General features: G+C 39.0%; 2 protein-coding genes across 2 annotated transcripts in view; both read left to right on the plus strand.

Moving 5' to 3' along the window:
* Positions 1–523, plus strand: part of KEL (Kell blood group, metallo-endopeptidase) — a gene marked incomplete at its 5' end in the record, with an annotated part of 14916 nt that extends 14393 nt beyond the window's left edge. Inside the window, one exon of the mRNA XM_010187740.1 lies at positions 347–523. Coding sequence (XP_010186042.1) covers positions 347–523 — 177 coding nt within the window. The remainder of the gene's footprint in view (positions 1–346) is intronic.
* A 21861-nt stretch (positions 524–22384) lies between these two features.
* On the plus strand, positions 22385–46944 carry LOC104543193 (transient receptor potential cation channel subfamily V member 6-like). The gene is made up of 15 exons (XM_010187739.1): positions 22385–22515; positions 32771–32868; positions 33339–33461; positions 34383–34523; positions 35039–35137; positions 35362–35537; positions 36398–36544; positions 40478–40690; positions 41016–41102; positions 42234–42310; positions 42616–42781; positions 43061–43127; positions 43751–44019; positions 45080–45186; positions 46671–46944. The coding sequence occupies exons 1-15, from the start codon at positions 22385–22387 to the stop codon at positions 46942–46944; spliced, it is 2175 nt and encodes a 724-aa protein (XP_010186041.1).
* The last annotated feature ends 25145 nt before the right edge of the window (positions 46945–72089 follow it).

Consider the following 72089-nt stretch of genomic DNA (forward strand, 5'->3'; position numbering starts at 1 on the left):
TGCTCACCTAGACTACTGCTATACCAGTATTTTAGGAGTCCAAGGTTGCATAAGCCTAAACTCCAAGGTGGTCTAAATTCCCTGTGTTCTGGACTACACAGTATAGGAAAAGAGCAGATGGCATGCCAGATAGGGAAATTGGGACACACATGTTTAGGGTAAGAGAAAGCGATCAGGAATTGTGGCAATGAAGTGAAAGATCTGAACACTGTTGGCACCCGTGTAAGTGTGCTGCTATGTTTACTCCAGCAGTCTCAGTCATGTGTGCAGAGGCATGAGGAGCCTTAAGTTTTGTTCATTTGAAGACTTTCAGCTGAACTCACTTCTCTGTTTTGCATCCTTTCAGGCAATGTGTGGACACCTGGATCCTGTAAAACTACAGTCTTCCCTGAACACAGATCCACACAGCCCCTTGCCACTTCGTGTCTGTGGGTCTGTCAGCAATAGTCAGGACTTTGCCAGGCACTTCCACTGTTCCAGTGGATCCCCAATGAACCCAGACAACAAGTGCCACATCTGGTAATCTGCATGGAAAAGGAGGAAGAGAGATAAGACCTCAGGGAGAGGAAGGCCTGACCAATGAAAGCATGACCATCTTCTCAGGGCTCCTGGGGTGGCATGGTGCTCTTATTAACTCCTCCACCTTCCTTTTCTTGTTATCCTTTCCTCAGCAGTTGATGGTAGCAAAACTCTTAAACTGAGCTCATAAGGGAAGAGGGTCTTCTCCTACTACTCTCAGCACTCTGCCCCAGATGCAATGACTCTGGAGTTTAGCAAGTCCCAAGGTAGCAAGATGACTAGCCAGTTTCTAGTAGGCAACAACTTCTAAGGAGTTGTAAACAGAAGGACTGTTACATTATTAATCCTTCTGTTCAGTGGATTTCCCTGCCTATTCCAGCAGCCTCACAGTTGTCTTTGATGGACAAGGGAATAAGCTGGAGACCTAAGACTTGCTCATCTAAAGTTGACTTTTAGGGAAATCCCATAGGTTACTATGCAAACCACGCATGTAAGTTACCAGAGAGTAAAGAATCTTCTTTTCCTCTTCTGCCAATAAATGAAGATAGGTAGTAGGAAAGACTTAGTGGCTCCAGCTTCTAGGCTGAAAGATAAGTCACTTAATAATGAAGGTTACTGAAGGCTTTCTCTGTTCTCTTTTGGTTTATCAATAAAAATCCTGAGACAAAAAAGAAAAGAGGAGAGCAACCCCATTGGTGGGAGGGAGATTGGAAGCTGAGAACAGATTTTTTTTCCTTCTTTCCTTTCTTTCTCTCTCTAGTCTCTATTTAGGGTTGAGGATATGGTTGAGGGTGGAGTATGGGACAGTCACAAGGGTTTCTAGAAGTCTCTGAAGACTGAACAATGAGAATTCCAACATCGTCTCTGGAACCTGAACCTGGTTTTCTCATCCCTACATTTGTAAATATTTTCCATCCAAACAGAGGCGTAGAGCTGCTGTAGGATTTCACTTCCTACTTGAAATTGAATTTTAGGTATTCATTTACTTTAGAGGAAAAAGAGAGTAAGAAGTAATATATTTTAGAGTAGCAGAAGTGCTTAAAGCACATGCTCAAGAGCAACCTAATAATTACATAAGTTTCAGGTTCTGATAATTAGAAACTTTATACCAATTCTCTAAAATTTACTAAAGTTAATAAGTATACAAAATTCTCCTTCTTCTTGTATGCTCTTCAAACTGTTCTTGATTATGGGAGCATTTTTATTTTACTTATTAGATTGGTTGCCTGGGAATTTTTGAGGGATAGGTGATGGCAAGTGAAACATTCCTTGTCAATGTAAGCATTGTAAAAATTGTGAAAATCCTTATAACTGTGTTCATCCTTTTCAAGTACTGACCAATGCAGCAAAGCATTTTCTAAGAACAGACTGTTCAGACGTTTTGTTTTCATTACTTACCTAAAATGCTAATGAATTGTTTGTTTCAGAGAAAAAGAATTACTTTGATTGCAAACTCTTTGTGACCAGGCCTGTTTCTTTGTTCTGTATTTGTACCATTCCCAGCATGACTGGACTTTTTAGCCGAACAGGTAATAAACAATAATACCTCAAAATAAATTGATTTGTTTATCCATCATAAAAAAATAACAGAATTTGGCTTGTGCTTATCTTTACCATTTAAACAGTGTATACTCTTCCTCCACTTGTTCAATCAGTCCTAGCAGTGTGTCCAGACTGTCTTTCTTTTAGATGCTAATAACAATTAACATTCTACCAGACCTTGTGTAGAATACAGAAGTTATTTCAGTGTACTGAGACTACTTGGCTTCTTTGTCTATAATGTAGAGAAAAAGCAAAACCTATTCACAGTTTGCATTTTGAGGAGTCTCTAACTTTTCTTATATCTATCTTGTTAAGTGTATGATTGCGAACAGTTCCCTGGAATATGAATTTTTTTTATATTCTTATAATGTATGACAAATTTATTAATATGTTGTTTAAAAGACAGGGTCACCTTTGAAGTTAGTGAATTGAATCAATTCTTGTTTATTACTAACTATGATGTTTTTACTCAAAGAACACATGGTATGTGCAAGAAGGGAAGCCTAGGTTAGAAAAAAATTGCATGAGTCTTGGATTCATGAGAATTTATCATGTTTCTCAAGGAGAGAAGGAAACACTTCCAATATGCACACAAGGTTTCTGCCCTTGTCCTCAGTGTTGCAAGTTCCTTGGGAACTGCTGTGAAAAGAAGCCAGGCTGCCTAGTGGACGATCATGAAACACAGGTAGATGTTCAAATTGTTATCATCCATGATCACAAAAATTATTTAATGCTTTATGTCACACATAAAAAAAAGAGCACAATGCTTCCAGTGTACAGGGCAAGAGCCAGATCCAACAGCGTATCCTTCACTGCAGAATTGTTCAGTGTGTCAGAGTCTTCATCCTGCACCATGTTGATCATTTCCCTTCCTTCCCCTGTTGATGAGGCCAGAAATATTTCCTCCATTGTCTGCCAGGCTGTAACTGTAGGTGGATGGGGACAACATAAGCTTTCTTCTTCTCTTCTTTCATACTTGGATCCTTTTCACTTCTGCTTCCCTTTCTCTTTTCTCTCCCTGCTTTCTAATATTTTAACTCCATTTCACCCTTACTGTGTGCCCTTTATCCCCTTCAAGCAGGTTTTTATTCATACCTCTTCCCACTCTCTGCTTCCCTTGCCCTTTTCATGTTTCTGTCCTTCCTCACTCAGTATTTATTCATCTATGTTCACCCACCCCATAGCGGCATCATAATTTCCACATGTGGTTTCTTCATGTGTATGGATGTGTGTGCGCAAACCTGGCCTAAACTTTTCTCCTTTTGACCTGCTAAGTATATGCAATTGCTGCAGGGTAGTAAGTAGTCATCGCTTCTGAGGGACCTGGCTCTGGGTGCTGCACTCAGGATTTTGAGTGAAAAACCTTGCCCTCCCAGTTGCTCATCCTCTGGTGCTCCCCAGGGGTGATCTGGACCTTTCTTTTTTAAGCCCTCTGAGCCTCCAAAGCTTCTCATGGGCAACCTGGTCCAGAACCTGTCCCTCTTCCCCAGGCGTTAAGACCCCCATATGCCATGCCCATTTCCCAGTTTCTCATTCCTTTGCTAGCTCTTTACCCTTGGAAGTTGCCCTGTGGCATCCCATAGCAATTAAATAACTTTACAGCATGTCCATTCTGAATCCAGATCTCCTTAGGGTGTGAGTGGGATCTGCTGAGAGGGGAGGCTGCAGTCAGGTCCATGAGTGAACTACGCAGCCTTAGTGGCCCTGAGCAGCCTCAACTTGTGCCTCCTCCCACATCCTCTGTGGAGGCCCTGGTTACCATCACTGCTGACATTACTGATCCTGACACTGACTGGCATTCCTCCTTGAACTTGGACCTCTCTCATCTGCATGGATTTCCCTGGTGATCTTGTGTCTGACCCTGACTACCAACCCAGGCCTGTCCTGCTTGTCCTGCTCGGGGTTGTTGGGGACTAGGCCGTGGCAGGTGAGGCCCTTGCCCTGCTGGCCTTGCTATCACACTCAGTTGCTGGCTTCCTGTTCCTTAGGGACCACCTGACCCCCACTGTCCCATAACACATATCTTTTACTCCTTTTCTGCTTTTGTCTTTTCAGAAACAAGCTTCTGTGTCCGTAATCCACCTAAATTTTCTGCCTTTATTTGCTCTCCAAGACTCCTCTTTCTCATCCTCTCACTTCAACCCATACTCTTACCTGCTGATGAACTGTTTTCCTCTTGCTGTCTGTTCTTGACCGTGTTAATCATGGTCTGGCTTTTTGGTAGTATGAAGGCATCAGAGAAGACTGGATAGTAAGCAGCCGGGAGCATAGCCATCAGATAAACGGTAAATACCAGGGAAACTATCAGGGATTGATTATCCCCCATTCCAATTCTCCTGTCTAGCACAAGACACCTTTGCTCTTCACCCTTTTCAGCTCATGGAGCCACGAGTTCCCTAGCACCACAGTCATACTTGGGGCACATTATGACATCATTGGGCTCTTCTGCCATGTGAAGGTGTCATATGCTATTAGGCAGAAACACTGTGGACTTTCCATCTGAGGTAGCTAACAACATCCTAAATAATGAAAAGAGTGTGAAAGCTTTTGGGAATCATGTCTCTGCTCAATGCATGAAAAAGAAATAGAATGAAAGGGATCAAAACAACGGGACACCGTCTGATGTGAAAAATCACAATTAATCCTTCTGTAGCTCTCTCTTAGAAGTAGTGCTCACAAGTAACTCACTGAAACTGGGAAAAAAAATGTTTTATAAGATTGATGCAAGTGGAAGGGAAAGGAAAATGTAATTACTTTCCCATTTCAGTGCTTAATGAAATATTAGTATTTTGTGCTGTTTGGCTCACACAGCCTCCGTGAACACAAATAAATTTTTTTTAAAAACAACAGTAGAATGACAAGCATGGGTTTTAAAATGTCCTCTAGATGGTGATCTAACAACATCAATGCAGAAGCAGCTCATCTTACTAAGCATCTATTCACGGGGGGGGGGGGAATCTAATGTCTTACTAACCTTTGCCATTCACTTTGTCAGACCAAATTGGTCATTCTAATTGAGTCTCTGTCCAGACAACATTTTAGGACTCTGATGATGATTTTCCACCATGGAGACTGGGAGACAATTTTCCAATTATTTTCTAACTCACATTTAACTCCAACTATCATTTGCTGTACCAAATATGTTCCATATTTATTGAATTTACATACAGTTTTACATTACCATTGGCTTTCCCTTTTCCTTTGTTTTTTGGGGTTTTTTTTGGTATTTTGGGTTGTTTTTTTTTCATTTTTCCCCTACTATTAATAGTGTTTAAATTCAAGATCTTCATGGGTTTTTTTCTGACATGTCCAAAAACCTGTCTGGAATATAGGCAGGTCAGGAATTTATCTTGTCAAATCAAGATAATAATTATCCCAGGCCTATGAAAGTCACTACAGAAGTAAGTATATGCAAGGATATATACACTCTGATTATAGACACTGGGATTTCTACACCAGGTGGTGGTCTTAGGTCTTCTTCAGCTTGCTGTCCAGAACATAAAAGGATTTTTTTCCAGCTAGTCTTCAAAAGATTTTACACTCAGCCCAGAAAGTGCTGATTAGAACCAGACTTCAGGAACTTAGAAGATCAATTTTTCAGAAATATTCATTAAGTTGAATGGTTTGATATTATATAGCTGTATACCCTTCTTATACACTGTCTCCTACTGAATGGTGTGTAACAAGGTGTGAGATCAATATACCAGGTATCAGTAGCTATATAACACAGGAGAAGGACAGAAGTATCAACAAACCTGAAGACAAAGTACATTGGACAGAAAAAGAGGAAGTGGGACTGGAAAGTGGAATTTTCAGTCCTGCAGCAGAAAAAGTGAAAAGTAAAGCAACTTCAAGGGTCATGTTCCCTACAGAAATCTCTGGATCTAAAGGAATATGTACCCAATTCAGTATAAGATTGTATATCAAAGGTGTTATGCATTCCTCACAGGGAATGTGGAATACTTTCAAGCCCTCACCTGCTCCTCTGAAATTCTTTATTTAACCAAAGTAGGTAAGTAAGTAGATGCCAGATGTGGAAACTCATACTACTACTGAGGTCATGGTGACATATTCGTTCTGGCATAAGTCCAGGCTTCTGCCTCAGCAAGGGATCCTTCCACAGGATTCTTGCTCCTACATCTTTTCCTGTGCTGACACTGGTGTTGTGGCTCAGTTAATGAGGCATATTAGGAGACAAAATAATTTTAAATACACATTATATTAGGTCTCTTTTCTAATGAGTGACTTTTGGATTCAGTTAACTATGCAGTCGCACAAATGCTAGTCAGAGAAAGGCTAGACTGCCCTTTACTGAGTGCCAGACACTACAAATTCAATAGAAGCTGTGGGCTTAAGAAGAGGCGGAGTGACTATGCAATGCTTTCTTGAGTTCAGAGAGTTCTGACTCTTCTTCTCCTTCATTTGTGGTTATATATGTTCACCAGCAAAGAATATGTGCAATGAAAATAGGAGATGGATGTACTTAGATGAAATGTAATATGAGAAAGTTTTAAGCTAATAGCAGTGGTCCTTAAACACAGCTCCATGGCTGAAGAGTTCATAAAATCAAAATGAAAAAATCTTTTTTAAAAAAAGTAAAAAGATGGATAACAGTACCAGTCTGTCTAGCAGATGGGTTTTACTCAGTGTGGCTGCCAGTAGCAGGACATTAAGCTCTCCATCTCGGATCTTGTATGCATATTTTGCTGGATGTTCCCTGTTATAGTGTTTGGCATGTGTGGGTGCAAGGATGTGTGAAAACGTCAATTTGTATGCATTCAGTTTAAGGAAGATAGAGCAAAAAAAAGATTGAAAGAATTCAAGTAATATTGACTTTTTTTCTACTTCATCTTTACTCTCAGAATTAAATTACACTTTGTCAGCGCTACCACCCCATGTGGAGGAAAAGATTGCTCTACATTATACAAATCTATCTTTAATAGACTAATTAAACTGATTTGTTTAAGAAGTTGTTGGATAGCGTGCCTAGGTTAGACATATTCTGAACTGAGTCTTTTTGTGCTTGGGCTCCACTGGTCTGAAAAACTAGGAGGTTAACATCACTTCTTGCTTCTGTAGAGGACTGACTTCCATTCAAAAATCTCATGCCACAAGGCCTTGTCCTTTGATCGTTTCTGCTTCTTGTCACACTGACTCCACTGGACAACAGATTCCTGCCTAAGGCTGTGCTTTTTTAACCAGATCAAGAGATACAGGTGCATTTCTGTAGCCAGTGGAGTGGATTCCTCATGTAGTCCAAAGGACTGCCCTTGGACTCCTCTGAAGCAGGGGCTCCAAGATAGGAAAGAACAGCGGATGTGAATTACTCTGTCCATACAGTGGATCCAGATTGGTGGAGAATGAGCAGCTCTCATGAGAGAGATAAATAAACTGAAACAATTGGATAAACCAGAGACGTAGCAATAATTTCCTTTTCTAGAGATTTTAACTAAATATTTCATGTTTTCCTCTCTCAGCTAATTCTGCAACATGACCCAGTGTGATACAAAGACAATAAAAAATAACCAAGCCAGTACGGTGCATTGACCACTGCTCTCAGATTGGGCTGGGGGAGGGGGATAAGACAAAGTAGTTAATGTATGCTTTCTCCCTCCTCAGGTTGAAAGAGCTCGTGCATGAAAGCTAGTAACGCTCTCCTCTCCGGTCCAGTGAAGCACAGGACAATTGGCAGCACCAGGAAGGTTATCACTGTCTGCATCAGATGACTCTCCTATGTGAGGTCAAAACCCCATTGGATTTGTAATGAGGAGGTGGAGGAGGCTGTAAAGTCATTCCCAAGATGGAGCAGTGAGGGCCTTGAGGCAAAAAGGAGCCAATGGAGGGAAGAAAGGAAATGGACCGAAAGATCATAATCGGTGAATTTTTGCATCCTACCTTAAGGCTGTATACCTCAGAGTACAGGATAGTGCCAGGCAACTAAAGGCACACCCACTGGCTGATTTTGATGCCACGATCAGAAAACTGATAGAGATTGAGAATTTTGGGGTACTCCAATCTGTAATGGGGGACTCCAGATCATGATTGAGAGCCCATTCCCTTGAGAGTGCCCAGCATTATGAAAGTCAGGGAACAGGGTAGAGGTGAATGGCACAAGCAGAACCATGTGAAGATCCCAGAACAGAAACAAGTGGAGATACACAGGGCAGGACAGAAGGAATTGGCAGAGGTTTTTTAGGGCGGGAATGACTGGGGAGCTGCAAGACAGGAATGATGGATGTTGCAAGTTCTAGGTTTGAGATGAATGAACTGCTGCAGATCAGACCACAGACTGAAAGAAGGTGTGTGGTGAAGTGACAGCAGACAGTTCTATTTTATGGATATTGATTTGGTGTTGCAGGGAGTCAAAAAGTGAAATGCAGATTCTGAGAAACTAGTAGCCCTCTGGCAGACGGTTCTTATCAGAATGGTAAGTAGCCTGCTGGAATCTGTTTTTCATGGCTGTCACATGCATTACACAGCAGTACTCTCCCTCTTTGCTTTCTCATGCAGAATTCACAGCTTCTAACTCATCAGTACGTGGAAAATTTAAAAGCCGGGTGAAAAAAAAAGCAGGAACCTGTCGGGGCTTTCAAAATGTGGCAATTTTTCACTACTAATATTGGATCCATGAAAATGAAAATATCTTGGTTCTTCTAACAGCAGAAACTGGCAGTCAGGTGGTACCATATCATGCAAGAGACGAAGATAGCATTCATATTCTAGAGATTTCACCATGACACAGTAACAAGAAATGAAAAGCTCCTGAGCTGGGAGTGGTGGTGACAATGATGACTACTTAAAAAAATAGTAGAAATTGGATTTAAACAGAAGCATGAACTGTATTGCCACTTTTTCTTCTCATTCTCTACTTGTGCCATTTCTGTTTTCATCTGCTCTTGTCTTATTGCTATTAATTACTTAAAATAGTAACATTGGATGCATACACAAATGGCATACTCTGAATTTTGGGAAAGGAAATCAGACTGTCAACACACCTTCAGATTTGGGTCTGCCTCTTATAGTGAGAACAACTTTTAAAGTTATATAGCATTTATAATATGTGCTGAAGACAAGTAGTTTGGAGGTCATGGAAGATGCTAAGTCACGAGTGACTTGGGGACTAGGAATATGTCCAAAAATATTCAGATAATTTGAGTTGGGATTTTAGATGCTTAAGGCAAATGGTGCCATTTCTCTGAAATTTAGATACTTAATTGTTAGTTGTTCAAACCTATACTAAACCAAGTCTTCTTTAATAGGAAGAGAAAGAGTTACCTTCAGGAGGCAATCCTTCCCAACCAACTCAAACAGCTGTATTATGACAGGATAAATTATTTTATACACTAACTCAAACTTACCAAATTTTTAATTATCTAGATTTAAGTGAGATAAGCACCCCTGCTTGTAATTCTGAAGAAAGTGAATTCAGATAAGAGAGTAAGGTCAGAGCTGAGAGGTCCTAAATTAGAGTACTCCACTGACAGGTCCCTTCTTTTAAATGCATGAAGAACCCGGTGCCTGCATCAGCAGCAGAGGAATCAGTGTAGCTTAGAGAGAAGCAGCTTTACTGTTGAAGCACCTTTCTGTCTGGCCTGTCAAGCCTCACATCATTTATTCAGATGTCTTTATGGCAGTCACCAACCACCTCCCTATGCATTCAGTAAATGTTAGAATCTGCTTTACAACAGTCTTACTATGTTTTTTTTAAAGCATTCTTATGTTTTTTCTCTAATTTACTTCAGTCTACCCTGGCCAAACTTAGACACCATGTAAAACATAAATTACATCATAAGAGTTTCAACTTCTTATAGTTCAGAAAGTTAAGTTGTTAAATAAGTTCTTAAGAAAATTAATAAACTATCTTTAAGATTATAAGAAACACAATATGGGAAATTTTGCTTGCCTTCTGCTCTCTGAATATGCTTGCTTAATGTTTTCAGGGTTCTTTTTTTAGTAATGAAATCTAGGAAGTCACTTAAAAATGCTGGCAGAATTCAGAGACTCAGTCCAATATGCACTGTAGGCTTTGAAGTTCTTTCTGCAGAAGGCATTGCAGTGCTTGTACAATGCAAGTTATGTTCATTTCCTGTTGAATCTGCATATACCCATCCCTCTGTTTTTTATTCAGCTTTTATGAAGTAGATAATGTTTTTCTTCATTTGTGAAGAAATCTAAGGCCTATGCAGGAAGAGATAAAATTTCTTGATTATGTAATTAAATTAATAAATATAATTACTAATTTGTAAATGAATATATATAATTATGGCAATAGAATGAGGCCTCCAAATGGGTGGAGGCTACATATACTCAGACTTCTTTCTTACAAATGAGAATGTGAAGCAACTCTCCATGTGCTTATCGAAAGTACAGAGAAGAGGAATGGTACAGCTGCCTTGGGGATGCAAAAGTCATTAGGTGCATTGTCAGGGCCTTGAATCCCTTTGTCCCCAGGCAAAACGTCAGTGACATTGTTCTGATGTGTTTTCTCTATGAATGGGCAATTATACAATTTCTGTCTTAATTTCTCTTGAACCTGTTCCAGAGTTGACCACATGATGTAACCATTCATTAGATAAGGTACACAAATCACTGCTGCAGTCTCCTTCCAGGCTGTAATTTGGTTTGGGGTAAATGAGGGCAGTATGATGATAAGATGGAGATCCAAGATAATCAGGTAGTTTGTATGAAAGACTTCAATAGTTCATTGCTGTCAGAGGTGTTACAAGAACTACCCCTGAAGCTGCACAATCTGTGTCATGTATGATATTTCGGTCACTCTTACTAGCAAGGAAGAATATTTAGTATTAAAAGAACCAAATAAATAATTCTGTGTTAAAACCTTTAAATATGATTATTAAGAAAATGAGACTTATTTCTTTCTTATTCTAATTGTGTTTTCTATATAGCCATGGAACACTGTATGTTAACCTCAGTGACTTTCACTTTTAAATTTTCCATGGGACAGCTATCATTCCAATTTCTCTCTGTTCAGCGATGTTTTACTCTTCCAGTCTCACTGTTTCTTCCTTTGGTATTTATAAGCCTGGGTTTGGGATATTGACTTGCTATGATGGAAAAGGCAGATGTGAAAGACTGTATTGCCCCTTTAAATATAACTGTACTCTGATTTTGAAAAGAAGTCAGTTGCAAAACAGCAATGGCTTCATTTGGAGCCAAGATTTTGCTTAAGTATCTTCTGCATGTGTACTAGCTAAGTGGCAGTATTACAAATAGTCTTCAAGGTGTCTGATGTAGGTAGTTACACAATACAGTACTCTAGAAGTTTGAGAGTGCTTTTTTTTTTTCTTTCAATTTGCTGAAACAAAACCAGTCAACCCAAAACTGAACGTTTCAATGTTATTTCTTGGTTAAATATTTGAACTGTATAAGCAGAGCTGTCTGGAGAGGGAGAGAAAGGTATTTGTGTGCCACTGTGAAGCATTTGGACTGAGAGGACTGTGTCGAAGGACAGACTGAACAAGTAATGGCTGCAGCTGCAAAGAAATGCTTTGCATTACGTACACCTTCTGTAATGTGCTTGACCTTGTCTTTATCTATTGGATAAAGCTCTTTTAAACCTGGGGCCCTCCCTTTTGCAGATATTCCCTTAAAAATGGGAATACATTGATACTGCCAAAAAATGACATTTCCTGTTTGAAATGCAAGTGAAAATGTTCTGAAAATGTACTTGCGGCAGAAGTACTCTCCAGTACCATAATACTGCCATGCTTTCTCAGAATTGCAACAGACGACAGAAGATGCCAGAATGTATACTCTGCCCATTATGCTCTTGATAATATGATACCCAGTCTGTAATCTGATCTGTGTGTTTTGGAATGGGAACTGTGCTCACCACTGCAGCACCTGAGCTCACCTTCAGATTGAGTTTCTTTGTGTGTGTCTTGTAGTCTAGGCCTGGGAAACAAATAGCAGAAGTTGCCCAGTGAGATTGTGGAGGCCCCATCCCTGACCCTCATTCAAGGTCAGGCTTGTTGGGGCTCTGAGCAATCTGATCTAGTTAAAGATGTGCCTGCTCACTGCAAGGGAGTTGGCCTAGATGACCTTTTAAAGGTCCCTTCCAACCCCATGCATTCTATGTTTCTCTGATTCTAAGTTTTGAAGATTTTTTGTTGTTGTTCCTCCTTCTTTCCAAAGATAGCAGATTCACATGTGTTTTTGTGAAGATGAACCCCAAAGGTAAGGAAGTTCAAATGCCTTACGTTTAATAACATATGTGAGTGCCTTCTGAGCTCCTTTTCATGTGAAATTACATATTAAAAGATATATTCTTATGGTTTTCTCCCCATGACTTTCTAGCCATGGCTTGGAATGTTTGCTGTTTCTATATAACATAGTCAATATGCTATTAATATAAACATATTTTATATAGTCTCATAGGAAAGGATAATATTACACAGCATAGGCAATATTAAAGAACTGACACAAAAGATAAAATGTTAGAAATTATATTTCCTGGTAATGAGATGTATTCTTAAAACGGCAAAATTATCTTTTATTAGCCCTATAATAAGTCAATCCCGGTTTATAAAGTCATTTGTTCATTTGGGTAAGGTTTCGATGTATATCACTTCCCTAGGGTAGACAGCTGTGGAAAAATTCTGATAATTTACATTATGTCTTGTTAAATTACCTTATAATTTATTATCAATTTATGATTTCTCTATTTATTACAAAAATTATCTCCCACAAGTAATTCTAAAAAGCAACAGTAGCTGAATGACTGCCCAATTCATAGAGTCGTCACCAAGATATCTTTATGAAACACCCACTGTATGGCAACGTGAACTAAAGATGCAGCTAAGAGTTTGTGTTCATCATATCATGGCAGTGTATGATATCAATCAGTATAAGTAGTTTCAGACATAGCTGCAGTAGCTGAAGGAATACTAGTTCAGGTAAGAAGTTCAGTAACACAGTTTAAATTGATATTGTCAGTATTGTTTTCAGTTTTCATTAAATAATAAGTAATTATCAATCCTCAGCTTCTCCTTGAAAATAATGTACCCTTTTCAAAGGCATTTTGAACCAAAAATATGGGGCTAAAAGTGTCCACGACATGGCTGCAGAGCTGCAGAGCACTCCTGAGTCTGCAAATCAGCAGTGTTTTCTGAACTCTGGAAGTGAGCTGGCAAAATAATTCCTATAGGTTTTATAAGCATTAGAGTATTGATTATATGTACATTCTTCCCATACTCCAAGTTCTGACTATGTTATTTCTGAAAAAGAAATAGGTATCGGAGTTTTTTTACTGGATGGTGGAAATGAAAGTGTCTCAGATTGTTCGGAAAAGGATATTTCCAAATAAGAAAAGATTAAAAACACTACATAGCCTAAAAAAAAAAAAGAGCAAGAGTTGATATTGCAGTTTTTAAAGACTAGAACCAAAACACTAAACTGATGATCTGGTCTGTAATAGAAATAATCAGTTTTCAAATAAAGTTTGTATATGGCATCACATGAAAATAGATTGGGAGTCAATTTTTGTAGTTGACTTCTGAAGGAACTTGAGATGCAGAGAAGGCTTTAATACATAACAATTTTCCTTGGCAATCTCACATACAAGAGAAGCCAAATGGAATAAGTGTATTCAGTTAGCATTTCTTTTTTCAGTAAACTTGGTGACTCCAAAGGGCAAATTATGGAAAAATGCCGTGGGTGCACAGGGGATGTTCAGGCGGAAAAATACTTTGTGGTCTTTTCCCCAGGGTTTGGATGAAGGTCACCCAGACACAATGTTCTTACAGTAGTTCTAGAGATGTGACCTCTGATCTTACAGGCGTAAAAGCAGAAGATGGGCAAAGACTTGGGCCCTAATGCTGGTTACTCTGCCATATTAATGGGAAATCATCTACTTCAGAGCTTCAGTTGATCTAATTTAGTGTTTGTGAAGGTCCCACTCTAAGCAAGAGGTTACACTGGATACCTCAAGAGGTGTCTTCCCAAAAAAATGTGATGCTAACTTTTAATTTTTTTGGAGAATGATGGCCTTGAACCTCCAGCAATTTGACTCTGAAATCATGAGGAGCAGATGAGAAGTTGCTTCTTCCTAAATATCAATGCAAGATCATACACATTTCAAGAGGTACCAGATTAAGCAGCAGAATAGTTGGGACTCTTGAATGCAGAGGAAGTTAAAAGGTTCTTTGTTGAAGCAAATTTACTCCGCAGTCTGTAGTGGTGAGATACTCAGGCTAACTCTAAATTAACTAGCTTGGTTGGTGGCAGCACTATCAATTTACACTGGATTCTGAGCTGCCGTGGCTGCTTGGTGGCAGGTTCTTACCCAGAATCTCTTAGCTAGTACACAGAGATACCATGATGAATACAGTGTGGTTATACCCTTGATGTGCATATATTTCAAACAGGTCAAGGTTAAATTTACTTGGTAGAGTGTACATCTTGGGAAGACAGCTGTTTTCCAGGTGTTATGAAAGGCAATTTATTTTATCTCTGCAGATTGAGATATTGTAAATTTATTTTAGCAAAATTACATTTTAGTAAAGAAAATAAGTAAAAAAATTAAAAATACAAAGTGAGTTTTCTCTTGTTTCCTAAGGTTAGCCTTTAAAATTATATTTTTCAGCAGAAATAAGAGATGCAGCTTTAGCTCTTTGCTACTTATAAGGCAACTTGTTGATCTAGTTATAACAACTCATGACTATATCACAAGTTGAAGTGTTTTCATAAGCAGTATTCAGATCTCAGCAATTGCTGAAAATTCAGATAGAACTTTTATGTTGTTGTTGTTCACAAACAAAAAAAGCCCCTGAAAGACAAGAGAGTCGTATTTATTGGATAGTCATTCATGTCTAGTATCTGCTTTGGTTTATGCTTGAAGAAGACAAGAGTGATGTAATTTTGATGGCTGCACAGCTCTAGCATGCACTAATATCGGTGAACAGGTAATGATCAAATACATGAAGTACATATCTTATTTAACAAAATAAAAATTTTAAGGAGTTGTCAAATTTTTAGTTCTTAAAAGACTTCTATGGATTCATAGCCTTTAAAAAGCCTATGTACTCTTTCCTTGCTCAAAGCAGTGCCAACATCAAAACTAGATCAGCTTGCTCAGAGTCTTGTTCAACTCTTGAAAAGCTCAAAGAATGAAGATTTCACAGCCTCTCTTGACAATAAAAAACCATCCTCACTGCGGTGTTTGAAATTTGTTGGATTTTGTCCTTGGTAGCCCTGAGAAGAGTCTGACTTTATCTTCTCTATAATCTTGTTTAAGGTAGTTAGACACAGCAATCAGACCTGTGCCTTTCCCTCCTCCTATCTCCTCCGCCCCCTCCCCGTGCCCCTTAGCTATCTCCATGATAAACAAACCCATTCCTCAGCCTCTCCTCAAACAGTGTTGTCCATTTTAGTGGCCCTCTGTTTGATATGCTCCTGTTTGCCAGTGTCTCTCTTGCACTGCGGGGCCCAGCCCTGAACACAGTCCATGTAGCGTAACCCCTTTGACATGGAAGGGAACAATAATTTCTTTTGACGTATTGCCTACAGTATTGCTAATGCAGTCTAGCATGTGGCTGACCTTCACTGCTGCAAGGGTACACTGCTGGCTTATGTTCAACTTGCAGACTCTTTCGGCAGAGGTCTTCCCCAGCCAATCTTTCCCTAGCACAGACTGACACGGTGACGTTCTTCTATCCCAGAGCCAGGATTGGGTACTTGTCTTTGTTGAACTCTATGAGCATCCGGTTGACCTGTAAATTCATTTCATGAATTAGTGTCTCAATGGCATCCCTGCCCTCCAGCATAACAACCAATCCCCACACTTTGGGGTCATCTGCAAACTTATCAAAGGCACCTTTTGTATTTCGAATGTATTTGTGATACCATTCACAGTGTGAATGAACTTTCATAAATCCAGTAGAGGGCAGTCAGTCTCTGCTAATTAACACACAGGCTACAGAGGAAATTCAAAGCATACATACTACCCTTACACCAGCTTTTGTGTTTCATAGATAAGTAGGTTAAAAATTAGGACACCCACTATGGACATTGTTGGGAATAACTAAAATAAAATATGCATTTATGTTTGTTATTCAGTTGTTGGGCATTACATTGAGCCTTGAGCTTGTGTTTAGTGATACTGGATATACAGTGACCACACGTCCATATTGGGACATAAGGACTGAAGCGGGGAGAATTTAGGTTACTACTGAGTCAACTCCTAATGCCATTTCGTTATATTAAATATGTGATGCTTTCTTAAGTTGTGATCTTTGTGTCACGTTACCTATAATCCCTTCAGCAGCATGAGTGATATTTTCATTGTTTACTCAGGGAAAAAATCTCATTTTGGATCATCTGAACAACAACAGAAATACATCATTGATTAAGATGTACTTTAAGGAAGATTTAACGATATTTAATTGTTTGGTCCATGGCCACTGACTTCATGGAGGCTATAAATGAACCTCTACCTGGAAAAAGTCATTAATCATACTTGCAGAAGGAAAGGTAAATTTTTATTTCAAGATCTGTTCTCAGAAACCCTCAGAAAAATAGGATGCTTGCTATAATAGTTTGTTTTCTAAATGTGTGTCCCATTCAGAGTTATGTAAGTCAATGGAACTTCTTTCCCCTTAGGAACTTAGTTAGTAGTCACTGCAAACACATGCCTCATATACTCCAGGAGACTGTTCCTGCTCCCCACTCCTTCACTGCCCCCCAAAAAAGACCCATAGGTTCATCCCTATGGCTCAGCCCAGGCAGTGCCTGGAGTATGTACAAGCACCTGAAGACCTGACTGCTCAGAATAACTTTTGTTCTGTGCTCAGTTTAACCAGTGCAGGTCCTTCTGAAAGGAACAGCTTTCTGGCATATTCAATACTCTCAGGGGAGAGAGATGGTAATGTTTGATTTTGATCATTTATCATGTTCTTAATTATGTAGTTGTAACGACCGAAAACCATTAGCTGATGAAGTCCTAAGTGGTTAACAAGAATGTGAAGAAAATCTCAATGTGCTTCAAGAAGTGCAAAAGAATGATAATGAAATGAAACTCCCTGATCTAGCATTGTTAAGGCAGGCACAAAAGAAGAATTCTGCATTATTAAATAGGATGAAAACAACAGAACCTGAGGAAACACAAAAATCCAAAACCCAAGAAAATCTCATCCACCAACTTTTCCAGCAGAAATAAAAGGGAAAATAACTAATTGCTAATAAGTAAATAAATCTACAAATAAATTATTTTAATTGTAGTAGCTGCTTTAATAAATACATTAAATAGAAAACAACCAGTTCCATTTTACAGATTTGTAATTTCCTTTCTTAATGCTGTTAAATTTTAATTTAAAATTTAGTTCATTGCCTTTTCACTGAATCAGTTCTACTTTGCATACAGTACTCTTCAGTCTCTACCATAAAATTTTCCATGAGGTGTATGAGTCCTTTTCCCAGAAGCTCAGAACAATGAGTATCTTTCTTAACTATTGTAGTACCATGTCTGCACAGAAACAACAGGATTACTCACTCTGTAACACAGTAATCTGATCCTTCCTCCACTATGATATCACCTGCCCCTGTCTTCCCTTTAACCCTGACCCATAAGCTCTCATCCATCCCTAGGTGGAGATCCATGCACTCCAGATGGTCACTGACATAGAAGGCAACACCTACTCCCCCCCTGCCTGTCCTTCCTAAAGCGCTTGTATCTATACATTCCCATGCTCCAGTTGTAGGCGCCATCCCACCGATAACATCGTAGCCCTGCAGGCATACACACATCTCTGACTCCTCTTATTTGTTCCCCATGCTATGTGCATTTGCAAACAGGCATTTAAACTGGAACCCCATTGAAGCTGACTTACTGGCTGGAATTCCATTCTTCTGCATTTCAGGTGCTCTCCTGCTGGCTTGTGACCCTTCTGCAGGTCCAGGATATCTATTGCTGGCACTGTCCTCAAAGTGGTAGCAGTGGGATTACAACAGTAGAAAAATATCCAGGACACTTGCCCAGATTTTCTCAGGGAGGTATAATCCTATTGATCCACTCATTCAAGGTTACTTATGAATGAGGAAGTTTCTTGGTGATCCTTTTTCACTAAGAACTCTCCTTTAAGTCGCCAGTATAGCTGCCCTCACCAGAGATCTTCAGTTCTTGCTGTCATCTCTTTTCACTTTTCCTGGAAATGGTAGTCTGCTACCAAAGATGGTGGAGCCTGTTTTATGAAGTCTAGTTATCTTTGTGCTGCTGCACCAGGATTTTCTGTAATAGACAATGGAACTATTGCTTATCCCTCATCCAACTCACCAGGACCTTGGGAACGCATCTTTCAGAGGAGTCCATGCCTCTACTACCATTCTGCACCAGAAGTAGTTGGCCTTCTGCTACTCCAAGTCAAGACACATTCCACTTCAAGTCTCATCTTAAACAGGCTTACTGCACACACACGTTCACACACAACAAACACACACTATTAATTAAGATAATTCAGCATAATATTGTATTTAAAACAAGCTTCCCTCCAGCCTTTTGCACTCCTTCTGGTCAGGAGACTAATTCACAGGATTACACATCAGGATTAGTTGCATAATATACAGAAGATCCTTAAAGCACACCTGTGCTCTGATACAGTTTATAATGCATTGCTAAGTTACTTCTGTTTCTAAGTTATCAGCGATTTACTGGTGGTTAAGTAATTCCTATTGACACAGTAGATGAGATCTTCTGAAGATAAGAGTTTGTCAAGACTGGTGGAGATAACACTACTAGTTGCTGCTTCTGAAATATCTAGTTTTTTTCTGCTGTTACTTAGTTTTGGTTTTTTTGATATGTATCAGCACTCAGTTGAGTGATATGAAACTGTACTTAATACTGTGCATTGGCATACAATCGTCCACAACTTTGTTTTCCTATGCTAGACAAGATACTGTAACTTGAAGGACTGGAAATATCACAGTCCAACAGGTTCCCCTAATATATCTGTAATACATCAAGCAGTTGTTGGGTAGTCATTATTACAGCCTTCTCAGATATAGGATTATCTATTATACACATGAAGAAACTACATTACTGATTACTGCTGACTTGGTGAGTTCTTGACTTTCTGTTGTGCGTTCTGTACTCAGAAACTGTTATTTTTTTCATTGCATTTTCCTGTACTTCTGCTTCGCTCATTCTTTTCTCTTACAGCTCACATCTTTAGAGCTTCTATTAGATGCTATGATTTCAGACAAACAATTGGAGTACAATCAGGAATGCACAGGAGTGATGTTGAAAGACTGAAGTCTGGTTGTAGGCTGCACTTCCACTCTTGCTCTTAAGATGGTAGCCTAAACCTGAGTGTGGAATCCATGCACTTTGTTTTTGCAGTTGCTGAAGTGACAGAATTTCTCTTGAGATTTCTGAAGTGGGAATTTTTAAGAGCAAATTTTTATGAGAGATAAGGTGAAAGATTTTCGTGAATTGGAGCAAAAAAGAGAAAATGGTAATTTTAAGGTTTGAGCATACACATAATTCAGATAGAATACATGGAACATGACAGGGAGAAATATGCAGTGGAAGAATAAGAGCTGAAATGGCCTGGCAGCATGTGGCTCTGATGTTATCCCTAAGACAGCAAAACAGGCAAATGTTTCTGCTGAAATTTGTCCAAGCAGAAGGGTTAGGGGACTAGTTATTTCTGACATAGAAAACTTGGGTTTGCTATAGACTAGCCAAGACAACTTGGCTACTCAGTGGCTGGACAATGCTCTGAAGATGTGTCAAGCATCTAGTTGTGCTACTTTATTTATCTACCAGATGCTTAGCATGGATGTGGGGGCAGGGGGAGGGAAAGACACAAATTTGGAAGATGAATGCAGAAGAGAATTTCAATTCATCATAATAAATAATTTGACTTCCCTTTCTTTCCTTTCCCTTCAAAAGCCTCTATGTTTAAGTTGTCCTGATACCACTCATTACATACTTTTCTGTGCTGAACAGAAACATTTAAAATCTTTTCAGAAGATAAAAATGGGAGACTTCTATCATGTGCAGCTAATATTGTTTCTCCTTTAGATTCAACAGGCTTCCTTCCAATGCCTGCCTTCCTTCCAATGCCTTTTATCTTCTCCGTTTCCTGCTAATCATAGTGCACATTCTCATGGTTTTGTGAAAGATTAGGATCGCACTTATATCTTTGTAGCAACTTTAAAATATCACCCAGCTCTTGCAATTCCTCACCCCCCTGAAGATGCCATAAGAGAAAAACAGAGAAAGAGAAAAAAGAACATGCACTCCTATCCTGATTTGTCACCAGATAAGCACATTGGATTCAATCTTACATACCTTCAGCACTCAAAATTTCCAGGAAGGTTAACAGGAGTTTTGTGAGAACATGGAATGTAAGGGTCAGGGCCATTCAGAAGGAAAGGAATCCATGCCATGTACTCTGCAAATTATGTCTGTCTCTACGTTAGCACTGAAATTACTTTTATAATAAGCCAGGTAATAGCCATTTTGTTTCATGTTTGAAAGAAAGAAGGAACAGAAAAGGTGTCTGGGATGAAGAGAAAACTGGAAAATAAAACCAAAACTGGAGAAAATTTTCCTGGAGTCTTTTTCTAGAATTATTCTGTAATATTTTTTCCTTTTCAGGCAAGTTGCTGCAAAAGGCTTACTCAAGTTCCAGAGTCACCAAAGGTCACTTCATTCATACTCAGCTATTCAGACTTAAGCTATTTAAAAAAAAAAAATCCAGGCTGACCTAAAAGAAATGCAGTGTACTATAAAAAAGTGGAGAGTATTGTATCTGGCAAGATCTCAATCCTTAGTGGCAAAAGTAGCCTTCTTGTTCCCTTGTATTTGTAGCAGGTATGTGAAAATAGAAATCCCTCGGTCGTTGCTGAAGTATTTCCACATAGTGGCTTACGTGCACAGTTTCTATAGCTCTACAAAGGGCAGCATATCCTAACTGTGCCATATTGACAGATAGCCTAGAACTATGGGGTGACTCAACTGCACAGAACCACCATCATCCTATCGTTGCTACTCTGCACCTAATACAGTGTTAGACACTGTGGTGTGAGGAGCAAATTTGGCCAGGTCATGCTTTGTATTTCTTCATGCTTATGTTGCTACGCATGGTCTACAGACATAGGAGGGAAATTGCGTGCAAGGAGATTTTGACATCAGCTGTCATAGTTGTTAGGTAGGGCCAAGCTGGAATGAAGAGATCCCAGGAATCAGGTCAGTCAGAATCAGTCCAAATCAGAAACAAGAGGTCCAGGCACCCCAAACAGCATCCTTTTCCAATACAGCAGGAGGAAGAATGAAGGAACATTTCTGTTGATTCAGGATGCAAGAATATTAGGATGAGTCTTTAAGGAAATAAGATTAGAAACTAGGACCTTTTTTTTTTCCTCCCACAAAGCTTCCAGCTTCTTCAAAAGAAGAAGGGTGTCTCCTCTCTTCATTCTGATATTTTGTCTACTACTTTTCAGAAATCGACCGCCCCTCCCCATGATCTTGATGATGTTTTTCTATATCAAAACATAGTTTTTGTTAAATAGAAATTTTCATCCCTTTCCTAAATAAACTTTTCTGGAAGTAATGTGAAGAAATATGAAGAAACAGTGAGAGATTATAGGACATTAAGGGAAAGTGAAATATGCAAAGTTTATCCATTTATACATTTATCCACATAAACTCTTTTTCCAACTTGTGAAGTAAAGTGATTTTGTTTGACGCAGAGAAGGGGGAGTCTACAATGATAATTTCTTTAATGTGATTTGCAGACAGTTGGTGTGGGAGGTGTGTCCTCCTCTATACTACCTTCCCGGAGTGCAGTGTCTTTTAGGGCAGGTTCCCACATGTTCACTCTCCTAAAAGGTGTTTTGCCTGACTTGTTCAGCTGTCTATTGCAGAATTGCTTAGATGTTGCTTTCCAGAGGATTTCAGAGATACATAAGGAGGATGATCATTTCTAAATTCTAGACTTCAGAAACAAAATACTAGATGCCCAGGACATTGATGCTGTAGAAAATCTTCAGTGCTGTATAGGGTGTTTCTGAGGGGTAAGGCTGTGGGTAAGCTACTTCTAAATCAGACACACCTTTGGGTTGGGCTATTTTGGAAACTAAGTACTTGATGAGGCTCGAGGTATGGTCTGCTAGGGACAAGTGATTTTATTTTGTGTTTTTACATGCACGTTGATCAGCTGATGCAGCTGATGGACAGTCTCCTCTGTAAGTGACAGATTGGGGGCGGAGGAGTGGTGACCTCTAGTGAGCCTTCCCTGACTTCTTCCAAAGTGTAGGTAGCTGGCTTTCAGACAGCTAGGCAAGAGAGAAAAAAGGACGTGCTATGGGGGTACCTTTATTTGGGGATAGCAAGCCCTTCTGTTTCCGGATCTGGAGTGGACTGAGTCAGAAGTTGCAAGGCAAAAAATCCTGGCATAAACATCTGGATGAAATCTACTTACTCCAGCAGAAAAGGTACAGTGCATTTCAGCTTTCTTGCCTCCCCTTTCTTCTGCTGCTCTCTCCCTGAAGCTGATTCTCACTCTTTTCCCTTAGGCTTTTCTGCCAGTAGATAAACTTTAAACAACCCTGGAGCACTTTTCTCTATCAGATTTCTTCTTTCAAGGTGGAATGCTTCTGGAGTTCCAATCTTATCTGCTTTCACAGGTGGGTTTACTAGGTCGCAATTGAATTACCCTGAGTGCCGGACTTCAGTCACAAATTAATAACATATACTCTTGTCTTTCCCGCTTCATTGGTAAAGCTCACAAGAAAATGCATGAAGGTTTGTTTGGTTATTTTTTATTATTATTATTATTATTAAGAGTGTGTGTGATGTATATGCTGCAGTCAGCTGAAATGAAGGGCTTTATTTCAAGGATTCTGCTTTCTGTGTCTCTAAAGGTTGCTCTTACTGTGGGATAGAGTGGATTTAAAGTTGTTCAACATTCTGGTGGTCAGTCACTTCCTGAGTCAGGCTGCTGTTACCCTCATGACTTGGATGTCAACAAGTACAGTGACTTCTCTTAGACCTTACCTTATCAAGAAGATTCCCTGTGTCTCCACATGTAAATACTTAATCAAGGCTGTTTGTTACTGCTGTGCAGGGTTGCTCCCTCCACACATAGGAATGCAGGAGTATTTGTGGAAATCCAGCTGAATCTGTTTTTCATTGTTCCTTGTCATTCCTGCATGCACAAACACTGCAGTACTCAAAAACCAAATTGCTTCCAGTCCCTTGTAAAATTTGTTTTTACTTTCCTCACAAAACTCTGAACATCTCTGGGGACAGAAAGGTGTCTGCATGGGACAAGATCTATGTATCTGTATATATGTATGTATATACACACACACATATGTATAGAAATACATAGGATAATACCTTAAGAGGGACAAATGTACATATCTGTCTTTAGGGAATATCATCAACTAACTTTTGACCAAATAACAAAAACCTGTTCTATTTTACTTCAGAACAGTGGGACTTAAATACACTTAAAATGGGAGGGACAGTGGGAACACTAGTGTCTCCACAGAATGCTGAAGTGTTTATATTTTGGTAAGTGCATGAAAAGCATCACAGCTAACTGAAAAATAAGTTCTCAGCAGATTCTGTAATATCCAAATGAATGTATGCGAAAGAAAAGTCTAAATATATTAATATTCTTATAATTATATAATTATCTTCACATTTTTAAGTCATAGAGGTGTGGAAGGGGCCTCTGGTGGTCTCTATTTAACCTCTTGCTTGAAGTTGGACTATTGCCAGCAATAGATCACATTGCTTTGGCTTTTTCCAGCTCAGTCTTGAAAGTTGCCTAGGACAGAGATTCCATCATATCTTTAGGTACCTGTTACAGTGTTGTAGTGACCTCCTAGTGAATAAGGTTTTTTTCCTAATATTCAACCTGAACCTCCATAATCATCATTTGATGCTGTAGCTCCTTGTGTTACCATCTGCTGTTGCCAAGAAGGGTTTGGCCCTTTCCTTTTTGTTGCTCCCTTTCACATAGACTGCTATTAGACCGACGTTCAACCTTCTCTCTGCTTGGCAATCCTCATTAGTCACGTACTGCAGACCCATGAACGTCTTGTGTGTTGCTACTGATAGAGGAAAGCAGAAAAACTTGGGCATATAAACCCTTCTTTATAAACCTCACTTAGATCACTGTAGTGCAATGCTAGTGGTCTCCAAAACTGTTTCTTTATAAAACTCTGTGTAAGAACACATGTAGTGCAGATGATATCATTGTCTGTGAAATAGGATTTGCATCGGGACATAATTGTTCCCTTCCATTTTAGGTCTATATGTTTTCCAGAGCTTTCAACTAATGTAAATTAGCCTTCTGCTATTTGGTCAGAAATTGCAAGGTCTAAACATGTGGATACTCTTTTCCTAAAGAGGGACAAGACCATTTCTCCCTAATATGCTACTCTTTCCTTTCCTTTCTTGTCCTCAGAAATGCTCAGAGTTTGGGGAGAAAGAAATCAAACATTTTGAAGAGGGCTGGAATCAGTTTTATTGTTTTCATATCCTTAATTATGCGCAATAGAAAAACACAACAGGAAAACATTCTGTGTTCACTTGTGCCTGGGAACTACTTTCATAAAACTTTTGCTTTTGTGGAAAACCAGTTGTAAGCCAAGAAGGTTTTTAGTTAATCCTGTCATTTTGTTGTGTGGAATTGCAGTGTTGTGGCTTCAGCTTGAATTTTAGTGTTAATGGTGTTGGAATACATACAGTAATAGTCAGAAACTAAATTCTACTATTATCTTCTTGAAAGCCAATGGTAAACATGTTGCCTTTTAACTAGTATGCTCTGGCTGCACACAGAAAGTCTGCAAGAATTGTAGAATCACAGAATATCAGGAGTTGGAAGGGACCTCAAAAAATCATCCAGTCCAACCCCCCCGCCAGAGCAGGATCACCTAGACTAGGTCACACAGGAACACGTCCAGGAGGGTTTTGAATGTCTCCAGAGAAGGAGACTCCACAACCTCTCTGGGCAGCCTGTTCCAGTGCTCTGTCACCCTCACAGTAAAGAAGTTTTTCCTCATGTTCAGATTGAACCTCCTATGCTCCAGCTTGCTCCCATTGCCCCTTGTCCTGTCATTGGCTGTTACTGAGAAGAGCCTGGCTCCTTCCTCCTGACACTCACCCTTTACAAATTTATAAACATTAATGAGGTTGCCCCTCAGTCTCCTCCAAGCTAAAGAGACCCAGCTCCCTCAGCCGCTCCTCATAAGGGAGATGCTCCACTCCCTCAATCATCTTTGTGGCTCTTTGCTGGACTCTCTCAAGCAATTCCCTGTCCTACTTGAACTGAGAGGCCCAGAAAACAAAGGGAAGAACAATACTTTTTCGTGTACTACTACTGGTGATGATAATACCTGAAAGCTAACTATTTTGATAGTTCACTGGAATTGCTGTTCATTGTCTCTCTTCACATGTAATAGTTCTTTGAATCAAATTGGCAATTGATCTCAACATTATCCACAGTGGGGGATTTATGTGGCTCAAACCTGCACTGTGTAACATTTCCCAAAGGGACATCCACCTTCAGGAAACGTGATACAATCCCCTAATGTTAAAGAGGACTTTGAGTTTATTTCGTCTTACTCTGCTGGTTTCTTTCTGTTCAAGACTCTCCTTTTTTTAAACAGTCTGTAGCTCAGTGTGGAGTCCTAGGGACAGTTATCATATCTCATTTGTCCCCTCTAGAATTACCTTTGGAAATAAACACTGGGATCTACATATCCTGGAGCAGATGAACGTAAAAACCCAACATAGTTCATAATCATGGAGAACAAAGAGATGAATAAGAAAATTCAGGCATGATAGAGCTGAAGAGGAATCACATGCATGCCAGTCTAACAGATCTTCCAGAAATTATGAGAACCATTGCTTGATTTTTTTTTTCAGTCTGGCTTTCAGTGTAAGAGGTTCTAAGGAAATGTGAACAAAATCTGCCTAGCATGTAATTTTAGAAATTCCACCATCTGAAAATTGCACTGATTATATAAAATAACTGAGAAATAAACTGAAGCAAGTGAGACACAGATCCAGGACAATTATGTTATATTTTTCTTTTTGCTTTTGTCTGCCTCTATAACTTTGATAAGTACTCTGTCTTCTGTGTGCCTCTTCTCTCTCACAGCTGCTTCTTCCAATTTTTTTGTGGCTCTTTAGTTTCTCAGACATATTAGTGAAGTGCTTTGCTTACCTGAGAAAAAAAAGTGGCACAAATAAATGTAGCTCAGCCTCATACTATTGAATTGAGTTGCTTAAGAGTTGTACACGGACAGAGAGTCTTCAGTTTCTAGACAACTCTTTCTCAAGCCTGTAGTGAATGGGAAGTGTCACTGTGGTTTTGCTGTTCATTTGTCTAAACAACATTACTGAGTTTTCAGTGCACAAATAAACATAGGACTGTCCTGTCTTAAAATCCACAATGCCTGTCAGTATTAATTGGTTCTTTTGCTCGCAAAGGTGACAGTGAAACAAAGATACCAGCTTCCAGTTCCATTACTTCATTTGTAATATGTTTCAATAACAGTGCTTCTGAGTAGTCAAGTTGCAAAGAACAGCCTGTTGGAAATACTACTGTTGAATGTAAAACAAAGTCAAAGGCATCATTGGCAGCGTTTTGGGTCTTTTTTTATACTGTTACACCTCCATCCTAAGGGAAGAGTCTAATAATGGAAAACAAGCCTCTTTAATTTCATAAGTGTAAAGGTCTTCCGGAGCTCCCATTTCCCCAGCAGTGCACAGATATACACACATCTGACCTCAGTGCCTAAGACGTGGATTAAGCTTATAGTTTTAGGAAGCTATTTGCTTACTGAAACTTGGCTATAGGTTTCCTTGTAAAAAAGTAAACATGAAATTTGTGCTCTGAAAAAAACTGACCCCAAATTAAAAAGTCATTAGAGAAAACTAATTAGACTAATTAGGAACACAGCCTAGAATAAAACTGCAAGAAAATCCCTACTGAAGAGAGAGAGTTGGAAGTTTTGATGCAGGATGAGCTTATGCTTCAGAGAACAAATTTGTTTTATGAATAACTCGGTGATAAATAATAACTAACATCTGCTGAACTGTTAATCCAGTTCTAGCATGAGAACATTCTTAGGATGGTCTCAGATGCAGAATTAAATAAAGGACATTAATGCAAGGAGATTGCCCTGCTAGAAGGGACTGAGTAAGATTTCTAGTGTGGTAGATCACTAAATATCTGAAGGGATAAGACTTCCCTATCAATTTCTTGATAATAGCATTGGTAATTTGTAACCTGCTTAATTTATTTCCAGAGGAGCTCTGTTTACTGTCAGCTGTAGGACCTTCGACATACATGCACAAGAGGTACCGGTTAATCCGCCGAGTCCTGCTGTTGGTGCTGAAGAAATTTGCTGACCCCGTCCCTGTGTTTATTGTCCAAGCCTCTGTTATCTATCTTCTTTTCACTTTGTATTATTACTTCCTAGCTAATTATTTAGCATCTTGTTAGATGATTGTATTGATCCTTTTTCTGGTTGCTTATCTTCCTCTGAGCGCTCCTCTTCTCTCCTGAAGTCTTGCACATATTTACATAAATATACTAGCAGAAGTAAGGGCAAAGATGAATCTCTTTTGACAATTTCATGACAGAGTGTTGAGCATGGATATTCTAAGCAGCAAACCAGAAAGAAAGCAAGCTGAAATAATATCCTGTGGATGAATTTATAGCTTGGTTAGAAAGAATTGCCCTAGACCTCCAGTAACTGACATAGCAATGGAGATAAAGCATGAAGCTAGCAGACCTAGAGCAAACACTGGGAACATTCCATACAGTGACTGACTCAAGTACTAGAATCTGAGAAGTGAAGAAAAGAGGAGAAAGAGGTGCTCTGTTGCACCTCTGGTGAGCTCAAACTTAAAAAAGAAGCTTCCTTGTTTTGAAAAGATAATCCTATAAATCTAGATTCTTCATTGTATGACGGCAGTTAAGACTTGTGGACTTGTCCTTGCAGTCTTTATCTCTTCTTAAGTGTAATGAGCAGAATGCACTGCAAAAGAAATGCTTAAGAACCTGCAAATCAAAGCCACTACATATTACCAGCAGAAAGTACTTGTGAAATACTTAACCTTGTTTAAAACTGTTTTGCATTACTCCCTCAGTCAGAATCTGACCTACATTCTGTCTTCTCTGTGTTTCACAATGGATTTGTTCCTGGCTTTGTCCTCACCTATACTGAAAAACAGCTCACAGCTTCCTCACAGCATATAATTGAATAATCTGTTAAGAAAACTGACTGATAGTAATGCATAATCAAGGCTTACTATGAACCTCAACACAGCTACATTCCTTAGTTCAGTAAGAAGAACCCAGGAGCACTAGTAGGTGGGAACTGTTGTGGTTTTCATTGCCCGTCAGAACTACTGGTTAGCTATGCAGCTGTGCTTATCCTAAACTGGTCCTGTAAGGCAACATCAGTACTGCCTACTCTTACAGACGTAACAGCTGGCTAAATTAGGACCTTAATGGCTCTTGATGCCATAGCTGATGAAGAGAATGATTTAGAACAGGAGCTTAGCTTAGATGTGATGAATTATCTTCTCAGAGTGTCTCAATAGGTGTCTGCTGAATCATTCTCTGAAAGCTACCCTCTCCATCCAGTGACATAATGGTACTTTATGGAAACATCTATTGTAGGCAGCTCTGTTAAGAGACTAAGTTATGGATTTTACATGCTGCTGTTTTGACACACAGAACTAAAGTTGTAAAATGTAGAATTCATGCTGTGTTTGATGGGTCAGGAAGAAAAAATATTAAATATGCAGAACTTTAAAAAAGATAGAATGTTTTAAAGGTTCTAGATTCAAGTGACTGTTTTATTTTTTACATTAGTGAATTTGGCTAACCTAGTACTTTATATGCTCAGCACATTGCTGTGATGTATTAAAATGAGTTTATAATGTTATGTTTTAAATGAGAGTAAAATGTTTCCCCAATTACGGGACAGAATATTAAGTGGGAGTAAAAGCATATGGTATAAACGTGTAAGTTATGAACCTTTGCAGCATCAGAGGCAGTGTGCCATGACATTTACTAACACCTCTAAGTTCTTTACCAACTTCCTGTTTGGCCTGGGATCTCTGGTTCTTTAAGGCCAATTGGAGGTTCCTACAATAAGTAGAAAGGTTTGACAATTTTGCCCCAAATTTCTGAAAGCTGAGTATAGTAGTTATTAGGTGTCTCCCTCTTAGGAGGCTTGTAGTTTAATTAGTTGTTTACAAGGGCTTTGGAGAATTTTGTGAGAAAGGTATTGTGTTTGTGTCCTCCCACACTGTCTCTTGCTCAATCCTTCCCTCCTCTCTGAGGTCATTTGAGGGATAAAGGCTTACCCAGTAAGGCATCAACATATTATTTGTAGCATTGTTTATACTAGTGAAACCCCACCTCCTTCCCACTTCCTGCCGCTGAAACTTATATTCACCAGAAACAGAGGCTTTCTCAGCCAAAATAATGGTTGAGGTGACAAGCTTGTTACTCTGATGCTGAATCCTACAATGTTTGCTCAGAGTGACTCTTTATTTTGTTCATATTTCTCTGATCCTAGATGCAACATTCTCACTCAATTATTTTGTAATTAGCAACTAATGCAACTGGTGCATGAGTAAGCTAAAGGTGGACTACATCCCAAAGCAGCAAGGCTAAGAGTTTGAAGGACACATAAAATATCTCAGAATGGTTTCCTGGTTTGTTCAGGATGGTTCTTTATATTCTGAATGTTTTTATTTCTCTTCTGTTCTTCAGCGTTTTTTAATCTGGTTTCCAGCGACATAGATGGTGGGGTGCTGTTGGGAAAGGAAATGCTCCCTTTATGGAATGATAAATATAATGTTCAGTTATGCCTTTATTACTTGTAGCCCATATCCATTGATTTAGACTTATTCAAATGATTCCTAGTTATCTGTGTAATTCTGATACTTCTCTTTGTTTTGCTTTATCCCTCAAGTTCCCTAAAGTGTGTCAGTATTTTTCTTCTATAAAGGTGTGCAGAACTCGCATATTTCAGGCAGATTAAATTCAGAGATAATGGCATACCAAATTTTTTTTGGTTTTGCTTCAAGATTCTATTGTTCATAAAAGAATAGTTTAAAGCAAGAAATACGTATTTCTGTAAGTCACAGAATTAATGTTGCCCTTTTCCCTATGGTTTTATTGTTAAATTATCCTATACTTAATAAGCACAAGTTCTGAGAAAACATTTTGTGCAATGGGCCGCTTGCATTCTCTCTCTTTCTGTGATGTGGGTTTTCTTGTGTCTTATAACAGAGTTATATTCACAGATAATGTATTCTAACATCAGTGTTAACACTTAATGGAAAACACCTATTGATTTTTATAGCATTTGCCCTATAAACTCTGTCCCCAAAATCTTGCAACTAAGCAGCACCAGAATACACGGAATAAACCTGAGACATCACAAGGAGAAAGCATAGACTATGTCTTCAGGTATATAGTTTGACTAATGTATTTGTCCCATATGCTTTTTTGTGTGTGTGTGTGTGAAAGAAAGAGAGAGAGAGAGAGAAAGACTAACATCCAATATATTGGAAGTTATTAGATTGTAGTAAAAGGACAGACTTGGGCTGGTAGGAAAATGAGGGGTGACATTCTTCTAGTTCATAACAGCTTGAAGTTGTCATTGTTCTACTGAGTTCCTTAGACTTACTCCACATCACACATCACAGCTTGACCTAAGCCATGCCAGATAATTAAGAACAAATGAAACATCTGTACTACAAGAAAGCAGAGGTGAGATAAAAGCACAAAAATTACATCTGTGGGAAAATAGGAGAAAATTGGCGAGGGGGATTGTAAACACAGTCAAATGACTTGCAGCTGAGGTGTCAAAAAACATGTGTATCATACTGATTGTTTAGTCTTGGGCATTTGTCAAGCAGAAAATCTGTGTTTAGATAGCATAGGCCTGTGATAGACTTAGAGGCACCTTTATAGAACATGCTTGAGATTCCTACCCTGCTGTGGAAAAGATCAAAGCACAGTGGTAAACTATGCCTGCGTGAATCCCTGATATACAGGTGAAAACCCAGGTTCAGTAATCCTCTAGTAAGGACTGAGATCTGAGCTGTCTGCATTCCCGCTTGTGTGCCTCTGCCTGGGTGTTGCTTAGGGGCTCCCCCAGTTAGCAAGGTAAAGAAAAGAAATTTACTCATTGCATTTCACCTGTGGTTTTGTGGTTTTTCCCACATCCTGCCTGTGTCAGCTCACATAGCATCTGAACAGAGATCTAAAACTGAACTTCATCTATTTGGAGGGAGGAATCTCTTTCTATTTCATACTGAAAATTCATGAGGCATAGGCTGTTTCTTTGGGTTTGTGGGTCTTTCTTCCCCTTAAATCTTTAGCTTCTGAACTTGCACTATGTAGAATTCTTTATTTGCATAAAACCAAAAATTAAAAAAAACCAAAACACTTCCAAACACTTTTATGAATTAAAAGATAAATCTGATAATGTTAGAGGATAACAGAAGTATTTACCCCAAATTGTTAGTTTTTGTTCAATTTTTTGTGATTTTTGTGTGGCAAACTCATTATTTTGAACATGGGCAAAGTTTATTTGGATGCTGAGCAAGCAGATGTTGCATGTAACATTTTGCACTCTCTCTTCATGTACTTATACACATTGATAAGGATCCCACCTGAACATTCTCTTCTCCCAGCTAAACAGTCTCAGCTCTCTCAGTCTTTCCTCATATGAGAGATGTTCCAGTCCTATAGTCATCTTTGTGGCCCTTTGCTGAACAATCTCCAGCAGTTCCATGTCTTTTGTACTGAGGATCCTAGAACTGGACATAGAGCTTTAGGTATGGCCTTACCAAAGCTGAGTAGAGGGGGAGGATCACCTTCCTTTACCTCCTGTTTGCGTCAAAGGACCTTGCTGTAATGAAGTTTGGTGACTGTACTTGTAAACTCTTCATCAGCCCCAAAGGATCTACTGAAATAACCCAGAGTCTCATGGAAGACCCAAGGGCATTCTTTAGGTGAACCACTTATTCTGGCACTTGTTTGATGGCTTGCTCTTTCCCAGGACAAGTGTACATTTCAGTTCTCAACAATTTCCTCAATGTTCTCAGCATCAGAGAAAAAGACAGTGACAAACTACATTTCAGAGCTCATTCTTTTAAATATACCATAGGAAGTGTGGCTATCACACAGGTGGAATTAGTGTTTGTACTTTTCCATTCAATATGTGGTAATTCAGATGCCAACCCTTTTTTAATTTATTGTGCTGTGTGAAAAAAAAACAACTGGCTTTTTCTGGCTACTGAGATAACTAGTCTAATGGCAGGGAGGGTATCAAAAGAACTATCACTCACTATCTTCTGTGCCTCAAAATGTGAGCTATATAAACCAGAAACATTTTGAAGTTAGTTATTCATTTCTCCTGTCTTTCCCTCTGCTACCACCATATGGATAAGCATCAGCAAGTCAAGAGATTATGAGCTACCTCGGGTTTTAGCACTGCATTTGCCTGCTTTTGCTGCTGTTTTTTTTTTCTCTCCATTCAAAAAATACCTCAGATGGTAGGTGTGCATTACTGATCTTTCAGTGAAGATGTTGAGAATACATACTGTCTCAAGCAAAAGCGATGCTACCTCTGGAGAGGGGCACCATGTATTTGATTGTGTTTCTTATCAGCCACTTTTTCTTGACTACAGGATCTGGGAATCCCCACTCCTCCAGGCTGCTAAGGAGAACAACCTCCCAGCCATTAGGAAACTTCTCACTGATGGAACGTGTGATATCTATCAGAGAGGTAACTTGATTATTTGCGACAAATGGTTTTCTGTGGGAGGCGAGAGCCTGCTACCACAAGTAGAGTAGCATGCTTGTTAGTTTGCTAAAACATTTGCATTAGCAGACTCAAACTAACTGTATGTCAGCTTTGCAACAAAGTGAGTTTTCTAACTTGAGGAGCTCATCAAACCCTAAAGCCCTGTTGAAGATCAGACGTTTACAGCTTGAATGGGCCTTTTTTTCTAGAGGGGATGAGGGAAGTGGTTTACACTTGAAGCCTCTGTTGAACTTTCAGGTTTTGATGGAGTGAAGGACAGAGACTATGCAGTTATGTAGCTGTTACCATGTCATATGATGAGGCAGCACCTGGCAGTATTCAAGGGAGGACCTAGCACTTTCATAATTCTTCGCCCCAATAAATGCATTTCTGCTTTTGTCCCATATAGTCGAATGTTTAGATTACTCACACACTTCTCTTACTGTTTTTAGGTGCAGTGGGGGAGACCGCCCTTCATGTAGCTGCCTTGTATGATAATGTGGAGGCTGCAGTGACTCTGATGGAAGCAGCTCCTGAGCTTGTCAATGAGAGCATGACATCAGAGCTCTATGAAGGTAACATCTCAGGGAATGAGGATGGTCAGGAATCTCTACGTGGAGAGGGAGGAAGTGCTGTCTGCACATTTAGGGAAGTGGCTCATACTGTTCTTGATTCAATATATTCTAAACTGTTACATAGCAAAATCGACATACAAATGGCTTCTGACCATTTACGGAAGGTGGAATTATATTAAACCCGAGTACATGCATGTACAAGCTTGCAAATGCCTAATTGTCAAACCCTTAACCACAGGTAGGCCTGTTGGCTATAGTGGGTTTGCAAAGATAGGTACACTTTGCTTCCTGCCATAGTCGTATATAACAAAGGGGACTCCTATCTGATCTCCTTGGAAAGACAAAAAGGGTTTCTTTGGTTGACGAAGAATAGGGATTAAAAGCAAATGTGGCCACTGCTTTTAAGTCTAGACTCTGATTCAAGTTTTTAAAGAGTGGCGCTTATTGACTACACAGAAATGCCAGACAGAATCACAAAAACACTAAAATAATAATGATGAGGTTATAATAATTCTCATACCTAGTTTGATGGATTAAAGCAAGATCTTTTTGGGAGCTTTGTCTTGACCTGGCCTTCATGTCTCACGAATGACAGCACAGCCCTTTCTGAGATACGTGAGCTTTTAGTGTGCTTTTCCCCCAGAAAAAATCTATTAAGTGCATCCTATTGCGTTTTTTTGGCAGGTTGTAAAGTACTTTTTCATGAATTCATAGAAATATTCAATAGAATGAGTCTTCTGGAAAATCTGTAGTCCAGCCTTCTGCACACAAGACTATTAACTTCAAAGCTAAATCATATAGCCACTATGGATGAAGTTCCAAAAAACTTTTATTTACCATGAATGAAACGTGAACTGCAGGTTACTGATCAGCCTGAAGTTGCTTTCTTGGAGGATAAGGTTTTATATCTGTGTCTTACAGGGCAGACAGCTCTCCACATTGCAACAGTGAACCAGAACATCACTTTGGTGAAGGCTTTACTGAAGAGAGGTGCCAATGTCTGCACAGCACAGGCCACTGGGCACTTCTTCAGGCGCAGCTCCCAGAATCTTCTCTATTTTGGTACAACCTTATCTTCTCCCCTTGCTATGGTAGGGAACCAGCAGAGTGGTGAGAGAATGTAAGGGAGGTTGCTTTAGTCCTCATCTAAACTGGATAGGCAGAGGCTTCTGTCTCCAAGTCATACACCTTGTAGCAGACTGTAAGACTCCATCTGAGTATGTAAACACTACATTGATATAAATAAAAAAATTGTACACATTTTTTATATTTGCATGTATACCAAAATATATATTGTATAAAAATTATAATTTCATTTCTTTCTAGCAGCATATACTGCAATTTACTTGTCAACCTTCTTATGAAGATAATCTGAAGAGAGTACTTCTTCCTTTTAGTGTTGTGTGGGGCAGATCTTCTTTCTGAGTAGAATTAGCGGTGATGCAGTAAATTTACGGGTTATCTGAAGTAACTCTTCATTTCATAACCTCTGGGTTCATAGCTTTCCCTCAGCATGCTTCAACTTCTCCTGCCTCTTAGGGTCTTAATGTTGTTTCTCCCTATTCCTTTCTTTGCAGGAGAGCATGTTTTATCATTTGCTGCCTGTGTGGGAAATGAGGAAATTGTACAGTTGCTCATTGAAAATGGAGCTGACATTAGAGCTCAAGATTATCTGGGTATGTGCTGTGTGTGGGGCCTAGTGAATTGCATACAGTGGATCTGGACACTTTAAATCAGACTCTGTCATCTGTGCATGCACATATTTTTCTCTTATTACAAGCAGCTGTGGGATGAGGGATGTGAGGAAAATGAAAGCCACTGTTAATGGCATCAGTCAGTTGCCAGTCTTTGCACAGGACAGGGCTACTTATATACTTTATCTGATCTGTTTCCTTCATAGGTAACACTGTTCTTCACATCCTGGTTCTCCAACCTAATAAGACATTTGCCTGCCACATGTACAGCCTGATACTTGCCCATGACAGGAACAAAGAGGGACCAGGATCACTTGAATCGATTCCTAACAATGAGGGGCTTACTCCATTCAAACTGGCTGGAGTTGAGGGCAATACTGTGGTGAGTTAAAGTGACACAGTTGCCTCCATGCAAAAGAGGTTATTCAGAAATGCAAAACTTGAAATAACATAATCTAGACCAAGTTTGTGCACGTTCTTAGTGCGTAGAAATACATAACGAGTTCTTTTTCGTTTATTTTTTTTGCCAGACTTCTCATGTGGGATCATAAGAACTGTATAAAAATTATCTTCATCCTACTGAAAGAAAGAAGTGGTTAAAGACCAAATTTTTGAAGTATTTGAGTTAAACAGATATTAACAGAAAGATCCATTCCAAGTAATTTTTTGAAAGTCTGGCTGAAATTATTGTCTTTGTTGTTTAGATTACATTACCCTAAATGTGACACAAAGGAAACATCTTCATGTATCCATAGACATTTATTCATAGTCAGGAACTCAATATTTAATGTAACTCTCACCCTTAATAATAATTAAAAAAATATTGCTAGTGTTTCTTCTGTAGATCCACAAAGGACAGGACCATTTCCCTTGCTACACCTCATTCCTGATAACTTGTAGAAAAGTATAAAAGATTTTTTTTTCTGATCAACGTATTATTCCATATGAAATATAATGTCAAGATATATAACTGTGTCAAATAACTTTAGCAGTTTGGTTAGAATTTAGAATAAAAATCACTCATCCTTTACTTCAAGCATGGGCTAATAATAAAAACATGTTCTTCCACTTCTTAACCTGCTATAATTGTTCCTGAGGGATACAAGAACCACAACAACTACCAAATTCAAAGAAAATACGTTGTAATTAAGTGTTTTTAACATTTTTTTTTTGGTTTTCATTACAGATACACTATATAGTAGAAAGCTTCTGATATCCTCCACCTCATTCTTTTCTCCTCAGATGTTTCAATACCTTATGCAGAAGCGGAAGCACACTCTCTGGTCCTTTGGCCCTTTGACTACTGTGCTCTATGATCTCACGGAGATTGACTCCTGGGCTGAAGATCAGTCCTTCCTTGAGCTCATTGTCTCAACCAAGAAGAGAGAGGTACTGTGGGCAACGCATGTTTTCCATATGCAAACTATGGGGATTATAAAAGGAGAAGAATGATGAGTTTGAAGACTCAAACTTGTTTATATTATCCATAGAACAAGGACTTTGTACCATGTACTGCAGTGAATACATGAAATGTAGCAGCTTTTTAACTATCTGGCTACATCTGATGCTTTACACACAGTTTCTTCTGAAGTGTGAAACTTGCAAATGATTGAAAGAACTTAGTATGAGCAAGCTACAGGAAATGACATTGTGTGATTCAGTAAAAGGTTCTCTCTCTTTCACCAGGCTCAAAGATATAAGCAGCAAGTAGTCTAGAGTAGCTCTAGCAAGCAGCTTTCTATAACTGTGATACTGATTAACTCTCACAATGTCCCCATAAGACATGGCTATGCATAGAAATCCTATACTGGAATGCATTTTAAAATGACTCGTTATTATTCTTCCCTTCATTTAATGACATTGCTTATCCAGGTTATGACTCAAAACAAAGTAGGTGAATTATCTCTGCTGTAGGCTCAAAAACTTGTAAAGGCATCACTAAGATAAAAATAGCAGGGTGTAATGACAAGCTTAGACAGATCTGCTTAAGACTTTCAAGGTACACTACCCTGTCAGTTGTAATCACCTTAAATAATCCTATTAAGATAGGAAATAAATGAGAAGACTCTTTAATTAGCACAATTCTACCTATCCTGTGTTATTTCCATCTATTAAAATTTTAATTGAACTTCTGTAACAAAAGCTTCAGCTACTGGAGCTTTCCACAATGTGGAGGAAGTGTATGAAACTCTCATTTGTTTGTGTTTAAAATCCTTTACGTTTCTATGTGTGGCAGTACATATGGAAATCCAGGGCAAAGAGGTCTATGTCTACTATCTTAGAAGTTGTCCAGAAGACTAAACCATAAGCCTAAAAGAAAGAAGAATATTGTGCCTCTGACATCTCCCAAAACGTATAGTGCTTACAGATCCAAGATTCCTAATTTCAGAGGATGAGATGTCCCCAAATACCACGAGATATTAAGATTTCTTTATTTTCCAGAATGTTCTTAAATATGAGTAATTGTGATTTTTTTGCATGAATAAGTAGTAATTCTTTTTTGTATTTTATGGCTTGGTCCAAAATGTTTGCTGACTCCTTCAGGAGAATGCAGTGTCACCCCATTCTATCATACCCTTCCCAGTCCAGTATTGGACTAGAGTAGCATCCTTAGGCCCCAATCAGAAGCACTTTCCTTTTGTATTTAAGGGGGTGCATACACAAATAGGCACTAAGATAAATTTTCTGACCCTTAAGTGGAAGAACAGTGGCAAAAATAGAAGGGAACTAAGTTACAGGAAGATTACAGTAAGTTTCTAAATTTATGTAATCCTTTTGAAATTAAATTTACTCTCCTATGCAAGGAATTCTAGAATATTGGCTTCTACACAAAACAGAACACCTAAGGCTATCTAGTTAGGTTCATTATCGCTCACTTACTTTTGATCTTTTAGGATATTTCTGAGGCCATTCAAGAGTCATGTTCATTTACTGAAACATACATATTCCTTACATTTTGTGCAATCTGTCTTTAGCTGACTTAGAGGAAACAGGGCAATATAACAAAAGAAGGAAAACACCTAGAGTGCAATAAGAAGTTTTGCTTTAAAGTAACCCACTCATACCACTTTGACTTACGTCTCCTTCTTACTTATTGCAGTCTTCCGCTAAACATTACAGTAGAAAGTAGGTCTCGAAGCATCTCCAAGTATGTGGGTCAAATTCATAAGCGAGGTGTAAAGTACACCTTTTGCCCTACTTATGCTCCAAGAGTCAGACTTCTAGTAGAAGCAGAAGGCCTGATATAGGTGATTCAATCAAGTATCAACCAGATAATAAGGCAGAAGCTTAAAATGTAACACTTTTACATAAGCTATGGAGGTTTGGACAAATACCAGTTTCATTTGGAAAAATGTTTCCATTTTCTTATCCTAAATCATCAGATACAAAAGATGTGCATTGCTGTACTAACGGGAATATTCTGTCATCCTCAGTTCTATGCTCCCACACACAACAAAAACATTTCAAAGGTTTATCAGATAAATCTTAGTTGTTAGTCTTTTGTTTTGTTAGTCTTTTTTGTTTTGCCCTCAAGATGCCATCAAAACTGAGGGTGATTTCCAATCATTAATATATATGCCTTTGTTTCCCCTTTACAGAAAAGGCCTTGTTGACATTTTGGCACTCAGTTCACAAACTCAGAAAGGATTCTTGGAAAGGCAGCTTATTGCTTATGTGAACCCTGGATATGTTCTGTGAGAATGGCCAAATAAATACTTCCCTTTTTTATAGATAGAGAAACTGCAGATGAAATAGCACTGATTGTCTTAAAGTAGCGGAATGCAACTGCTTTTGAATATTTCTAGAGTAGGCCAAGCCCCTTGACCTACTTTCAAATTTTGGTCCTTCATAAACATACCAGCTATAGTCCTGTTTCTAGATTTTGAGTATTTACATGTTCTACTTACTGCAATAGAAATTACACTTCCACATAGGGAAGACAGATGAAGGACTACAGGCTCTCTCTTCAACTGTAGGAATCCATTACAATTATAGCTTCAGTTCAGGTATACTGATTTCTTCCGTATTCAGAATGGACCCTAAACAGTTATCACAAGATAACAGAAAATCACAAAAAGACTTCATGCTGATTTCCTGGGCTTGCAGGCTCTGATCAACAAAAGATCTTTGTTTTACTTTCACTTTAGCAGAATATGGCTTAGAACTGAATGAAAAAGACAATTTTGTTATGAAAATACTTTAAGGTGATACCTTAAGGTGTGGATATTTGCAGATCTTTGACAGAAACACAACCCTAACTTATGCAGCACCACTGTCTTTCATATCATGCAAGATGCTCCCTGAAGCTTCTGTTTATTTATGGAAATGTATGTGGTCTTCTAGATAGATTCAAACTGCACTACTGAGATTCTAAAAAGAAGGACCCAAACTTTGAATATAATTTAAATAATGTAAAGGAAGTAAGTTGAAAGAGCCTAGTTTTTTTCCACAGGATATCTCACTGCAGGTATACCGCAGTTTTTATCATCATAGCTGAATGGTGAAAACTTTTGAAAATCCACTCCATTAACAGGCTCCATTTAGACAGAAGTAAAGGAACTGTGGAAATTTTTCCAAAGTTCCTTTAGTTGCCTGTTAAATTAAGGTAATATCGGTGTCAGTTTTTTAAAGAGAGCTAATGATCTAAAAGAGGTTTTGGTATGTTTCCTAGAGATTAAAAGTTTCCACAAATGCTACTGAAGTTGATAGAAATAGCTGTTCAAACCAATGTTAACTTACATGTATAAAAGCAGAACTCCAATTCGGAGAAAAAAACCTAAGTGAATTTCATAAGGTTGCACAGGAACTTTTTTTCTGTAGCTGAAAATACAATCCAAATTCTTTTCTTTTCAATTCTATGTACTGATGATGTATATTTTGTGCGGAGGAGAGCATCTGTCTGCTGTAAAGTGCTCTGTGTTGTCTTACTTAACACAAAATATTACTCAAAATTTATTCCAGTTACAGTAGAAGAGAATTAATGAATTGAAGTAGTTTTGTATGTATTTGAATCCCTAGAGCTCACAGGATTTATAAACTTTCTGATACTGTAAAGTTAGCCCACACCTAACATGCATATATATTAGTATAATAAAAATAATAATTAAAATTATTAATAGTACCTTTAATTTTCTGTAGCGCATTCTCATATATATGCATTCATGGTCCTAGATCATAGGTCTGTCTCAAGTGTTTATATGTGCCTGGCCAGACAGCAAACTTATTCCCGTATCTAACATGCTTCTCTTGCACTTCCCACTGGAACTGAGACACTGTTCTCTGCAATTATGGCAATTAATTCCTTCTTTCTATCTTTCTCAGGCACGCCAGATCTTGGACCTAACACCTGTGAAGGAGCTGGTGAGCCTGAAGTGGAATATGTATGGTCGTCCCTATTTTTGTTTCCTGGCTTTATTCTATCTACTCTACATGGTCTGCTTCACGATGTGCTGCGTCTATCGGCCACTGAAACCCCGAACAGGCAACAAAACAAGCAGCAGAGACAATACAATCTATGTCCAGAAAATGCTGCAGGTACTGTGTCTAGAGGAGTCAGGGCCCCACAGGCAGCATTGGGCAATCCTAATCTAACCTACTTAACTGGAAAGTCTTTCCCAGGTGCCAGCTGTTGCAGCTGCCCTCCTTCACTCTTTTCACCAGCTGACCTTTGTCAATGAGAAACACTGGGTATGCTCTCTTCTCTGTTGCTGGGGCTGGGCTGGTTCCTGTGGCCTTGTCAGGCCTAGTGTTTATTACACTATCAGTGGGTCTTTTTTCTTCCCCCTATCCCCTTTTTAAAATTTCCTTTCACTCTCTTTAAAATTTAATTTTAATAACCTTTCACTCTTTTTTTTTCCAGGAATCATATGTGACATATGAGGATGAGCTGAGGCTGGTGGGGGAGCTGATCACAGTCATTGGAGCTGTAGTAATTTTGATCCTTGAGGTGAGAGAAAGCATGAGCTATATAGTCTTGAGTTTAACCAAGACAGGTTTTACTTCCTAGGCAAACATAAGTTTGAGCGCATAACTTGGTAGAGGTAATTTGCTTAGTCTAAGTGCTTTCATATACACCTATGGTAACAGATACTGTCAACAGTATCTATTGAATGAATCAGAGGCTGTGACAATCTACTAGTAAGACTCTAGGTGTGAAATAAGCAATTAGAAGGACTGGCTGCGCTGTCAAATACTATCTGCAGGGTCATGCCACAGTTCCTGTTAGCACTATCTGTGGGTCCAGCTGAATCCCAGCTGTTGTATGACATTTTAGATATTCTTCACCCAACACATGTAAATACTCACGTGTTTAGGGGTGCTGGCTGAAGTTATTTTGTGCATACACAGAAAAGTTCATATTTAATTGAAGATCAATAACTGTATGAGCCTCTAATAGAGCCTTATTCAACCAGAGCTCTGAGGTGGGTATGTTTAGGAATTCTCCTTCACATGAACTCTCCAAACAAAACGGAAAAATTATTTAAATTAAATTTTGATTTTTTTTATAATATGAAATAGAAGGCTGAAACTTTTATATGAGAAAAGTCAAATGACAATGCCAGGGTGAACTGAAGCAAAATCGGGCTTGTAAACAGCTCTCTCTTTGCCCATATATGTTCCAGAAGAGCAGGTCCTTCTTCCTGTGTTTCATTAGAACTCTGGGGCTACACTACAACTAACACAATGAGTCTGAATTAAAACAAACTCCTTTGATTCCCCAGGAAGATCTTATTTGTCTTTACTTCTGAGGCTCAGCTGTTTGTGTGATGTTTTCTTAGTAATCTACATGAAGTTCATGCTCACAGCACTATGCTGTAACATCTCTCTGCCACATACCAAAGTCTCTCAATCTGCTCAAGCATTCTTAGATTTTCCAGCAATCTCAGTCACATCCCAAGAGGGTCCCACCTCTCTCAATAGTTCAGTTTTTAAAGTAATATAGAAATCAAACTGTGAATCAGCAAATAAAGCAGATGCAGCTGACCCCAAGATCCTAAGAATAACGGCAGTTACCATGACATTTAATAGTGTAATGGAATACATTTAAGTCCTAAAGTCAATGCAATGTCTTTCTTAGATCCCAGATATCCTTAGAGTTGGAGCAGCGAAATACTTTGGGCAAACCATCCTAGGAGGCCCTTTTCACATAATTGTGTAAGTACACCACTTTTTAAGTCTAAAAAATATGTTTTCTCTCATTTTCCCCACTGCAGTCTTTTGCCAGCTGAGTCACTTTCTCCATTCTTTGAGAGTATTCTTTCTCTTGATTTACTTTTTGTACTGCCTCAACTGGTGTGTAGGAAACCAGGTGAGTGGACAGTTAGAGTTGATAGCGCTAAGAGGTCTGCCTATGGGGCTGGTGGGTAAATGTGCTTGTTTTGGAATTTCTGAAAAGAGAAGAAAAAGGAGAGTAAGATTCTTTTACTGAACTTTTTTCACTGTCTCTTCTTCCTTTGCAGCATCACGTATGCTTGCATGATTCTAGTAACCATGGTGATGCGTCTCACCAGCATGACCGGTGAGGTGGTGCCCATGTCTTTTGCCCTGGTGCTAGGATGGTGCAATGTCATGTACTTTGCACGAGGCTTCCAGATGCTCGGACCCTTTACCATCATGATCCAGAAGGTATAAGACACAAATAAATATAGGCTTGTTATACACATCCTTACACCTCTTTGCAAATAGGGAGAACTGAAAGAATACTTTTTCTCCTTCGGGGCTAACATTATTGGCAAAGGGACAAGTTCTAGTCTGCACAGAGGGTTTGGGACTTTCACGTTCTCTCTTTAGTGCAGAAATTTCCTGTAGTCCACTCATGATCTTAGAATCTGGAAAATGGTTTGCATAAGGTTGCATTGTGGCTTGGTGGGACAGTTGGGCCTTATGGTGGCTCTGTCTTTACAGATGATATTTGGCGATCTTATGCGCTTTTGCTGGCTCATGGCTGTGGTCATACTAGGCTTTGCATCAGGTGAGTCTGCAAAAGGAAAACAGCATCATGTTACCCCTCCCAACTTCTTTTGCATGAATTAAGTCTGTGGGTTTTGATTTATTCTCAGGTTGCCCTTTGAGTTAGCTGGCAAAGATGGTGTTGATGTAGAGCTTCTATTTTGTTTAACGTGGTCACTTTCCCAGTACTGATTTATGTTCTTACGAGTTTGGTTTTCAATTCTTGCTCTTTCCAGGGTCATAGAAATTAGAACAATCCAGATAATTCCACATATATGTAAGTTAAGGTTTAAAAACTTACGGCATTTATGGTATTCATCTTTGGAAAATGAGATTAACGCACTTTTTTTTTTTTGTCAAGAACAAGTTCCTATTATTTAAGAATAAGTTCCTATTATTTAAGAATAAGTTCCTATTTTAGGAACAAATAAATAATCAAGGTAATTCTGAGTCATTTCATAATGGAGACCAGTGGTTCTAGTCAGGCATTTGTTCTTGTTATGCTGGGTACTGCACTAGCATAGAAGCACATGCAGCTCCTTGTCAGTTCACTTCGTGTTGTCAGTGTCTCTTATAGTGGTACCCTGTTGTTGTTCTTGAAATATGGTTTCCATTATTAACTCTCTCTCTCTTTTTTACCTCTAGCCTTCTACATCATCTTCCAGACAGAGAATCCTGAAAACCTTGGGCAGTTCTACAACTATCCCATGTCGTTGTTCACCACCTTTGAGCTGTTCCTTACTATCATTGATGGCCCTGCAAACTATGATGTAGATCTGCCCTTTATGTACAGTGTGGTGTACTTTGCCTTTGCCATCATTGCCACCCTCCTTATGCTCAACTTGTTAATTGCCATGATGGGTGACACCCACTGGAGAGTGGCTCATGAGCGAGATGAGCTCTGGAGAGCCCAGGTAATCTAATATAAGGTGGTAAGGTGTTTGCTTTGAATAAAGAAGGCGTAAAGTTGTTCAGGGAAAATGTTCTAGACAGTGCAATTACTTACTCTGCCATTCATTCTCTAAAGGAGGCACTTAAAAACCTTTCCCTGGCCTTCACTTTTCTCAGAGGCTAATACAATTAGCCATGTCTTTTTAATTCTGTTTTACAGCTTCTGTACATCAGCCACAAAATTTCTTTCATCTTTTCTATGAATCTGAGGTGACTAAGTACAAGAATACTCTTCTGCACACTTTCCAATGTGAAATTGTCTTCCAGTATATCTTTGCTATGTGGGTACTTCTACTTTATTTCAAATAGCAGCTGAAAGTCCATTCAGCCTTTCCTGTCCATCCTGTATCTCCCTAGCTGTTTGTTCCTTTATGCATGGGATCTCTTGTTAAATAGAATTAAAGTTGCATCTTTTTTTACAAATCTCATTTATGTGTAACTGAGAGTTAAATTACAGTTATTGGGATTGACTTTGGGGAGATGAAATGCAAGGTAACAATTACAAGTAGGTCAGTAACATCTTTAGATCCATTAAGAAAAGTTGGCCTGACTCTCTTGCTCAGAAGACAAGACAAAAAAAAAACATCCAGATCATCTATATAACTGCTTAACAGGAAATCCATTTCCTAGTATTTTTCTGTGAGAAAGTAGTAAGTCAAATGGTTAAAAGTAATTGTGTGGCCACATTGGTAAATTCTGATGGTAGTTAATGCAGATATAAATACTGTTGTCTTCTCTGGCTCGCAAATTAATTACCTTACTCATTGCCATCAGGTGTAAAAGGAAGGGAACTTAGGAGTGTTTTAAGAGCACTGGTGCTTCCTCAAAACATGGCACAGTTAGGACTAAAATGTGAATTGCCCTATAAAAAATGAAGTATTGAATCTATGATTTTTCTTCATTACATATGGAGCTGTAATGAAGTATGGTAATAGGTCAGTACTCATGGAACTGGTAATTTTGAAAGACGGTGATTTTTTTTCTAATTAATCCAAGTAATTTTTTTTTAAAATTATTCTAAAGGTTGTGGCTACTACTGTCATGCTGGAGCGGAAACTGCCACGGTGTCTCTGGCCTCGCTCTGGAATCTGTGGGCGGGAGTATGGGCTGGGGGACCGATGGTATCTCAGGTGAGTTCTCTCCCAGTCTGTGCACATAAGGATCCCAGAAGAAGAATCCAGTGTATGGATATTAATGAAAAGCCTTTCCAGTGGCCTGGGGAAGAGTGTGTGGAGTCCTTCCCTTCTAGATACAGACCCCAATCTGTTTTCTGGTTGTGACTGACAGACAAGCTCTGATCCCCCCAGAAAGCTCCGCTGTGCAATTCTTTGTGAAATCAGCTGAGGTTTTCTTATCTATTAGTCACAGAAGACAGACTCCAGGAATTGCATGGGTTATAAGGGCTGAATTTTTCTTTCAGACTTCTTATAATGAGTATCACAAAGCTTCAAAGCTGTGCTTGGCTGACTGTCCCTATCTATTAGATGCATGAAATAGAAGAGGCAGAATCAATCCATTAGGCATTCAGCAGCAATGAACTGCACTACAGATGGTTCAAAAACAGAACAGGTATAATTAAAGGCAAGATTGCTTTCTGGTGGGAACCTAGTAACTATGCTTTTCAAAGACTGCATCGGGTGGCAGTCTTAGGTCCAGGATTTCAGGTTAGGCATTGAAATAACAAACAAACTATCTGTAGTCTAGATAGCACTAGATTCCTCATTATTTCTGATTTTAATCTATATTTATACCAGAATGAGAAAAGATCAAACTTCCTTTGGGCATGTGTCTTTTCTAACTGTGTCATATTTTGCTGATAAAGCCAGAAAGGGGAGTGGTGGCTGTATGAAAAAGGATGTTCTGCAGGTTTTAGCAAAGAAACTAACCTTGTGGATTTTCAGGTTTGCTGGGCAGAATAAACAGACCTAGAGTAGTACCAATATGCAACACCTTCAGTCCAAGGTGCAGAGTATAACTTTTCAAGAACAATATCCCGGCAACAGCTCTTTATTGAAATCTATGAGAAAAGAGCATTGGTGTGATCTAGTTCTGTCAAATTATATACATGTTCATTGTAAATAGAGTATATAGTGTAGAACAGTATTTCAGAAAACAAGTTACAAGTATTGTAGAGAAGGATTGATGTAAGTGGAGCAGTTAAATAAAAGTTCAGCAAAAGATAAGTGACAGCCTGAGGCTAGCAACCCTGGAGTGTCAGAAGAGGAAAGACAAGAACAAAGGTAATAAATGTATATACGTGTATATACAAAGGATCTGGAGCTATAGTCAGGTGGGATAGGTCTGCCAATAGCTTACAGGTTGCAAAATGGAAAGGGCAAATCATGACTTGGAAATGAGTTAAAGGACAGGAAACCACAGACAGATAAGGGTGCTGAAGTCAGTGATGGAGATGAAGGTCTAGGAGATAATTGTCCTCTAGCAGGTGCTAGCACCATGCCTATAATCAGTTTCCTGTTTTTGTGTAGATTTTCTGGAATGTCTGGGTTCGCAGCCATATTTTTGGGAAGGGCTTACTTCTTGTGCCTGCTTGGTTTTGTTGATAAACTGGCATGTTTCTGCTTCATTCAGCTGATGGTTTTTAATCCTCTTACAGAGTTGAAGACAGGGTTGATCCCAACAAACACAAAATGATGCGATATACAGAAGCTTTTAAGGCTCAGGAGAGGGATAACTTTGACAAAGGTTTGGAAAAGCTGGAAATCAATGGGAACATCCTGTACAAGAAGGAACTGTCTGCTCTGTCCTTGTCACGGAGCACATCCAGGACTAGTTCTCACCGTGGTTGGGAGATCCTGAGGCGGAACACCTTCCACCAACTTCGTGGAGAGGTCGGTCATGCCATGGAAGAGGAGGTCTATGATGTCTAAGAAGTCTCTTTTTTTTTACTCCACAACACAGATCACTTTTGCACAACAGTTGTCTCCTCCAACCGTTCGTACACACTCCAGTATGCTACACAGTCACCAGCCTTGAAGAACGCTGCTGGTGAACAGTTCATGAACAGCTTATGGCATCTATGCTATGACATACGAATGCAATCTTTTCTCTCCTACACTTTTTAAGTGTCCCTGCTGTTGCACTGACATTTGCACCAAGCTGGTTGGCTTGTTGACCTAAAGTCTGTGGTGGTTTGTTATGCTTTGTAATGTCCCACAGAAAAAGACGCCAGCAATGGGATTTCATCTCCTTACAAAGAAGTGATCAGTAAGCCCTCTCCCAGACTGTTACATACAGTATAATCTCTCTCTCCAGTTTCACAAAATCTCAATGATCTTATAGCAAAGATTGCTGACTGAAGTTCTGTTTTATGATTTGGTACAGAACTGAAAAAATCCAGTGTAACTAAGCTCAGGAATGAAAGTAGTTGCTGACACTGTGATTAAAAGGACTTTAACTACTCATCTGGTGTTCAGGGCCTGACAGATTTTGCCCTCTGAAGAAAGGCAGCCTCTATTAGCTGCATTTTCATAATTGTTCTCTTAGCAGAACTGTTTTGGTTTTGGCTTGGTTTGCTTGTTTAGGGGTTTTTTGATGGGTTTTGTTTGTTTGTTTGTTTTATTTTGTTGTCACATGAATGCACTTTAAGCTTTTGAAAAGAAGTGATAGCTATTCCTGGGAGGATTCTGAAGGATTTGAAGTGGAAACTTCTTTTCCTAATGAGACCTGGTTAGGCGACTTTCAGAAGTGCAAAATGTTGGACAGATGAATAAGAGCTATTGCAGAGGCAGATCAGAAACTGGTATGCTCTCACTCTCTCTCTCTGTGAAAGTCTAAAACTATCCAATGAACAACTGAGTCATCCACACAGCTTCTTCCAGGCATGATGCTGTGTCAGTCTGTCTGTTTGTTATCTGCCTAGGGCTGCTTTAAGAAAAATGGAGAAATGTGCAGAGAAATGGGCTGTTATTTCAGGGTTTTTTGTATACTCAGGAGTGTGGAGTTTAATTCCAATAGGACTAGTTAAGTGGAACGTAATCCATGGTCTTAACATTTCCTTCCACAGGAATAGTAGTAGAAACTTTGTGTTTTAAGAAGCCAAGGATTATTATCTGGCACTAGACTTTGAGCCAAATCACCCTGTGATAATCAATGCAGATAACTGAAGAGCCAAATCCAGTGGATTTCTGATTGTATAGAAATATCACAGCAAACATCTCCTACATCTCCTCTAATGCGGGTGCTGTAATGAGCATCATGATCTTTGCAATCATGTGTATTTATTTAAATGTCCTCTTTCTCTTACTTGAATGTATATTTATGCTCCAATGGAAGACCGACAGAAGACTGTCTCTCTGGAATTCAACTGCATACTTTTGAGTTGACTCATCTTCTTGAACTGAAAGTGTTACCTGGTCTCACTCACTTAAGCATTGTCAGTCCTTCCCAAAACGTTTGAGGATTGTACTGGTGGTCTATGGAGATGGGAACAATGTGGCACATTAACCAGAACTGTGAATTGCTGCTTGAACTATAATTTTCTTTCATAGTGAATAGGAAATAGCTGGAAGGGGAGAACAGATGGCGTCCCCCCTGTCCCCAAGTATAGTAGTCTTTTCACTAGTTTGAAAACCTGCAGAAATACAATTAAGATGGAGCTGCATATAGCCATTTCTACAAAAGGACTCCTCTTTGTGATGTAATGATGCTGCTACTGCTGCTGATCTTTTGCGCCAAAAGATGCTGCTGCTGCTGCTGCTGCTGCTGCTAATAATAATAATAATAATAATAATAATAATAATAATAATTCAAAAACTACTTTAAAGTGTAACCTACAGTGTAAGCCCTGGTTCTGATTTTGCGTTCTTCATTCTCACTATAAACAGTAATGAGAATCTTGATTTTGTAACTCAAAGCAACATATTGGCATTGCAGGAGGCAGAACAGAATTCAGTTAACAGTGCTATATGCCTTTATATATTTCTGTATCTGCTCTCCATAAAAAGAAAATAAAAAATCCAGTAGCAGATATTTTTAAGGAAGTGCCTTATCTTGTAAAATTAAATTCTGTAATATTTAGCTTTCAAATTCGTTGCATAGAACTCATGCACAGAACAGCATCATAACTGTGTGATTTACTTGCTGTCTTTGGAGTTGCCTAATGTAAATAAGATAGAGAATCATAGAATCATAGAATTATTTGGGTTGTAAGGGACGTTTATAGGTCATCTAGTCCAACAGCCATGCAATAAGCAGGGATATCTTCAACTAGATCAGGTTGCTCAGAGCTGCATCCAACCTGACCTTGAATGTTTCCAGGGATAGGGCATCTATCATCTCTTTGGGCAACCTGTTCCAGTGTATCACCACCCTCATTATAAAAAAATTTTCCTGACTGCTGTTGGAATTTGGCTTCTAGTTTCCTGAGGTGACTTCCATATTAAAAAAAAATCCTGGAAAAAGACCTTATACAATAGGGGGGCAAAATATTTTACCACTAGTACATTTTTCCCCGACAGCCTTGGATAATCTTTTTGTTGATGATGAGTGGCGCAGGCCATTTTTAGCACAATTTATTTGATCAGGAGGATAAACAGTTACAGAAGAAAATTTGAGGGGGGGAAAGTCAGCAGATGTAATGGACACACCAGAAGCTGGAAATACTAAATTTAATATGTAAATGTAGAATACCTGGCCCCTTCCATTATGACATACACATGAGCTGTGTCCATGTAAACCTCAGATGATGAAGTAATAGGAGATACTAGACTAATATGTGAGTTGGTTCAGTGCAATCTGGTTCAGACTCAGAAACAATTACGACAGTCACACTTCTGCTGTACTATTCTGTATGAATGTACCTTTTCAAGATTTCCTTCAATTTTTTGCATTTTGAGTTATATCCTAGGATTCCAAAACCATATTGCTCCTCCTTGCTGTTGTAAGGTGTCTTTCCTCTTCCTCTTAACAGTTTTGTAATAACTTCAAAGCAGGCATTCCTCCCCTCCTTGAAACTGCTGTCTTTAAACTATCATCTATGATACTGAAGCAAATTCCGAGTTCATGATAATGTGATAGAAGTGAATGTTTTGATCCAGTTGCTTGTAGCAAAATGAGAACTATTTTGCTGAAAATAAAAAGATTAAACATATGGAGTATCTTATCTGTTTCTTTGTGTCTAAAATGAACCTCATGGGACAATTTTTGTGTTTGTTTCAGTAGTAGCAATCACAGACATTAGTTGACAGATTTTTTGGAATGTCATGTTTCGGCCATATTAAATTTTTTGGATTAAAGCTGTTTTTCCACAGCAATCCACTTTGGAAATTTCTTTATAGAACATTTGTATAGAGTTTCAGATACTGATTTCCAGTTCAAATAAGAACTATCAAGGCTCTTATTTTTTTAAAGTTGTATTGAGTGTTTAGTGAAAACTGCAGTACAGATGTTAGGGTATTAGTTGTGATTTCCTCGCTGTTTCAAATTATCTCAATTTAGAAGACTTACGTAGGAAAAGATGAGATCTAATTCTGCATCAAAAAGAATTTTATGGCAAATTCTATGGAGCAGAATAACAATCCTGCCTTTCAGCAAGTAAGAGTAAGTTACAAAAAAATACCTGCCCAGTGCTATTCTCGTTTACGTTTTCTCTTCTCTGGCTTTTCCTATTAAGCTTCTGATAAAGAATAGAAAATTTACTAGCTTGCCCAGAAAAATCTTCTGGGATGAACGTTTTTTCTTTAACTGTTTGTTTAAACTGTTTATAAGCTGAGAGTTCAGACTAGGTTTCTAAAGAAACCTGCTATAAAATTTTAGCTGTAGATGATGATGACATACATAGCAAATGCTAGAACTTGAACTAACTGTGACAAGTCCGAACATTTCAAAGATGAAAAGACTATGTGGGATATGATTAATTTTCTCACACTTGAACTGAAAGATAGTAAAATGACAAATATAGGTTTTAAGGAGGTAGAAGACAAATGCAAGCAGAGGAATTTGAATTATGATTCTCAGTTTCCTTTCACCTTTTTTTAAAAAACAATGAGATCACAGCTCGTCATAATTTTCTCAGAACTCCACTTATGCTGCTCTTGCACACAGATGTACATACTGCTTCCACATACTATCCTTTGTGACAGACACAAACCAGAACCTAATGGATTCATATAAGAGTTAGTTCTTTATTCAGGCTATGCCCATGGTACTGTTGGCTTGTTTGGTCTCCTGGGGACAGTGCCCTGTGCTGCTGAAGCAATAGAGACTGGCTCACTTTAACGTGGTACGCTGGAGATGTAACCTAGATGCTTGAGAGCACTGGCATGCTTATTCCTTCTATATCTCAATGTTGGGGATGGGCCTCACCAACTCCCATTGGTAAGACTGCAGGATATTCCACATGTGAAATAATCAGGAATGGATCATAAATGTCAATGTGCAAAAGGTCACCTTCACAACATTGTGTCAATAGCTAGCATTGGTTCTGAACAGTCTGCACACACATATCTGAGTGTCAATCATAATTCCTTTAACAAATACTAATGTCACCAGGGAGGGGCTGAAGGAAGGAGTGGCTCACCAGCTTGCAGATGGTGATCCTAGCTGGACTTAGAACATCAGAGTTTCATCAGAGTCATGGTCTGGTGGAATCCATGCTGAAAGAAAGCTTGTGGTCAGTCCAGGTCATTTGGTTGTGCTAAGATCTTTAGCCACCACACTTCCACAACAAGCCTGGATGTTCTTTTCCAGTTCTCCATGAAAGGCAAATACAGGATATTTTGAAATGCTTTTTATATATGGTACCAATGTATTTCCCACTCTTCGTCACTCCAAACAGGTCTTGCAATTTATAGCTTTGTTCAGCATTTTCCCTTCATTAATATTTGATCTATAGCCTTGAACACTGTTCAGGTAAAGCGAGCATCATTGGAAGTGATTTTTGAGTATTTTTAAGAGGCCTTTCCAATATTAGTAGTTGGTCAACTGGGTGCTAGGAGAATCTGAGGGAGCAGTCCCTTAGGAAAGTACAAATACAGCCAAAATGGTGCTTCTCTTATTGACACAACAATCAATACAGACCAAATGATTTAGTGTCAGAACTACCTCCTCACAATACAAAATAGGTGACCTATTTAAACTTGAATATATGTGAATGCTGAAAAGTGAGGGCATTTTCTAGTTATAGCACAACACTTCACTATTAAAAGCAATAGGATAAAGCGATATAATCAGGAACTCTGTATTTTGTTGAAAAGATCTTTTCTAAAACCTTACATCACTAATGCTTTCTAAAGACCTAAATCCAAGGACTCAAGCATATGACTGAACGCTAAAGTAGTAAAATCTTTATGTTTAAGTGTGTCTGTCTGTGAGGCTAGCTCTCCTATTGACTGGTCAGAGGATATTACTAAATCCTAATTAAATAAAACCTTTAATTCACCACAGTCATGTCTGTGTTTCTGGTGATAAGCAGTTCTGCCACTCTTTCTGACAATCTATGGTAAGAAATAATTCCTCTAGATGTGCATTTGTCTTAATTTTTAACCTCCCATATGTCTAGTTTAGCAGTAAGGAAGAAGTATTTTTCTGTTTCTGTCCTTCTGTCCTTCTCTTTGTTCACTACTTCAGCAGCTCCTTCCCTATATACTCCTATATAATTCTTTGAGTAAGGAATAATCTGCGATCTTGCCTTTTTATTGCAAATGCCTGATCGATAGCACTGGGGCTACTCCCTGACAGGAAAAAATACGATCAAGACTTTCCATAGTTTTACTTCATGATAGACTTACAAGCTGCTTTAGAGAGTTTTGCAGCTCTGTGACAAATAAAAATTACCTTTTTGATATCACAAGCAACTTGATACTAAAACTAATGTGCATAGCCTGTTAGAAAAATGAGATTTTATAGGAAGATCTTATCCTGGGGCTAAAATACAGGAAAAATCTCAACCTTCTGAGATATTCCTCAGATGTATACTTTCCTCTGGGTCTTCTCCTAATATTCTGTCTATCTCTTAATCACATCAATTTCATCTTCAGACTCAAGCTTCTTCTGGAGTAACATATAATTAAAGGGAATCTAAAATTGTATTTTTCTGTGGGGCACCTCCCATATAAGCACTGAGGCCTATGCAAAAGATGTGAAAACTAGTTTATTCAGTATAGGCTCATAATAAAAAGCAAAGGAATCTAATTCAAAAAACTGAAAAAAAGAGAAACATAACTACACTTGTTGTAGTGCTGACTGTGTATAATAATGTACTAAAATGACAAGGCCCATGAGCATGAGACATTTATTGTCCACAGTAATGTGAAAAAAGCTACCACGTTCCTTCTCATAATGGACTTGTCATTTAGGGTGACATTGCCAAAGGTCAGAAATGAGATACCTTACCAATTTTCCAAACAACAAACCAGTTTTTCATTATCATCTTGGCAGACTCCTAACTGCTGAAATCCATTAAAAAGTCTATCTGTACATATCATCACTTTTGCAAGACATCTATATCTAAGTTCTCCTCTGTTGATACAAGGCATATTTATTTTCTTCTCAGAAACTCCAGTTTTACTCTTGAACTTGTCTTTATGGTCAGACAGAAATGCTACATTGTTATGAGAATCTTTGTTTTTAATGGTAATAGCATAGCAGCTTCAAAAGCCTTTTGGGAACTACAGAGTAGTATAGGACTTACGGAAACGTTCAGGCAATTTCCATAGTATTTTCTTTTTTGTAGGCATACCTGAAGAATATGTAAATAGGATATACAGAAGCAGGTTGCTTTAAATCATTCTCCTGGGGCTGCAAATTACTTCATTAGACATCTGAGATGAGTTCAGAGGTTTGGGGCTGGGCTCTAGTATAATTATCATTATGTTATTATAATCATTACATATATTATCATTATTGTCCTGACTAATTTTGGGGCTTCTCCCACACTGGTATCTTCCACTGTCATTTAGCCATCTAGGCTTCCTGTACAATAACATATGGAGAAAATAAATTCAATGTACTGGGTTTGCTTGGGCTAGAGTTAATTTTCTCCATAGCTTATATAGTGCTGTGTTTTAGATTTGTGATTAAAACATTGTTGATAACAGAGGGATGTGTTAGCTATTCTAAGCAGTGCTTGCACAGCATCAAGGCCTTTGCTGCTCCTCACATCAGCCTGCCAGCAAGTAGGTTGGGGCTGCACAAGAAGTTGGGAGGGAACACAGCTGGGACAGCTGATCCCAACTGAGCAAAGGGATAGTCCATATCATATGGATGTGCTCAGAAATAAAACCTGGGGAACAAAGGAGGAAGAGGGGAAGGGATTTGTCTTCCTAAGAAACTGTTACATGTGACAAAGCCCTGTTTTCCTAGAAATGGCTAAACATTTGACTGCTGATGGGAAGCAGTGAATGAATTCTTTATTTTGCTTTGTCTGCTGATTCAGCTTTTTCTTTACCTATTAAGCTGTTTTTATCTCTGTCCAAGAGTTTTTCTCACTTTTACCCTTCTGATTCTCTCCACCTTCCCACTGGAAGGGAGTGAACAAGTATCTGTATTGATCTTAACTGCCTACTGGGGTTAACCCACAACAGTGAAACACACAAAAAAAGAAATTCATACTACACAGAAATTTGGTTGAGAAACTATCTGAGACAGCAAATAAGAAATTCTTAAGCTGGAGAAGACATGACCAGACAGTCCTGAATATTCTTGGCAGCTAATGTCAAATCAAGGGGAGATATCTTAGCAGATCTCAAAACTTCCTTGGACTTGGGGGTCTAAAAATTATTCAACTTATTTTCAAGATACGAATGCAGAATACACAGTCATTGCATCTAGGCTGTGGCTCTTTCCACAGGTCCTCATAAAGCTACTCAAATTTTTTGTAATTAGTCATTGAAAAAAAGAGGTCGATTTGATCTTCTGAACACCAAATAAGTAAGTGCCTTAAAAACCCAAACTATGGAGTAAATCTACCAGTACTCTGATCTGATTTCATTTAAATTCATCATAATTTATAAAATACCACAGTATTTTAGCTATCTTGTAAAGACAAATGCAATATTACAGCTCAGTAGCTTTTGTTCTCTTGAATAATAGTATCTTAATTCCTGTATTCCAGCTTCTTGAATAATCACAATGGCAATTATCAGTAGCTGGGAGAAACATGATGTTAACCATGTCAGGTCAGGCTGAGACCCAGATGTTCTTGAAGATCCTTCACAGTCAGACATACCTGATGGTAGGGTTGTACTGTTCCACTTTGCACTGAGGTGGATCATTTCTATGAGGTGGAGAGAATCTTTCAAATAGTTTGATCTTAGTGATTGGTGAAATGCTTCAAGCTGCTGCTTGTTGACTGGTATGGCAAGTAGCCAGACAAATAGTCTTGCATAAGTTTTCTGTCAGTTATGTGGTGTTTTTTTCAAAACACCTTTCTAATTGTGTTTATTTAACTAATGTTAGTTCTCTAATAGTAATATAGAGTAGGTTAGACTGAGGGCCTCTGACATTAGCCTAACTATTCAAACTATGCCAGCTCAGTAAGTCAAGACACTTGCCTCTAGAAATTAGGAACTTATGCAAAATATTCTTTGCTAATTCTCATATTTTTATAACATTATTACGTTTCTACTGAATAATTAGAAACGTGTCTGAGAAAAAAGCAGAATTCTGAGAAGAAAGCAGTTAAAAACAACTTCTAGCTAGTAAATAAGGGAAATTTTTTTATCATCAAAATGCCATGAAGTTGTCAGAGACTCCTCCATTTGAGGACTTATTTAACTTTTATTCATTTAGTAATTTAAAGTTGGACCAAACTGATTCATTCAGAAACTGCTATACTTGAGAACAATCTTGTTCTCCACAGTGATCGTACTGCCTGGAAATTTTCAGAAGGCTTTGTGACTGTGGAACTGGACATACAGTCATTCTGACAGTAAAATAATATTTTCTGCTAAGTTCAGGTCTACATTTCAAGAAGGCCGTCTTCTTCATCTCACCCATCTTCAAGAAGGGCTGGAAAGAGGACCTGGGGAACTACAGACCTGTCAGTCTGACCTTGGTTCCAGGGAAAGTCATGGAGCAGATCATTTTAAGCGTCATCATGCAGCATGTGCCGGACAACCAAGGGATTAGGCCTAGTCAGCATGGGTTTATGAAAGGCAGGTCCTTCTTGACGAACCTGTTCTTCTTCTGTGACAAGGTGACCTGCTTAGTGGATGAGGGAAAAGTTGTGGATGTTGTCTACCTGGACTTTCATAAAGCCTTTGACACTGTTTCCCACAGCATTCTTCTGGAGAAACTGGCTGCTTATGGGTGTATGCTTTGCTGGGTAATGAACTGGCTGGATCGCCAGGCCCAAAGAGTTGTGGTGAACAGAGCTAAATTCAGCTGACGGCAATTCACAAGTGGTGTTCTTCAGGGCTCAGTGCTGGTGCCAATTTTCTTTAACATGTTTATCAATGACCTAGATGAGGGGATAGAGTACACCCTCAGTAAGTTTTTGGACGACACTAAATTGGGTGGGAATGTCAATCTGCCTGAGGGTAGAGAGGCTCTGCAGAGGGACCTGGACAGGCTGGAGAGATGGGCCAAGGCCAATTCCATGAGGTTCAATAAGACCAAGTGCTGGGTCCTACATTTGGGTCACAACAACGTCATGCAACATTACAGGCTTGCAGATGAGTGGCTGGAGATCTGTCTGGCAGAGAAGAACCTGGGGTTGTTGGTTGACAGCTGGCTGAATATGAGCCAGCAGTGTGCCCAGGTGGCCAAGAAGGCCAATAGCATCCTGGCCTGTAACCAGCAGGAGTAGGAAGGTGATTGTCCCCCTGTACTCAGTACTGGTGAGGCCACACCTCGAGTACTGTGTTCAGTTTTGGGTTACTCAATACAACAAAGATGTTGAAGTGCTGGAGAGGGTGCAGAGAAGGGCAACAAAGCTGGTGAAAGGTCTGGAGTATAGGACTTACAAGGAACATCCAAGGGAACTGGGGTTGTTTAGCCTTGAGAAAAGGAGTCTGAGGGGAGACCTTATTGCCCGCTACAACTACCAGAAAGGAGGTAGTGAGGTGGGTGTGGGTCTCTTCTCTCTAGTGACGGGTGATATGACAGGAGGAAATGGCATGAAGTTGAGCCAGGGGAGGTCGAGGTTAGACTTTAGAAGAAACTATTTCACTGACAGGGTGATTAAATACTGGAATAAGCTTTCTAGGGAGATGGTTGAATCACCATCCCTGGAGGTGTTCAAAAGACACATTGGCATGGTACTAAGGGACATGCTTTAGCTGAAGAGTTGGTAGAGTTAGGTTGTGGTTGAACTTGATGATCTCAAAGGTCTTTTCCAACCAAATGATTCTATGATTCTATGATTTGAGAAGACAAATGTGAGATGATCCTTAAATTATTTTTTAAACTAGATTATTTCAATGCATTTTATCAAGATTATTTTATGGAGTTAAAGTTAAACCTAAGTAAATATTTTAATCTTATCTTTCTCTAAGATCTGTAAAGAAACATTTATTGTGTTGAGTGTTTCTGAGACTGTATTACCATATTACCTGACGTGCTCACATGTTTTAGTACACTTGCCCTCTCAACTTCCTGTGATATGAGTAATGCCAATAGCGCAGGCAGATCCCCAAAGAATCCTCCCTTAAAATTAGGCTACTGAGTACCTTTAGGTAAGTCACTTTGGCCAAGAATTTTTATATCATACAGGAAGTCTGGAAAATTAGGCAATTGATTTGCAATCTAGAAACAATCTTCAGTCTAGAAACTAGGCTCAAGATTGGAGGTTTAAGTGTAAGACAGCAGAAATGCAATTTTAGCTGTAAGAGGACAGTTGTAGATTCAAAGTCGTGTCTGACTAGAGCAAACATTTCTTCGTGTGGGAGAAGATGAGGGGAAGGAAATGGGAAAAACGATAGAATGTTTATGCATAAGCAAGTGCAGTTCTGCTCTGCATCTGTGGTTGAACTCTCATTGGAATGCTGGTGCAGGACTTTAGTTCATACAGCCCTGACTTGAAAATCACAAGAAGGGAAACATCATCCATAGACGAGTGACAACAGAGTGAGGATGTGCTCCTGATACAGACAGCAGAGCATTGATAACTCCCAGCATTCATCCTTTCTCATCAAAGCAATAAGGTACATCTAAAGTATTTTCTTTATGAAATGAAAGCTTGAAGGAATTTGTTTTAGTGTCTCTTAAGCTTGTTCCAGAGCTGTGTGTAGGATTTATATTTTAACTGAGAAAATACATGAATAATTCCATCTGGAGATGTTAATTCAATTATTCCTGTTCCTCTACTGCTATGTGGTGCCCTCTTTGCCAAGTCAATTTTCCTTTCCAGTAACCTATTCCTTCTTCTGTTTGTCAAGAAAATAGAAAATTATAGAAAAAATTGGGGAGGCTTTTTTAAGACTTCCAAGCATTATCATAAGTACAGAGTACTTAGAAAATAAAGGTACTAATTAGTCTTTCAAGCTACATCTCAAAAAAAGTGGGTGGAAAAGAAAGGAGAGAATCAATAATTTGGTAGGTCCAACATTGCCTAGATTTGCTAGAATGAGAGCCCAAATTATTTTCCTTAACATATATTGAAATCTTGGCACAGCAGAGGTCCAAATGAACCAGGATTAAATGATGTTCTAAAATTTCTGTTCGTGGCTGGAAGCTTTCTGATCAGTAGCCTTGGCCAGCCCATGGCTAAAATGAACAATGGCAGCTGAATCTCATACAAGTTGTTTCCTCAGCTCAGAGACTGACAGTACATGTGTGAAAGAGAGGTATTTCTCAGAGACATGGAGCAAATGCAATAGGAAACCCTAAAACATTGTGACATGAGGATGGATCCAATGCAGTGCACACACGAGGTTCTGTCAGGTCTTTTTCTTTAGGTTTTCTGCTTAAGGCATAAACAGAAGACAACAGTCCTTAGTAATTGTTCTGCCAGACATAGTATGAACTATTGTTTTGGCTTAACCTTAAAAATCTTAAAGACAAAAGAAGAAGATAACAGAGGATCAGAGGGGTTAAAGGCAGTTAGACTATTTATGTTGCTCCTTATGAACTCAGTGACTTCAAAGAGTGCAGAGACGAAAAATTCTGAATAGACTGAAGGAGGTAGAAGTAGAAAATAGCTCTGATTTCTCATTATAGACAGAGGAGTGGTTATGAGGACATGGAATGAAATAGAGAAAAGCAAACTAGAAAAACTGTTGACTATTCAGAGGGCCAATGATTCCTGTCACTTTGTCTTCTTTGAGATTATACTCAAAGTGTCCATTTATTTAATGGTTTCACTTCACAAAACTTGTAATTATAGAAACCAGAAGGAACTCTATCACCTGGCTCAGTATCACTTTGAAGATCTGCCTCCTGCTTTGACTTCAATAGCCTCATTTGCAGATGCTTCCAAATCTCAGAGTAAGGGCTACTTTTCAATCAGAAATCCAGAAAGGATTTTTAACATGTCAGGAAGGCCTACTGGAAACTGCTGGTCACATAGTAGCTCAGTTCTAATGCAGGACATTATTCCACAGGCATGCAGTTTGTACTGGAGTTAGCAAGGCAAGTTTAAGCCTAAGTGGGCTCTGGTACTACCTGCAATAGTTCTTACCATCAGTACAGCAAATTCAGTATGCAATTAATTTATACTCTTTCTGTGCCTGTCACAGTGACTCTTAGGCATTTCCTAGCATCTCTCACCTGCAAAGAGTTACAAATATTAAGGACATAAAAGCCATTTCCTATAGCAGTATTTGAGATTATCATTGAAGATTGGGAGCTAATTGGTCACAGTAAGACAAATAAAATTTAGTGTTATTGTTCCCATTTTGCATACGATGGAACTGAGTTATAGAGTTGAGGTGCTCAAGGAAATAAGAGTATTTAGCAGGACAGATGCTATCACATCAATGTCACTTTAGTAAAATACCAGAGATAAATATAGTAATGTAGTAAGGAAAGGTAAAAACTTCTCCTCAATCCATCCTGCTGGATATACACAGTATTTACTGGATGAGCTCCTATCAACTTCAGGGTCATGCAGCAATCCAGAGGGACCTCAGCAGGCTGGAGAAATGGGCTGACAGGAACCTTACGAAGTTCAACAAGGGGAAGTGTACAGTCCTGCACCCAGGGAGAAGCAATCCCACATACCAATATACGTTGGGGGCTGCCCAGCTGGAAAGCTTCTTGACAGAAAAGGACATTAAGATTGGACCCTAAGTTTACAATGAAGCAGCAATGTACCCTTGCCACAAAGAAGGCTAATGGTATCCTGGGTTGCATCAGACAAAGTATTACCAGCAGGCCAATCAGAGGGTGATCTTTCCGCTTTACTCAGCTTCGTTGAGGCCACACCTGTGCCCAGTTCTGTGCTCCTCAGTACAAGAGAGACATGGACATACTGGAGAGGGTCGAACAAAGGGCCACTAAGATGATTAAGCTGCTGCAAAGCTGAAGGTTCTAGGATAAGAAACAGAAAATAGAAATAAAAGTACCCCATCAAGCAAATAAAAGTAGTGTAAAATTTGGAGGAAAAAGACTAATTTTAAATTATAAGAACAAAAGCCTATCTGCACTCAAATAATTGAAATGTTTTTTGAAAAAGGGAATTTTATCCCTTCTAGGCCTTTTCATTGTCAAAAGTCAGGCCCTTCATATTTAATCACTTTTCAAGAGACTGTTGTCCGGCTAAGAGAACTAGAACAAATGCTGATTTTCTGATATTTTTGGTAAGTGTTCAACCATCAGCAGAGCAGTTATACATAAAGTAATTTTGCTGGTGTGAACACACGTGTTCCTATCTAACCTATACCCACTTACAAAGACCTTCAAGTGAGAAAGATGATAGGCAGTCATATAGACTGAGTTACATATGTTCCCTCCACCCCTTTAAAGCCATTCATCTGTTTGCACGAAGACAGATGTCTCATCCCGATTGTCCCAGGCGCTAGGAGGAAATAGAGGTTTATGTTCCCAGCCACTAAGGTGGTCACACTTGTCCATGTAAACCCCTCCCCTTTGTCCTGTCCCCCACTTCAAAATCCCTTTAAAAGGAAAGCAGTGGTCTTAGATCCTTCAGGGTGGTGAGACTCTCTGAGTTCAGAGAGTTTATTCTCATGCAGTTCAGTGGGCAGACTGTATCCAGAGACCTAGCTCAAGCCAGCCTGCCAAACCGGCAGCAGATTACAATCATTCCAACTCATGCTTTAGAGATCAAAACAAGTTTTCTTTGATTTCTGGTCATGATTAGAGATTGAGGTTGCCATACTTGGTTTATGGTGACAGCTAGATGATACTGTGGCTTTTTTATGTCTGTTTAACAAGAGACCTGTGACCTAACTCAGCTTCACATTATCAGTTTTGTGTTGGTGTGTGTTTCATGCTCATTCAGTTGAGTAGCATGAGAGAGAAGAAATGACAGACTGATTCCTGGGCCCTTGCATTTTTTTATTGCCAATCTAGCATGATGAAATTTTCATTCACGCATAGCAAATACAAGGATATTTTTGTAGGTGCTACAGAGGTCTGCATCAAAGAGAACTTATGGAGGAGACTTATTTTCAGTCCCTTTGCTAATATACTTTTGGTTTAATTACTCACAGAGCGAGAAATCTTTGGATAGCCAAAGGGCATGGGTAGCTGTTACTCAGAGCTGGGTTTAAAGCATACGCATGTGGGCTTTGCTTGTGGTGGAAAGAGACAGATGAAAGAAGTTTGCCTGAACTTAAAGCAGAAGAGCTTCAAGCAAACCTTTCCATTTGATTTCCTGTCACTATTGTTCCCTTTTCTGCAGAGAGGGAGAAAATATACCTGAAAATGAAACAAAGTGAAAAGTAGAGGAGGCAAAAGTAGCCCCTGACAACCTTCGTCACGTCTCTTCTAACTCTGCTGTTTCTCTTAAAAAACCTGTTCTTGAAAATATGTGCTGGAAGTCATGTGTGGAGTATAAACAAGACTATTTGGGGAACACAGTAGACTTCTTGCAGTTTCTGAAGAAAACCACGTCTCTTTAAATCAGGAAGTAGTTTGGAAGAGGGGGGCATGCTTGCTCTCACTCAGCAACTCTCCAGCAGGCTGTCTGTCTCTGGAACTCAGCCCTGTTGCCTGCCTTAGCCAAAAGTTGCAACTCGCTGCCACTCTTCTGCACTGACCTTTCCTGCAGAAGCACCGGTTTCCCACTTGGATGGTTTTACCAGAGGTGGAACAGGGGGAGAAACAGACATACATTAGAGGGAGAAAGGGATGGATGTGGCAGTTTGAGTTCAGCTGAGGAGGGCACAGAACCATGGAGATGGTCCTGAGGATCATGGGTTGCTCTTCTGGCTCTGGAGCTCTTTCTTGCACTACTCACAGGGTGAAAGAGTTCAGGCTAGGTGCCTGGATGAAATCAATGTACTGTAGCAAAAAAGGTATGTCCAAGACTTGCTGTTCCTTTCTCCCTTTTGCTTCAGTTTTTTTACTTGTCTGCTGTCCCCACCTGGTGTTTACCTGTTTTTTGCCCTAGACTTAGATGCAGAGAAAAATTGCAGCTTGGAAAGAGCTCATCCTTTCATGTATCACTGTGTGTTAAGAAATAAGCATTCCAAACATACTAAAGACAAACTAAAGGTCATTATGACAGAATGGCACAGCTGATTTGACAGCTGAGAATTCAGGAGCACCAAATTGTCAGGGAAAGCACAGCAGAGATCATAGGAATCTTTTGCCATCATTAATAGTTTGAGGTCTAGAGGGAGACATACCCAAGAAATTGACCATACCTTTGGCCCAATTGCAACCAGAAATTTGATGTGCCACACCCATGTTTATTACATATCCTCTCTGATATGTCTCTTGTCTGCTGGAATGTTTGTGGAGAGGGACAAATTTTCAAAGCATTTTAAAATCGTGTGACTGTAGAGGAGCATGAAACAGAGATTACAGGAATCTTCCACCATCCACATGCAAAGTCCTAGGGGAAGAAATTAAGACAAATAGCCAGTTAAGTGAGACTGAATTTATGTGGTCACATTAAGCTGATGTTATGTGCTTTGGCTGCCACTGAAAGCTGAAGTTGTCTTCTCCCTGTGTCCAAAATCATCTACATCTACTTTACCACCTTCATTGCGCCAGCACCAATGCTAACATGGCTAAGCTGTGACCTGGAGCAGAGAAGCGGGCTTGATGCAGACTAGAAACCTGAGAAAAAGGTTTGGGTTTAGCTGGATGTGTTCTCGATGTATTGTGAACTGAAGAAGAATTAACCCTGTCACAAGGAGGTACAGGAGAATGCATACCTAGGCCAGAGACAAGGCTGGGGCTGATTCCCCCCTTCAAAATGGTTGTGCAGTTGCAACCCAAGACACAACATACCAGCTCTTGATCCACCTTGCTCTGCTGGCATGCTTTTGACACCCTCCTCTTCTGACAGTGATGTCCAGAGAGGTGGGAGATAACCAAACAGTCTGAAACTAGGCTGGCAAAGGGACTACCACTTCAAGGTGATCAAGGTGAACTGCTGCTCTATAGCTGGGCAGTTAGAATACAGCAAGAGAAAAAAACTTTTGTTGAGGTAAAAAATTTTCACAATTTTCGTAGTAGCTGCTGTGGACTCTATTCTTGCATTTGGGGAAACTGAGTACTGCAATGTGAATGATTATTTCCTGTGGGTAGCCAAATACGTGAATCACAGGACTAGCTTGATCAGTTATTTAGCCTATTAAATCTTAGGGTGTGCATACTGTAATTCTATTTGGCTTAATCATGATGGCTTGCACCTGAGGAATTCATGACCATGAAGGTAGTAAAACGTGGCTTGAGAACCGAAGTCCAGAGGGCCAGTAATTGTACAGTAACTAGAAGGTTAGCAACTGGAAACCTTTCCTCTAAGCCCTTCTGTTCTATTACCAATGTTGACTACCACTGAATTAATGGACTGTTCAAAACAAATAATGAAATTAATGGAACGTGTCTGAAAACGGGAAAAGGGTGAGATGCTAGAGTATTTTCATTGTTACTCACCTTTTAAAATTTTAGCCTATTTATAAGTAGGAAGAAAGTAACAATGAGAATATTGTAATGTCTAGGGCTAGAAGCAACCAAATGTTGTATGAGAGAAGTGAACAGTCACAGAGTCGACATCCTTCAGAAAACTTGCTCCTGTCTCATTCTGTAAATATCATGCAACTTTCTGCTGGAATCATGTGTTCAGCCTTGGTTATCCAATCTCAAAAAAATGAGGAGAATCTAAGAATGGGCACAAAAACTTATTTGAAGCACAAAGAAACTATGATGTGAGACCAAGTTGAAATTGTTTTGTTTAGAAAGATTAGTAAGTGGGAGAGCGTGCGCATAGAGGCAAGATTTTCTAAAATAATGAATGAGAAAGAGAAGGATGTTAACCTACTCTTGATGAAATGGAAGAAATAAGAGAGATTGCCAACTAAAAACAAACAAACAATGCTTTTTAAAGAAAGTGTACATTAGTTCTGGAACAGGATGTAGTGAGATAAAAAGAACAGCACATTAAAAAAAAAGTGTAGAGAATTTAGAGTTTTATTTTAAGGTAGATTGCATTCATAGCATGGCTAGTAGCATAAATCTACTATATGCAAGAGACTTGTTTAATGGCATCCTCAAAGTAAAGCTCTATCAGAAAAGGGACAGTTATATGTGCTGGAGATTCTCTCATCATCAATGCTGCTATGTTAGTCTGCATGATACACACATCCCTCCACCAACAGGCACACGTAACTGATTAATATACTTCAAGAGTGGGTCTGATCCTGATATTAGCATTTAAAAAACCTCTGGCATCTTTCTGCATCATATATGTGAGTGGCCATGTATCCTGACAGAACACTGAGCTGTCATTGTGTCACAGTATGGCCAAGGCTGTTACCCTAGTTTCACACAATAAAAAAGAAAATCATTACAAGAATCACAGACCCCTGAATTTCAATTGGGATGCATAGCCTTGGATAACTTGTACTACCTCTCCCTATTTTCAGCTGTACAATCTGCAGGGTAGAGCTTTCATTATGGTTAGCTCACATTTCCCAGTAGGTCAATGCTGATTAAAATCTGACTATATTGTAAGAGGCAACATATTGCAATTCTTGGTTCCATTAGAAATAGGACTGAGTTGATCTTCCAAAAGTTTTTATTTCTTTAAATTATTATATATCTTCTAATTATGCATTTTAAATGATCATCTAACATGACATTATGCATGTATCATTAAAAATGCATAACATTTTTCAACAATACATGCATTCCTGATGTAGGTAAGGCCAAGTGCTATGAGTGGCGTGTTCATGTTTCATGTTACACCAATGTTGTTTATTCAGGTATCTAAAAAGCACCCCACTACCTAGCAGGAACTGGAATTTCATGTAGAACTGTCTGGGACATTCTTTTAGATGATTACATAGATAACATGCTTGAGGAATGCAGCACTGCTAATAGAGTATTAGGAAAGTAGTCATTACCATAAATGACTGTATTTTTAAGAGTGAGTTTTTCTAACAGGTTTATCTAAAGGTTTATTATGTAACAAAACCAGCCCACAGCTGTTGCATTTTTATGAGCTAAATCCTACTCTCAGTGACACTGTCCAAACCCATTGACCTCAGTTAGCCTGTCCAAGTGGGTTCAAGAACAAATGACCTATTGACCAGTATTCACCTCCTCCTCTGTTGTCTCATGAGGTTACAGAAATAGGTGAAGGTTTTTTCCATGTTTGAAATCCAGTTTTATTTTCTTTTAAAATTAGAATAGAATAGAATAGAATAGAATAGAATAGAACAGAACAGAACAGAACAGAATAGAATAGTTCCAGTTGGGAGGGACCTACAGCAATCATTTGGCCCAACTACCTGACCACTTCAGGGCTGACCAAAAGTTAAAGCAGGTTATTAAGGGCATTGTCCAAATGCCTCTTAAAAACTGTCAGACATGGGACATCGACCACCTCTCTAGGAAGCCTGTTTCAGTGTTTAACCACCCCCTCAGTAAAGAAATGTTTTCTAACATAAATTCTGAGCCTCCTCTGATGCAGTTTTGAACTCTTCCCACATATCCTGAAACAGGATCCCAGAGAGAACAGATCAGCACCTCGGTCTCCACTTCTCCTCCTCAGGAAGCTGTAGAGAGCAATGAAGTCACCCCTCAGCCTCCTTTTCTCCAAACTAGACAAAGCCAGTGTCCTCATCCACTCCTCATAGGACATGCCTTCCAGCCTTCCACCAGCTTTGCTAACCTCTGAATGGATTCAGGGACCTTAATATCCTTCTTAAATTGTGGAGCCCAGAACTGCACACAGTACTCAAGGTGAGAGGACAACTTTGTCTTTTGACTAGCTGGTTAAGCTGTATTTGATGCAACCCAGGTTGTGGTTTGCCCTCTTGGCTACCAGGGCACACTGCTGGCTCATGTTGAGCCTTCTGTCAACCAGCACCCCAAATCCCTTTCTGCAGGGCTGCTCTCCAGCCACTCCTCCACCATTTATATTTGTGTCCAGCATTACTCTGTCCTAGGTGCAGAATTCAGCACTTGTTCTTAAATTTCATGCCATTGATGATTACCCAGTTCTCTAATCTATCTGATCTATCTGTGTGGATCACAGGAACACCACTGGTGATCAGTCACCAGCCAGATGTAGCCCCATTCACTACAAACCTTTGAGCCCTGCCTTGCAGCCCTGCCCATCAGCCAGTGTACCGTGTACTTGCTCATCCCACAGTTGGACAACTTGTCCAGAAGGATGCTGTGAGGGACAGTAACAACAATCTTACTAAAATCCAGAAAAATTATACCTACTGCCTTCCCTTCATTCATTAGGTGGGCAACCTTATGGTAGAAAGAGATCAAATTAGCTAGACAGGACTTACTCTTTGTGAAATCCATGTTGACTGTGCCTGATGATTACATTGTCCTGTAAGTGTGTTCCAGTAGCACCTAGTATTATTTTCTTCATAAATTTTCCAGGAACTGAGGTTAGACTAACAGGTCTGTAGTTTCCTGGGTCTTCTCTTTTTGTAAATTGGAATAATGTTTGCTAGCTTGAGCTTCTATGCAGTGTTGACCACCCCAGACACCCAAGGCCTTTGGTAGATGATTTCATCTGGTAAGAAGATTTGCATAGTAAGTTCAGTGAATTGAATAAAATAAGGGGAAAAATCTACTTAAACAGAGTTTTGTGCTCTACTCTACAAAAAAGGTGTCTTTAGCAGATTCTACATTTTTTAACAAAAGCTGAGGGCAGGTTTATGAGCACTGTGGAGATGGCTTGCCACAGTGATATAAGAAGTGCAGGTTCTGATATTCATTATCCTTGATTCAAAGTAAGGATGGGTCTTTCTTTGCAGGACACTGCTCACATTACTGAACTATAGGATTTTCCAAGAGTTAGCAGTTCTCCATCTTTTTACCATTTCCTTATAATTAGCACAGAAAGAGAGAAACTATCTTCCACCTGGAGATACTGAAAGCAGTTTAATAAGACTCCTGGTAGGAGTCTTGTCAGAGCCATTTCCTCAGACTTTGATTCAAATCCTGCTCTGAATCATTTATTATATGGTTTTAAATGAAATGTGTGCAGTGTTGGAATACTAAGTTTCCCACTCACTGCATGTCTTTCTGTATACTAGACCAACAATACCCAATGGTGCAGTTGGATTTTGAGAAAACTGAAGAAAAGAGAATACGTGTTCTGACCAAAGGCTTTTCTAATCCAGTATCCTAAACCATCTCCATTGATACCCTGTGCTAGCACTGTGAGAGCACTCACAGGTAATGCCTTGGAAAATAATCTATTCACTTCTTGCTTTTATTTTGAAGCAAAGGCTATGTTTTCAAGGTTTACTCCAATGTCCCTAAAGAATTGCCCCAGATTTATTATTTCTGATAATAGATTGAATATTTATTATATGGTTTTAAATGCAGTGCTGCCACAGAATAGGTGACTGAATATAAAGACACACTAAGGTATTGTTGGTTTGCTTTTCTTTTTGAATTTATGTGTGATAGTTCTGTTTGTTTGTGACTTAATCCAAACACCATAAATGATTCATACTTTTTGTTTATAAACTAGTTTTAAAATTAGTTCAAAATTCCTGAATAAGCCTAAGGTAACCCAAGCGGCATTTTCCTGCAAATAAATTATTTGCCAAAAATTACAATACCATCCTCAAGAAATCTTCAATTCCGTTAGCTTAAATGGAGTAAACTCAATTATGAATATTAAAACATGCAGAGTATTTTAGTTCTGATAGATTTCAAGAAGTTTTACAAGGGGTAATGGGCACAAGCTGGAACACAGGAGGTTCCACTTAAATTTGAGAAGAAACTTCTTCTCAGTGAGGGTGACAGAGCACTGGAACAGGCTGCCCAGAGAGGTTGGGTTGTGGAGTCTCCTTCTCTGGAGACATTCAAAACCCGCCTGGACGCCTTCCTGTGCAACCTCATCTAGGTGTTCCTGCTCTGGCAGGGGGATTGGACTAGATGATCTTTTGAGGTCCCTTCCAATCCCTAACGTTCTGTGATTCTGTGATTCTGTGATTAACGTGACTCAGCACTAATCTAGTCAAGAGGTTCCTCAAATGGATATCACAGATAACTGCAAAGATACTATCTTCATCTTCATAACAACTCCATGTTATTGTGGTGACATTCCACCAACTTTGCTGTAGAAGTACCCTGTGGCCAAAATTAAGATAAGGTTGAGTTCTAATTTCAAGAGTATTAAGTCCCTATCTTAACCTAAACTAAATTTTGTTCTTAAAAAAGAGTTAACTCTCCAGTGTACCAAATCAAATATCTCAAGTGTGATACTGTTTGTTTTGGAAGTAATTTACTCCATAGACGTTTTATATGCTCACGTGTTTTCTTTACAAAAAATAACCTGATTACGATCGCAAACATATCCACTTCTTTGTTGCCTTTACACATCAGAAGTTTAGTATGCAAGTGCTTCTCAAAGCTCCATCCACCAGGGCAAAATGTAGTCTTTAAAGAGTTACAGAAACCAGTACCTTATAATGTCATACAATCTATATGCCTCCTAATTAAGGTCCTTCCCCTTTAGCACATTTTTCAAAGAACTCAACCCCTAAGACTTTTAAAACCAAGATGTCATTTTGATTGACAATTTCCTCACCTGCATAACAAATTAAAAAAAATGCAGCTATGTTATGAAAAGATTTTAGATACTCAGATGTAAACAGCAACATGAACATGAAATATGTAACTTCATACTCAATTTGGGCTAGACATTCCAAGATGATAGTTTGCTCTGCAGTGTAACAGGTAGTATGATCTACACTGAGGTGGCATGAATATGACTTGTTTTCAGCACTGATTCAGTGTTTTCCTCAGTTCCCACATGAAGACAACTCTACCTGAATATTGAAGAGTGGAAACAAGTGAGGTGAAAATGGAGAATCTAGACTGGTAACATATACCCACTCTGATGGTACATTTGGAAAGTAAATGACACCTCAGTCTGTGTGAAAGTATAGCATAGTGAGTAGCTTCAGTATCACTTTTATTTCTGTAATTGTTTGAAAATTAAGGCTCATAAATTTCACTTTTTTGTCTCCATCAAAAGGGATTTAATTTTTGTTATCAATGTTTGGGTTTTTTTTTACTCCAGCCACTGTAAGAGCATTTTATCCATGTAATTATGGAAGAATAGAACCCTTATATATATATGTACACACACACACATTTTTTTCATGTATTCTATCTGCTTTTATATTTTTCATTCTTTTCTAATGTCACGTGTATCCCTTGAGCAAGAAAGAGGCAGTAGGTCTCCATAGCAAATAGATGAGATGTGTGCAGTGTTGGAACACTAAGTTTCCCACTCACTGCATGTCTTTCTGTATACTAGACCAACAATACCCAATGGTGCAGTTGGATTTTGAGAAAACTGAAGAAAAGAGAATACGTGTTCTGACCAAAGGCTTTTCTAATCCAGTATCCTAAACCATCTCCATTGATACCCTGTGCTAGCACTGTGAGAGCACTCACAGGTAATGCCTTGGAAAATAATCTATTCACTTCTTGCTTTTATTTTGAAGCAAAGGCTATGTTTTCAAGGTTTACTCCAATGTCCCTAAAGAATTGCCCCAGATTTATTATTTCTGATAATAGATCGAATATAGTGTGCTGGCAGGCCTGGTTTCTGTTGAGGTGGAGATGAGGATGGTAAAAAAGCAAGTAGATTCTACCTGTCTTGTTACTTTGTTCCTTAGGAGCTGAAAGGATGAAGTAACAGCTTGTCCATGCAGTGAATTTGGCTAAAATAGCCATTAATGGATAATCTGCTTGGCTCTTATTCCGGAAAGGCTCCTGGTGATTTAATGCTGCCTTTTCTTACAAGGCAGTGCACACTTCCAAAGCACAATATTTATTTACACTGGAAAAAGATCTGTGTTGTTCTGGAATAGGATTTTTTGCATTCTTGCAGACCAGGTGTTACAAAAGAGTTTACTAAGATAGTAATTCTAATCAAGTGTTTCATATGGATAATTCCTAAATTACATGTAGGTATGTTTGGAGGAGCAAAACAAGGAAAGGAGCAAGAGAGGACTGTAGTTTGGGTTGCTGAATTCCATGTCAGCTGAGTCACCATAGCATATCCAGAGTGAGGAACAAAAAGGCTAACTGGAAGTATTAATACATCAAGAGATTATGTCTTTTGGTCAGAAATAGATGTGCTGAAATTACTTGAAAGCATTAGTGTTGGCATCTTGTGCAAGCTATATCTTCAGCTGTCAGCATATGTTTATTTGTTCCTGATTAGAAACAGAATGGACTTTGCAGTACCACTTTCCAGAGAACGGCTGCTGTTGCAAATGATGTCATTGTTAGAAAATTGCTTGTAGTCTTTTTTGTTATGAAAAAGGTGAATGTCATTGTGGTTATAAGAGCTGTAAGCAAGTTTTTTTATTCCTCTAGACCATCAGACGATTTTTGATGGAGATCTTAATTTTATTCAAAAGATGCTTTAGTTATATATTTAAACTATATGACATAAAAATATATTTTATCAGTGTATTATTGTAGTTTATATCAGGAACTTCCAGGGTTTTATAAAATTCTCTGAAATGAAGCATAAATATAGAATTGTTTATATTATAGACTTCTGTCCTCCTATTTTTATTTTTGTTTTGTTTTGATGTTCAGTCAAATTGATCATCCATTTGGAAGTCTATAAATTCAAGGACAGTTGCAACTGTGGTGACGTCTATGAGCAACCTATCTGGATCTCAGCTAGGATGGATCCAAGGCTTCTCTGGTAAAACCTCTGATGTTCTGGGAAATCAGGGTATCAAGAAGTTACGAAGTCAAAAATTATCTCAGTGGAGCACAGAACATTCTCTAGCAGCAGTAAGAGCTGATAGTGTGGTGCTACTGGTATGTGTAAGATATCTAGTAATTCCTCTGAGGTAAGAGCCACATGATCCAGTTAAATTGCTCTTGAACCCTGTGACTGGCCATAAGGAGCTCAGCAGGTGTCTCTGCAGCATTGTAGAAATGAAGCAAGGGGGCCTGTGTTCCTTTCTGTGTCCAAGGCCAAACACAAACTTAAGGCTGGAGCTTTTTGTTTCATCATTCTATTCATGTGGAAATGAGATTACTGACCAACCTTTTTATATATGTATAATCTATGAAACATAGACATTAACTATATTAGCTGTACACAGCTATAGCTGTGTATGACAGAGAGAATGTCCTATATCCTATGCTCTATCAGAGAGTGAATTCACAACTGCGGGACCCACTCATTGAAATAACTCTTATTCAAGATAAAGTGGAAGCTAATTTTAGATAAGACTTGTAATTTATGATCTGTAATATCTGATGATTTTCCCTTTTCTAATAGTGCTATTTTGATGCAATGTGCTGCTGTGACTGGGGATGGGATTACAGCTGCACCTGCAGTCTACAAACCAAAAGGCTGCTGCTGCAGTGCCAGGCTCTTTTGTGTAGGAGCCCATAGAAACATGTAGTGAGCTAGTCACTAGTCACTCTGCCCTGAGATCAGTTCTTTGCACAAGTACATGAACACCAGCTCCAG

This window comes from Mesitornis unicolor, unplaced genomic scaffold, assembly GCF_000695765.1.
Source record: "Mesitornis unicolor isolate BGI_N332 unplaced genomic scaffold, ASM69576v1 scaffold4967, whole genome shotgun sequence".
In the NCBI taxonomy this organism is placed as follows: domain Eukaryota; kingdom Metazoa; phylum Chordata; class Aves; order Mesitornithiformes; family Mesitornithidae; genus Mesitornis; species Mesitornis unicolor.

Coding starts and splice junctions, on each gene's coding strand:
- LOC104543193 (XM_010187739.1), top strand. CDS start 22,385: ATGGGGGTACCTTTATTTGGGGATAGCAAGCCCTTCTGTTTCCGGATC. Junction 40,691..41,015: donor ATGTCCAGAAAATGCTGCAG/GTACTGTGTCTA, acceptor TTTTTTTTCCAG/GAATCATATGTGACATATGA. Junction 42,311..42,615: donor GGCCCTTTTCACATAATTGT/GTAAGTACACCA, acceptor CTTCCTTTGCAG/CATCACGTATGCTTGCATGA.